The 67,630-nt window shown below is 55.5% G+C and overlaps 4 protein-coding genes and 1 long non-coding RNA gene across 9 annotated transcripts in view; 4 read left to right on the top strand and 1 right to left on the bottom strand.

The window, feature by feature from the left end:
• Positions 1-2,093: 2,093 nt before the first annotated feature.
• On the bottom strand, positions 2,094-4,388 carry LOC141584995 (uncharacterized). The gene is made up of 2 exons (XM_074401960.1): positions 4,104-4,388; positions 2,094-3,888 (listed from the first exon to the last, which is right to left on the bottom strand). The coding sequence occupies exons 1-2, from the start codon at positions 4,347-4,349 to the stop codon at positions 3,505-3,507; spliced, it is 630 nt and encodes a 209-aa protein (XP_074258061.1). The 5' UTR covers positions 4,350-4,388; the 3' UTR covers positions 2,094-3,504.
• Positions 4,389-18,899: 14,511 nt separating this feature from the next.
• NR4A1 (nuclear receptor subfamily 4 group A member 1) lies at positions 18,900-41,499 on the top strand. Of its 5 annotated transcripts, none has more exons than XM_010349836.3 (9): positions 18,900-19,142; positions 23,598-25,041; positions 25,593-25,702; positions 36,051-36,928; positions 37,708-37,837; positions 38,161-38,312; positions 38,736-38,938; positions 39,028-39,206; positions 40,685-41,499. In XM_010349836.3, exons 4-9 carry the CDS (start codon positions 36,053-36,055, stop codon positions 40,939-40,941), a joined length of 1,797 nt encoding a protein of 598 aa, XP_010348138.2. In that variant the 5' UTR covers positions 18,900-19,142; positions 23,598-25,041; positions 25,593-25,702; positions 36,051-36,052; the 3' UTR covers positions 40,942-41,499. The 5 variants fall into 5 exon arrangements, with proteins under 5 accessions (XP_010348138.2, XP_010348137.2, XP_074258761.1 ...); XM_010349835.3 differs by having other exon boundaries at positions 23,598-23,713; XM_074402660.1 differs by having other exon boundaries at positions 23,598-25,702.
• A 10,941-nt stretch (positions 41,500-52,440) lies between these two features.
• On the top strand, positions 52,441-59,852 carry ATG101 (autophagy related 101). Its single transcript, XM_010349838.3, has 4 exons — positions 52,441-52,724; positions 52,813-52,942; positions 56,976-57,301; positions 59,163-59,852. Exons 3-4 carry the CDS (start codon positions 57,050-57,052, stop codon positions 59,565-59,567), a joined length of 657 nt encoding a protein of 218 aa, XP_010348140.1. The 5' UTR covers positions 52,441-52,724; positions 52,813-52,942; positions 56,976-57,049; the 3' UTR covers positions 59,568-59,852.
• A 2,243-nt stretch (positions 59,853-62,095) lies between these two features.
• SMIM41 (small integral membrane protein 41) lies at positions 62,096-65,658 on the top strand. Its single transcript, XM_039472380.2, has 2 exons — positions 62,096-62,541; positions 65,175-65,658. Exon 1 carries the CDS (start codon positions 62,151-62,153, stop codon positions 62,436-62,438), a length of 288 nt encoding a protein of 95 aa, XP_039328314.1. The 5' UTR covers positions 62,096-62,150; the 3' UTR covers positions 62,439-62,541; positions 65,175-65,658.
• A 1,199-nt stretch (positions 65,659-66,857) lies between these two features.
• LOC141584996 (uncharacterized) overlaps positions 66,858-67,630 on the top strand; it is an 8,803-nt gene continuing 8,030 nt past the window's right edge. Inside the window, exon 1 of the long non-coding RNA XR_012518277.1 lies at positions 66,858-66,931. This is a non-coding gene — a long non-coding RNA (uncharacterized LOC141584996). The remainder of the gene's footprint in view (positions 66,932-67,630) is intronic.

The raw sequence follows: 67,630 nt of genomic DNA on the forward strand, positions 1-67,630 counted from the left end.
CGGTATTCCCCCTGCCCCGCCGCCCCTCCTTCACCTCCCACCAGCCTTCTGGTCCTCTCAAAGCCTCAGGGAACTCTGTGGGAGCCCCTCTCCCACGCTAGGCCAGAAGGGGCCCCCAACAATTCCAGGGGAGGACAGCGGCCTCCACGCCAGGTTTCATGCATGGTCAGGGGAGGGACATGGCCCTGCAGATAGGGTTCTGGTCTGAGGTCACCACAGAGCCCTGCATCTGTCCCCATGTCCCCAGCACAGTGGTTTGTGCCCCAGAATCCCCTGGTCTTGCCCCTCTGCCTGAGCCAAGGACAGTGGCAGCAGCTGAGGCAGCCAGTGCACCTAGCAAGGGCAGGTTCCTGTCAGCAGGCTGGGGGCGGGGGGCATGGGGGTGTCAGCTGCACCAAAGAAAAGGATAGGTGGCTGAGCACGGTGGTTCACGCCTCTAATCCCAGCACTTTGGGAGGCCAAGGCAGGTGGATCACCTGAGGTCAAGAGTTCAAGACCAGCCTTGCCAACATGGCAAAACCCTATCTCTTCTAAAAATACAAAAATTAGCCGGACGTGGTGGTGGGCACCTATAGTCCCAATTACTTGAAAGGCTGAGGCAGGAGAATCGCTGGAACCCGGAAGGCAGAGGTTATAGTGCACCGAGATAGCACCACCACCCCTCCACCCTTGGCAACAGAGTGAGACTCCATCTCAAAAAAAAAAAAAGAAAGAAAAGAAAGAAAAAAGAAAGAAAGAAAAGAATAGGTGACTTCCGTGTCCCCACGTGCTGGGCTAACATTTCCACATCCATTACCTCGCTGAGGCCTCACAGTACATCTGAAAGCTGTGTATCTCCCCATTTGGCAGATAAAGAGACTGAGAATTAGGTTAAGGCAGCAGAGCTGGTGCCTGGCAAGGCCAAGATGCTCTCATGCCTGTTTGTCTCTAGGGTGGTGAGAGGGAAGTCTTCCTGGAGGAAGGGGTGTGAGGACAGGGTGGAAGAGATGGTGAGGAATGAGCTGAGCCTCTCAGGCTATGGGCCTCACCTGTGGAAAAAGAGGTGTTGGCATGGTGGGTATATGAGAGGAAGGACCTGAAGGGGCAGCAGAGCTCGTGGTTCCATGCACACTGGTGCTGTGCTGGAGGGAGGAGGAAGAGCATTCCCATCTAAGGGGAGCATGGCGGGGGGGTGCTCTGGAGACTTAATAGGGTGCACAGAACAGGGGAGGTGGGCTTGGAGAAGAGCTTTGCTAACACACATGGGAAAACTTATTAGGAGTGAACCTCTGAACATTCCCATTTCCCCTGGAAACCAAACCCGAGACCTTGAGCTGGATGGCAGCAGGAGAAGAGGAGGGACAGCGGGAGGCCCCTTCTGCTGCCCAGCCTGGGCTCATGTGTCTAGGGAAGTGAGGGAGGCTGTGGGATTCCCCAGCTCAGGAGAGACGTCAGGCTGGCTGGCTGGGAGGCTGCCTGGTCTTGCAGTGATGGATGTGATGGATGAAATGACCATATTGGGGAGTGATGGGCTCAGAGAAGTGAGACAGAAAGAAAGCTGGGGGCTGTGGAGTGGCCAGGGGGACCCAGGAGAGTTCCTTAATAGAGTGAAACAGCCAGAGTGCAGCAGTGTGCTGACCTCTGGTGGGGACCCCAGAACACTGCGCCTCTCGGAGCCTGGACTATACCAGGTGGAGAGGGGCACAGAGCAGGGCTCTCCCATCAGTCAGCCAGTCACTGGGAGCAGCCTCCCTCCCTCCTTAGAGCCCACCTCTTCAGCCGGTCCTCAGCCTGCTGCATGCTAGTACAAAGTGGGGCCTCCCTTGAACCCCATAACCATTTATCTGAAGTGCTCAGACACACACCCACTGCTTCTGGTCTCCAGGGCTTCTCCTCACCCCACCACCCAGACTGCGGGCTCCCAAGGGACTGAATCCCACCCACCCAACCCCAGCACTGATTGAAACAGGTAGGTCTGAACAAATGAATGAACAGTTGAGGTCAGAACATCTAAGGACAAACGACTCCAACCAACATACCTTCTCTACACAGACCCTGTGTGGTCTGAAAGCTCATGCACTGGGGTTGACAGTGGGAAGGAAACATGCTTTTCAACTGCAAGATGCAAGAGTGCTTTTATTATTTATTTATAATTTATTTTTATTTTTAGAGATGGGTCTTGCATGCAATCAATATGGGGACCTCCCAGGAGCAGGGGCCAACAGCTTGCCTAAGACACACGAATGTTTGCTGTCAGGGACGCTGCCTAAGCGTCAGTGACCCTTCCATTCTGGAGTTTGGCCTTTGTGGGGAGAACACACAAATTTATGCAAAAAGTAAAAATGCAAATACCGTTTCTGGGTCTCTTTCCTCACTGCTCCCCTACAGAGTCACTTATACCTCTGGTGACTCACAGTTGGTGTGGTCCACTCAGCAACCCCCAGAGTGACAGCCCACCCAGGTCCCAGCACGCATAGCATCTTCTGGAGCCCCACATATCTCACTCTGAGGGCCTGGTTCCAGCCACTCTCTCTGGGCAAATAAGGCAAGACCAGTGGTTGGCAGCTGCAACAGCCAGTAGGCTGGGGGACATTAACAGCAGATAGGGCCCCACTCCTACCCTTGCCATTCTTTTTTTCCCTTCCCCTCCCATAAAGAAAAAACAGGCTTGGGTGGGTGCCGTGGCTCACGCCTGTAATCCTAGCACTTTGGGAGGCCGAGGTGGGTGGATCACCTGAGGTCAGGAGTTCAAGACCAGCCTGGCCATCATGGTGAAACCCCATCTAAAAAAAAAAAAAAAAAAAGCAAAAACAGGCTCTTGCTCTGTTGCCCAACCTGGAGTGCAGTGGTGTATTCAAAGCTCACCGCAGCCTCAACCTCCTGGGTTCAAGTGATCCTCCCACTGCAGCGTTCAGAGTAGCTGGCACTACAGGCATGCGCCACCATGCCGGGCTAATTTTTGTATTTGTTGTATCGGGGGTTTCACCATGTTGGCCAGGCTGGTCTCGAACTCCCGGGCTCAAGTAATCCCCACTCGGCCTCCCAAAGTGCTGGGATTACAGGCATGAGCCACCGCTCCTGGCCCTGTTGAGATTCTGATCTAGCTAGGAATTCTAAGGTGGGCTGGGACGTTGGCATTTTTAAAGCACCCTAGGTGCTCAGTGAGTCTTTATAGAAAGGATGTTGAATGATGATTCTGGAGACCTCTGAGCTCCCGCCCACACAGATCCTTGGGACTCTAAATACTGGCCGAACTCGGTCCCCTGAGGCTGTGTGTTCTCGGGTTGGGGGGGGGCAGCTAAGGACCTGCGCCTCCCGCTGCCCCAAAACCACTTTCTGCTTCCTGGTGTAAGCTTTGGTATGGATGGTGGCCGTCTGCCTACAGACTGGGAACTGTTAGAGGGCAGGGGTCCCAGCAGACACATCTGTGTCCTCGCTTTGGTTGGAGGGAGGTATGAGTGGGGCCGAGGGAGATGGGGGCAGGGCTCAACACGGTGTCCAGCCCCTATGGGGTGTCGCCAGTGTTCAGGGGCGAGGGGAGGGGAGAGGAAGCGGGGTTGGGGCGCACAGCTGGAGGCTGCTCTTCACAGGTTCCCGTCTAGACCAGAGTGGGGTCTCAGCTCGGAGAGACGGGACGGGGGGAGGTGCTGGAGGCTGGAGCCCCACGCGCTGCTCAAGAGGCTGCAGGCTGCCCTTCCAGGCCTGGGCTAGACTGCAGCGGCTGGGGGCCGGCGGGGCCGCTCCGGTGGAGTCCGCCGCGCGCGGTCCTCCCTCTCCACCCTCGCCAGCCCCGGGGCCGCGAGCGAGGCTGCGGGCTGAGCTGCAGGAGCTCCCTCCGTCCCCGGCGTGCCGCCGCCGCGAGTGGGGTGGGAGCGCAGAGGGGGCCCCGGGGTTGTGCTTTGCTGCGATCTGGGAGGGAAGCAGGAGGCAGCGCCGGAGTGAGTAACCGCCTCCCCAGGCAGCTAGTCCCGCCGCCCCAGGAAGTCCCGGCGCCGTCGGGCACTGCCGCCAGCCACGCCGGGACCTTCCCCTCGCGCTCGCCCGCCCCCGCCCCCGCCCCAGCCCCACCTCCAGCTCGCGCTCCCAGCGCAGACACGGGCGCCCCCGCACGCTCGACCCCTCACCCGCGCAGACCCCGGGCCGCCGGCGACCTCCTCAGCGGCTCCTCCTTCTGCCCCGGCCGAGACCCTCCCCTGCGGCTTCTCCTCCTTCCCCGGCCCAGCCGGACCGCCGCCCTCGCATCCCCATGGCCTCGAACCCCAGCTCGCCGCGCCGCTCCCCACTAGGTGCTGCGGGTCCCGGCAGGGCGCGTGGCCCGGCCGACTTGCGGGGAGGTGGCGCCCGCTGCCGGCAGACTCGGGAACGGCCATCCTTGTCACCCGCCCCCGGCCCTGCTCCCAGACCCTCCTGGACCTCTCTGCCAGCTCTCCCTTCTCCTGGACATGCGCCTGCAGGACTCGGAACAGGTAGAGGTCTGCCCCGGCCCCAGCCGTGCCACGGGCCATCTCAGGGGGAGTCGCGGGCTCCCTGAGGCTCGGCTTCCTTCCCTGTGAAATGGCCGTGGTGAGGAGCAAAAGCTCAGCAGTGAAGGACGCTTTGTAACCGCAAAGGAGCCTGTGAGTGTGCGGAGTGGTTGTTATCAGCGCTAAGGGCGGTCTCTCCTGCCTTCTGCGGGGGGTGGCGACCATCCTCCCTGCCCCGGCTCCACAATGGAAGAAGAGCATTAAGTCACCTCCAGACAGTGGAATGCCTTCAGCGTTTTTACTGGATATAAATATACATATATGTATTTTAATACAATTGTGGCCATTCTCTACCTGCGGTTGTGTCTTGCCGTTTTTCTCTCTCTCCAAGTGCTTAACTTACGGTTAAAAGCCCGGATTCGGCCAGGAGGGGTGGCTCACCTGTAATCCCAGCACTTTGGGAAGCCAAGGCCTGAAGATGTATTGAGCAGAAGTTCAAGACCAACCTGAGCAACATAGCAAGACCTCGTCTCTATAAAAATATTTATATAAAAGCCGGGCGCGGTGGCTCAAGCCTGTAATCCCAGCACTTTGGGAGGCTGAGGCGGGTGGATCATGAGGTCGAGAGATCGAGACCAACCTGGTCAACATGGTGAAACCCCGTCTCTACTAAAAATACAAAAAAATTAGCTGGGCATGGTGGCACGTCCCTGTAATCCCAGCTACTCAGGAGGCTGAGGCAGGAGAATTGCCTGAACCCAGGAGGCGGAGGTTGCGGTGAGCCGAGATCGCGCCATTGCACTCCAGCCTGGGTAACAAGAGCGAAACTCTGTCTCAAAAAAAAAAAAGAAAAAAAATATTTATATAAAAATAAATATAATTTAAGAGGCCGGGCGTGGTGGCTCATGCCTGTAATCCCAACACTTTGGAAGGCTGAGACAGGCAGATCACGAGGTCAGGAGTTCAAGGCCAGCCTGGCCAACATGGTGAAACCATGTCTCTACTAAAATTACAAAAATTAGCCGGGTGCGGTGGCTACTCGGGAGGCTGAGGCAGGAGAATTGCTTGAACCTGGGAGGCGAGGTTGCAATGAGCCAAGACTGTGCCATTACACTCCAGCCTTGGCAACAGTGACTTCCTCTCAAAAAAAAAAAAAAAAAAAATTAAATGATGTGAGTATCGTGGCACATGTCTGTAGTCCCAGCTACTCGAGAGGCTGAGATGGGAGGCTTGCTCCAATTCTGGAGCTCCAGGCTGCAGTGAGCCGTGATTGTGCCACTGGCCCCTGGCACTCCAGCCTGGGTGACAGAGCGAGACCCTTTCACAAGAAAGAAAGAAAAAAACAAAAAGGAAGAAAGAAAACAAACTAGAGTCAGATAAACCTGGATTTAGGTCCTTGCTCTGTGACTTTATATTTCCACCCTGGAGCAAACCACACAACCTCTACTTTCCTCAGCCTCAGTTTCCTCCTCTGCAAAATGGCGGTGATGCCAGGAATACCCACTTCACAGGCAGTGGTGAGGCTCCGCATACACCTCAGTTCGTGCTTATTAGAGCTCTGCTTTTGCTTCCTGAGCCTGTCAGAGCTCTGCCTTCTTCATGCAGTACGTGGTAAGGCCTCCGCCTCTCGGACTTTGCTCACTGCTTTTTTTTCCCCCCAGAGACAGAGTCTCACCCTGTCGCCCAGGCTGAAGTGCAATGGCGCCACCTCGGCTCACTGCAACCTCCGCCTCCCAGGTTCGAGTAATTCTTGTGCCTCAGTCTCCAGAGTAGCTGGGATTACAGGCGCCTGCCACCATGCCCGGCTAATGTTTGTGTTTTTAGTAGAGGTGAGATTTCGCCATATTGGCCAGGCTGGTCTCGAACTCCTGACCTCAGGTGATCCACCCACCTTGGCCTGCCAAAGCACTGGGATTACAGGTGTGAGCCACCGCGCCCGGCCTCTTTCGGCACTACCCTTAACCACATGGGCCTCATTGTTTTGCCTCCATACCCAGACTATCCCTGTCTCAGCACCTTCTCGTTCGTCCTGTGTCTCCATGGTCTTTCCCCGGGGAAGGGCCTCTCTGCCTCGCTTCGCTCCTGTCCCTGGCAACACTGTCGCCTCCTCGGAGAAGCCGTCTCTGGCCGATCCGTATCGCTAGCGCCCACTATGGTTCGCCAAGCCGCTCACCCGGCTCTGTTTTTCTTGCACTTCCCGTTATGTGCCATTCTCTTAAATATGTTTTTGTCTGTATCCCTCCCGTAGATGGCACCTCCATGAAAGGTCGGGGCTTTCCAAGGTTCCTTACCCCCTCTGTGGTTCCTAGAAGAGGGCCTGGCACGTAGGCGGCCCTAGTTAGCTTTTTGCGTGAATGTGAAGGGATCCACCTCCTCCCTTATAAGACGCGGCAGTACCGCCTGTTTCCAGCAGAGGGCACTACCGCACAGCACTTGGGGACCGCTGGGGCTCTTGCAGGGGTGGGAGGTATTTATAAAGCCCACAGGCCTCTCCTCCCATAATGTGGGCGCTCCCACAGCTGGGATCGGAAGCAAGAGGGCCCCCTGCGCTAATCTGCCCTGGCAGCACCGAGCTGGCACGCCCTGGGTGCATCATCTGGTGTGCTCTGGTGCCCGAGGTCGGAATACCCTCACTGGTGGCTTGGGCACACCCCTGAGCAGCTGATGCTTCTGGACAGATCACACCCTGTTCCAGGCTCTCAAAATGAGGGCAATGACATGAGCCGCACCGCTCACTCACGGGTTTGCTGTGAGGTCGGGACAGGAGTGCATGGGAAATAATGTTGTATGAATGTAAACATGGGACAAATATAATTTATGCACGCCTTATTGGTAGTTTAGCAGATTGACAACAAAAGAGGAGAGAAGCAAAGCTACTTAAAGGGAGTTGCAAGGCTAAGTGAAGGTGGATTTATAAAGGGAACTAAGACAGTGAAGGAGAAGGAAGAAGTTAAAAATAACAACTACCTTTCACCAAGAGCTTATTAGGAGCCAAGGCAGAGGAAAGTGATCTCCAAACATTGTCTAATTATAGCCAACACTTACATGGTGCTGACCTTATGCCAGGAACTCTTTAAGTGCTTTATGCATAAAAACTCTCTGGCTCCTCACAACAACTCAGAGGGAGGTCATATTGCTGTCCTGTTCTACACAGGGAAACTGAGGCTGGGACAGCTTAAGTAACTGGCCCAAGGCCACACAGATAGACAGGGCTGAACAATCCGCCTCCTGGAATGTGCTCTTAAAGCCCCACGGTCACAGCCACACCAAAAGGGAGATGGTATCGTTCCATTTCCCAATTACTGAGAAACTGAGTCTCAGCAGATGTACAAAGCCCACCTAACGCCACACTGGGAATACATGTATTTGAGCCCCGCTTAACCACCCACCAAACTAGGCCCACAGGAGCTGGGAGGGGGCTTCCGGAATGTGCACAGGTTCTCTCGGAGGGGCAGCAGCAGACACACCTGCTCTTCCTCTGAGGGTGGAGGGAGGGTGAGAGTGCAGAGGCTGGGCAGGGCTGATAGGGTTGAGGGAGAGGCTGCTTGGTGGCCTCAGTACCATGGAAGGAAGGTGGCCAGGCATCTTCCAGGCCAGGAAGTGAGGGGTGTGTTGATGGGCACAGTGGCTGGCCACAGGGATTGCAGCCAGAGCTGTGGGCTCCCCACAAATCTCCGCAGGGAGACTAGGGGCTGAGGGGCAAGACCTACAGTGGGAGGTGGGCACAGCCCCATCCCTGCCACAAGTGCCCCTCAGCCCAGCCCCAACTTCCAGCCTGTTATATAAGCTGCTGCATACCCAGGCCTGGAAATAGCCGTGGCTGTACCGGCTGGGCTGCGAGACGTGATGAATGGTCCCCAGGAGCATCAGCTGACCGCCCTGTGCTCCTGAAGTGACCTGAAGGCCTGCCAGCAGCTCGGGTTACCCAGCTCTCCCTGGGAGGCAGCCCTGCCTGGTCTGCTGAGGATGGCTCCAGTGTGATTCTGTGTCTGGACATTTATGGTTCGAGCGCCTGTGGGATGGTCCCTCTCCCAAGCCTGAGCAGCTAAGGCAGCTCCCAGACACGCTGTGCCCGCTGGCAGCCTCCAGATGCTGGGAGCCAGGGCCTTGCTCAGAGCAAGCACTTGGATCACTGCAGACAGTCAGCACTGGAAAGGCTGGGAGCTCTGCTGCTCTGGGTCCTGTGCTAAGGGCCCCCAAGAAAAGAGGAAGAGGATAGCTGGGCTCAGTGGCTCACACCAGTAATCCCAGCAGTTTGGGAGGCCAAGGCAGGTGGATCACCTGAGGTCAGGAGTTCAGGACCAGCCTAACCAACATGGAAAAACCCTGTCTCTACTAAAAATACAAAATTAACCGGGCATGGTGGCGCATGCCTATAATCCCAGCTACTCGAGAGGCTGAGGCGGGAGAATTGCTTGAACCCAGGAGATAGAGGTTGTGGTGAGTTGAGATGATACCATTGCACTCCAGCCTGGGCAACAAGGGTGAAAATCCATCTTGGAAAAAAAAAAAAAGAAAGAAAGAATGAATGAATGGAATGAAAAGAGGAAGAGGAGCCTGAGAAATTGGGGGTGCAGGTGTCATTCCAAGGCTGCACTCCACCACATCCCTATGCCTCCTGTTTCACAGCCCACTCCCTCACTGAACTGGTGGCCCCGGACACAGGGAGGCACCCACATATCCTGATGCCCACTGTGGAGGGCAGAGCCACACCCCCCTGCAGGGACTAGCACATACATCCCTACTCCTGAGAGCACCTGGCTAGGCTCGGAGTGTAGGGCAGTGTTATCCCAGCATAGGATGATCATGTGTTAAGAATTACGATTACGTTGATCAGGTGCAGTGGCTCATGCCTGTAATTCCAGCACTTTTAGAGGCTGAGGTGGGAGGATCGCGTGAGTCCAGGAGTTCGAGACCAGCCTAGACAACATGATGAAACCCTGTCTCTACAAAAAAATACAAAACTTAGCCAGGAGTGGTGGCACATACCTTTAGTCCCAGCTACTTGGGAGTCAGCTGAGGTGGGAGGATCACTTGAGCTCAGGAGGTTGAGGCTGCAGTGAGCCAAGATTGTGCCACTACACTCCAGCCTGGGAGTGTAGTGAGACCCTGTCTCCAAAAACAAACAAACAAACAAACAAACAAACAAACAAACAAAAAATAAATAAAAGAGAAGTATGAATGACTATGGCCATGCCAATTCTGTACCTTTAAGAAATCTACTTAAGAAAGAAAACAGCCAGGCGCGGTGGCTCAAGCCTGTAATCCCAGCACTTCGGGAGGCTGAGGCGGGTGGATCACGAGGTCAGGAGATCGAGACCATCCTGGTCAACACGGTGAAACCCCCTCTCTACTAAAAATACAAAATATTAGCTGGGCATGGTGGCACGTGTCTGTAATCCCAGCTACTCAGGAGGCTGAGGCAAGAGAATTGCCTGAACCCAGGAGGCAGAGGTTGCGGTGAGCAGAGATTGCGCCATTGCACTCCAGCCTGGGTAACAAGAGCGAAACTCCGTCTCAAAAAAAAAACAAAAAACAGAAAACAAAACAAACAAAAAAACCCCCGACGCCTGTAATCCCAGCACTTTGGGAGGCTGAAGACGGATCATGAGGTCAGGAGATCAAGACCATCCTAGCCAACATGGTGAAATTCGGTCTCTACTAAAAATACAAAAATTAGCCAGGCGTGGGGGTGTGCACCTGTAATCCCAGCTACTTGGAAGGCTGAGGCAGGAGAATCACTTGAACCCGGGAGGCAGAGGTTGCAGTGAGCTGAGATCGCACCACTGCACTCCAGCCTGGTGACAGAGTGAGACTCTGTCAAAAACAAACAACAAGAAGAACAAAAAAGCAACTTCTCCCTAAAAATATTAATGCTTTAAGTCAGGCGTCCCCAAACTTTTTACACAGGGAGCCAGTTCACTGTCCCTCAGACCGTTGGAGGGCCGCCACATACTGTGCTCCTCTCACTGACCTGCTCCCAAGGTCTTGGGTTGGCCTTCAAGGTCTCCCCACAGGCCTTTGCTGCAGGCATGGCTCAGACAGTCTCAGCCAGTCGCCTGTCTGCTTGTTGGCCCTGGTTTTAGGCTCTGGCCAAAGTCTGCCCTCTCTATGCTTGCCTCTCTCACCCAGAACCCTCAGTTTCCACTCTCTGCCCCTGCCCCCACCCCCAGCTTTTTTCTTCCTGGGCCCCTTCCTGAAGTGCGGTGGGGGCCAGATAAATGGCCTCAGGGGGCCGCATGTGGCCCGCGGGCCATAGTTTGGAGACGCCTGCTTTAAGTGAAAGTATTCCTTTATGATTCCCGGAATCCTTTAGTGGAATAGGCACAACAGGCACTCCCAAGGAGCTAGGACCTGTGTTCTCTGTGATTCCAGGACTCACTGATGGGGCGAAGCCCCCAGCTGAAGTGTGGGACATTTTCTAAAAGAGCAGCAGAAAGTGAGTGAGTTGCCGCACCTGCCCGACCACAGGTGGCCTGTCCAACGAAGGGAGGGGCGCACACATGCGCACACACTCCACCTCTCTCCTTAGTGCTCAGATGTGGGGGCGGAACTTCCTCCAAACTCCTGCATCAGCATTCCCTGAAGACCCTGCCTGTGCCCAGATACTACTGCCCATGCCTTTGCACCCTCCTTGTGTGTCTGTGGGTCCTGGAGTTCTGAGCCCATGGGCAAGGCACAGGGAAAACAGGCTCCTAATGTACAGCAGAGAGGGCTGGTGCAGTGGTTCATGCCTGTAATCCAACATTTGGGGAGGCCCAGGCAGGTGGATCACTTGAGTTCAGGAGTTTGAGATCAGCCTGGGCAACATAGTGAAACTCTGTCTCGACAAAACATACAAAAATTAGCCAGGCATGGTGGCACACGCCTGTAGTCCCAGCTACTTGGGAGGCAAAGGTGGGAGGATCACTTGAGTCAGGGAGGCTGAGGCTGCAATGAGCTAAGATTGCATCACTGCCTTCAAGCCTGGGCAACAGGATGAGACCCTGTCTCAAAACAAACAACCACCAAAAAACCCAAAACAACAGTACACCAGAGAGCTAAGGAACACCCACCCCTCTGCCAGGTAAATCTGTTGGGGAAGGGCTTGGCTTCCTCCAGTGCCCTCCTGCCTGCCTCGTGTCTTCTCCAGACACTCTCCCTTGAGGGTTGTCACAGGTAATCAGAGCTGGCTCCACTGGTGAGAGCAGGAGCAGCGTTTCTTAGCAACAGGCACAGCACACAAAACCCAGCTAATCTGGGCTGCCCCAGCCACCAGCCCTCCCACAGCTTCCAGGGCGGCGGCTGCTGGCCAGCAGCACACCCCCGGAGGTGGACACTTACAAACTTGTGTGTCTTTCTACCCCAGCAAACTCTAAGTTCCAGCTTGGGCAAGAAGGGCTCTTCTTTTCTCCACCCTCCCTGTTTCTCTTCCCTTTCCTGGGCCCTGTCTCCCTTCACAGTATCTGCAGACCTCTCTGAGGCAGGGGTCCCAGCCCTGCAGCAAGTCACGAAATGAAGGGCAAATCCCTTCACCTCTGGGAAGCTCAACTTCTTCTCTGGGAGGCCATAATAGAGCGGCTCAGTGTAAGGACTATGAGGCCACACTGGTCTGAATGCAAATCCATGCTCTCTACTACTTCTCAGCTGTGTGACACTGGACACTTAATCTTTTATTTTTTAAGTCAGAGTCTTGCTCTGCTGCCCAGGTTGGAGCGCAGTGGTGCAATATTGGCTCACTGCAACCTCCACTTCTCGGGTTCAAGTGATTTTCCTGCCTCAGCCTCCCAAGTAGCTGGGATTACAGGCATGGGCCACCAGGCCCAGCTAATTTTTGTATTTTTAGTAGAAACAGGGTTTCACCATGTTGGCCAGGCTGGTTTTGAACTCCTGACCTCATGTGATCCACCTGCCTTGGCCTCCCAAAGTGCCAGGATTACAGGCGTGAGCCCCCATGCCCAGCCTACTTAACCTTTTAGAGCCTCAGTTTCCTCAATGCTAAAATAGTGCCCACCTTAGATGGCTGCTGAAAGAAGAGACAAAGGAAAGAAGTCATCAGACAGAGCCCAGCACAGGGGTCTGTAGACAGGGCTGAGCGCTCCTCTCGCCGCATCCCCAGCTCTGTCCCCTTAGTCGCTGGGCTCCAGCCACTTGCCTTCCTCTGCTGCCCTCAGGAGCTGGTACTTCCCATCTACTATTTCCTCTCCCTGCAACTCGTCCCTTTCCCCCAACCCTCCACCAACAAATTCCCCTCAGTTTATTTATTTTGAGACGGGGTCTCAGTCTGTCGCCAAGGCTAAAATGCAGTGGTGCTATCTCAGCCTCAGCCTCCTGGGCTCAAGTGATTTTCTCGCCTTAGCCCTGGAGTAGCTGAGACCACAGGCCTGTTACACCAAGCAGGCTAGTAGTAGTTGTTGCTGTAGTAGTACTAGTAGTAGTAGAGACAAAGTCTATGTTGCCCAGGCTGGTCTCAAACTCCTGAGCTCAAACGATCCTCCCATCTCGGCCTCTCAAAGTGCTGAGATTACAGCCATGAGCCTCCAGTAGTGCTCAGCCTCCCCTCAGTTTAAAAACTACTTCCTATCAGGCGTGGTGGCTAACGCCTATAATTCTTTTCTTTTTCTTTTTGAGACAGAGTCTAGCTCTGTCATCCAGGTTGGAGTGCAGTGGCATGATCTCGGCTCTCTGCAACCTCTGCCTCCCAGGTTCAAGCAATTCTCCTGCCTCAACCTCCCCAGTAGCTGGGATTACAGGCATGCGCCACTATGCCCAGTTAATTTTTGTATTTTTAGTAGAGATGGGGTTTCACTGTGTTGGCCAGGCCAGTCTCAAACTCCTGACCTCAAGTGACCCATCTGCCTCGGCCTCCCAAAGTGCTGGGATTACAAGCATGAGCCACTGCACTGGGCCACGCCCGTAAGTTCTCCTCCATCCCTTGCCGAAATTAGAGCTACCTGTTAAATATCTCACTGACGTTCTGCATTTCTTTTTCTCTTTATGGTTGTGATGGTTAATTTTAAGGGTCAACTTGACTGGGGTAAGGGGAGCTCAAATAGCTGGTAAAATGTTATTTCTTTTTTCTTTTTCTTTTTTTTTTTTTTTTTTTTTTTTTTTTGAGACGGAGTTTCGCTCTTGTTACCCAGGCTGGAGTGCAATGGCGCGATCTCGGCTCACCGCAACCTCCGCCTCCTGGGTTTAGGCAATTCTCCTGCCTCAGCCTCCTGAGTAGCTGGGATTACAGGCACACGTCACCATGCCCAGCTGATTTTTTGTATTTTTAGTAGAGACGGGGTTTCACCATGTCGACCAGGACGGTCTCGAACTCTCGACCTTGTGATCCACCCGCCTCGGCCTCCCAAAGTGCTGGGATTACAGGCTTGAGCCACCGCGCCCGGCTAAATGTTATTTCTAGGTGTCTCTGTGAAGCTGTTTCTAGAAGAGATTAGCATTTGAATCAGTGGAAGAAGATCGCCCTCTCCGCTATGGGCAGGCATCATTTAATCTGCAAAGGACCTGAATAGAACAAAAAGGCAGAGGAAGGGCGAATGTGCTCTTCTTTGAGCTGAGACATCATATTTTCCCTCCCGCAGACATCCATGCTCTGATTCTTGCAACTTCAGTCGCGGACTGGAACCACTCCAGTTTGCGGAGGGCAGATCGTGTGACTTCTCAGCATCCATAATCATGGGAGCCAATGCCTCATAATGAATCTTTTCTACATCTCTGTATACCCATCCTATTGGTTCTGTTTCTCTGGAGAACACTAACACCATGGCACTTACTACTTATGTGCAAGATTGTTGAACATTGATCTCTCCTCCTTGGCTGTGAGCCGGGGGGCAGGAACTGTCTGTTTTGTTCTGTGCTGTGTTTCCAGTAAGAGGGTTGGCCTAGGTGTCTCTCCGAAGTATGTTCCAGCTTTCCGTACCTCTTTATTTCTTATTTCTTCCTTCCCCTGCTTTCCAAGTTGACCTAAATAGTTTGTGCACCGTTTCTTAAGTTCACTGACTCTACAAGCAGCGAGGTGTATCTGGAAAGACAGCTCAAGAATTAAGAGCGCTCACCCTTAATTACACTCCATTTTTCTCAGGACAAGTGGAACAGATTTGGGATAACAAGCCCCCCAATCAGCACCCTACAGATTTCAGGACCCCTCTTAACTCATTTCCCCCGCTCCTCCCAATGACGTCTGTATGCCTACCCAGGACCGAAGGAAGCTTCGGCTCCCTGGCTCATTTGCATGCGCCCGTGCTATTGGTCGGAGGGGCGGCACGATAGCCAATGGTGTGCAGGGGTGTTGACCGAGCCGCCGCTCCGCGCCGCCGGGTGAGGTAATGGAATCCTGGCTGGACCCGCGGCGGCTCCCTCCGGACTGGCTAGTGACGTAGCGGCTTCCCCGGCCGCACCCCGCCCAGCCGGCCCTGGCGCGGCGCAGCGAGGCCGCCCCTGAGAGCGCGGCGGGGGCTCGGCCCTGCTCCTTCCGGCCCGGCGTTCCGGCCGCGGGCCCCTCTGGGAGGACCCGCTGGGCCAGATCCCATCCCCGGCGACGCGGAGAGAAATCTGGAAGCCGGCGCCGGAGGATGAGCAAACCTGCTCTCCTTTGGGCGTGCGGTGACGGGCCTCTCCCTTCGTAAATCACGCAGGCCTGGAACGCTCGCGTGTGTTTACCACGAGCATGTTTGATTTTGTCATTTCACGAATACCATTGCAGAGGATTTTTAAGAGCCCTGGCCTGGATGTCGGGGAAATCTCGCATTCATTCCAGTTCCGCCACTTCCGGTCTGGTGACCTTGGCCACTTTCTCCTGGGGCCCTGACGCCTTCCGTGGCGACTCGGGAGGGCAAGTGGCGACTCAGGGGAGCAAACGTGGAGGCGCCTCGAAGGCACCGAGTGCGGCTCCTCGTCCTTCCGCAGTTTGGAGAGTGTAACCCCATCTGGGCGGTGTCTCTGGACAGCCCCAGGAAGACCCTATTTTTTTGGCCCTTGAATTGCTCTTAAGCCTGGGGAGAGAGGTGGGGGGGGACCCTGGCCAGGTAGTTGTTAATCCTCAAGATGAGGGGGGAAACATCAAGGGAATCCCTTCCACAGCCCCTCTCCTTATTCAGGGCCAGGGCCTGAGCAGGGGAGCCCCTTCTCGGCCCAAATGCCCTCGGGAACCCCCCTGACATCCTTTGACAGCCACCTTACCTCCAAAGGGCCAGGATGGAGGTGGAGTGGAAGGGTGTCTCCGAGGCAGGGTGGAGTTTCAGGTGCCGTGAGATGGAGGGCACCCGGAGAGGGCCACTGAGTCTAGCCCATGGTCCTGGGTCCTGTGGTTCACCTTGGCCCGCTGCTTTCCACCCTCAGGATCTCAGCCCTGCCCTGCCACATACCTAAGCTTTGGGGGCAGCTTCTCTCCTCCATGGAGTGCCTTTCCTCTGTCCCCTGCCTGTCCTGTCACTTTCACACTGGGCCCTACATTCTCTTCCTCCAGGGAGGCCTCTCAGGCTAGTCCTCTAGATTGCACCCCAATGCCAGCTCAAGGCTTCTTGGAGGCCACTTCTTAGTTCTCCTGGCAATGTTTTCACACCTAGTCTTGTGTCCTGCCTCCCACCAGACTAGGAGCCAGCTTTCTGTGGAGGAGTCTGTGCTCCAGGAACCTCCCGCAGTGTGGGGTGGCCCTGGCCACGGTGCCTGTCTGCCCTCTGCTCCTACTCCCTGGGCCATGCCTTGTTCACCTTCTCTCTCCTCAGCTTTCCTCTCTGCAGTAGGGGCTGTGAAGCCGTTCCTGTAGAAAGGAGGAGTCAGAGATGAAGGAATGCGAGGGTGAGTAGAAAGAGCACTGGCCTGGGAGTCGGAAGACCAGGACTGTGGTTCTGGCTGGGCCACTCACTAGCCGAGTGACCTGGATCAGAGAGACAGCAACGGGGCTGACATGTACCGGACCTTTGTAATGACTAAGAGGCAACATTGCTCCTATCTGTGCAGCCCCCAAGGCCCCCAGTATTCCCATTAAACTTATCAGCTGGGCAAAGCTATGGTAAGCACCTTGGATACACAGCTTCAAGACAAGGTCCCAGCCCTGGCTGTCCTCCGAGTCCTCCTATATGGAAATGGCAGATCTGCCACATTGTGCCAGACTCCCCTTCATGCTTTATGTCTGCTATCAAAGAGGGACTCTCATGGCAACTCTCTGAGATAGGTTTCTGATCATCTTTGTGTTTGAGGCGAGGAAACTGAAACCCCAACCCCACTGCTCCAACGTTGGCCTGCCTGGCCTTCCTGATCAGAAAGGGCAAGTTAACTTCCCTAAAGTCACACAGCTGGTAAGAGACAGAGTCACTTGTGGATTAGGGGAATCCGACTCCTGGGGCACAGCAGGGAGGAGAACTAACTCTGAGTGTCTGCTGTGTACAAGGCACCTCCATAGCTATTCAGCCCTCTGACCAGTGTCAATCCCAGGCCTCTAGAGACTGCTTCTTCCACCATCTCACACCGCCTCCACATGCCACCCAAAGCGTGCGTGATCTGGCATTCTACATTTTAGAATATGTTTTATTTGATTATAAATAGGAGAATATATAATCAAGACAAGTTATGCTAAAAGTATTTATGGAAAGGAGAGACCTCTGTGGGCTGGAAGCCTTCATGGAAAAACTGGTAACTGAGCCCTTTTTTTCCCTTCCTGTCTAAATAAATGTATTTCTCCCACACAGGCAAATATTTTAAAATGTATTTCAAAAGTTAGACTTCTGGAATAAGAAAGGAAAAGAGGGGGTGGGGTAGCTGCTTCTCTAAGAAGCCCACTGAAAGGAGCTGCTGGGTGGAAGAGGAGGGCACGGGTGAGTGAGGAAAAGCCCCACCCTTTCCCCTATGTGACACCTTGTCATTTTTGAAGCCTCAGTTTATCTGTAAATTGACCTAATACTTGAACCTGGGAGAGAAATGTACAGGTTATTGGGAGGTGATTTTGAGACAAACCAGAGGTTCTTGGGATCATTATGAAGAGAGAAACGGAATTCTGAGTTGCGCTGAGAGTTTATTAGGATCGGTCCAGCAAAGGATTTCTGGGGGTGGGCAGTGGGGTGGAGAGAGGAATGCAGCCCCTGGAATGAGGGCTGAGTGGAGGTGTGGGGCCTCTTTTGGAGAATTTTGAGCACAGAAGAGATTCTTTGCTGCGTGGGGCCTGGCCTGGTGCTGGGGATTGTATAGCATGCTCATAATTTAAGGTGGCTCCAAAAAGGAGCAGGGCTAGTGGCTGGCACGGCAGGGCACATGACTGGATCCTCCCTAACGAGTGTTCCTCAATGGCCATGTCTGTATGGGGGTACAGGAGCCGCGATGGTAACCCCCAACCCCACCCAGCCAGCCCCAACCCCATTGCTCCAACCTTGGCCTGCCTGGCCTTTCTGACCAGCCACTCCTGAGTGGGCAGCTGCTGGGGGAGAAGGATTTGCTCAGGACAGGATGGTTCTCCCATTTCCAAAGAGGGCTCCAGTCACATGGGAGAGTGGAACCTTCCAAGTGCCTGCACCCCCAGGAAGGTTCTTACCGTGGAAGCCTGGGCCTGGAGACACTGGTCAGGCGAGGGTGGGCCTCCCAGGGCTTCCTGGCCACGGCAGTGGGCCTCTGAGTGCATTAAGCACTCCTGTGGGCTGGGGAAAGCAGGGAGGACAACCAGCTCTGAGAGTCTACTGTGTACAAGGCACCTCTGCAGCTGTTATTGTCCTGACAACCAGAAAGGGTGGATAATCGGACCACATCATCTTCGTTTTATAGTTGAGGAAGCTGAGGCTCCGAGAGGTCAAGCGACTGCCCTAGGCCACACCGTGGTAATGGGAGCAGCCAGATCAGTGAATCCAGCACCTGGGCTTCGCCGCGGCCTGCACCCGCTCCTCGGGAAGTGCCCTCTTCAAAAGGAATCTCACCCTCCCAGGAAGTCCTTTTTCTCTATCAGCTGCCTTCTCGTGTGGAAGCTGGGTGCCCTGCTACCTAGGTTTCTTGTCCTTGGTGTGGCATGAAGGCCAAGCAATGCAGGCAAGGCGCCCGCAGACTCAAAGGCCAGGCCCCGTCTTCGCGAGCAGACGAATTGCTGTGTGACTGTGGGCCGCCACCGAGCCTCTCTGAGCCTCGCTCTTTCCACTTCTTCCTGGGGAAGCCCCGGGTAAGTTTATTTATAACCTAGCCCCGGGTGCGCTGCCTCGGGAGGTGTGAGCGAGGCCTCGGTTCCCTCACCTGAGAACCAGCTCCCCGGCTCTGGCCGCAGGAGGCGGGTTATGTAACCGGGTGTGCGGCGTGGGGGGAGCCGCGGGGCGGGGCGCTCGCGGCTATTCCGGGCGCCGCTATTTTTAGCCCCATTGATGAGGCTGCGTCGGCCGCCGCCGCCGGGATTCCGGAGACGTCAATGGGCGCGCGTCACGGTCCCCGCCCCGCCCGCCGGGGGAGGCGCGCCGGGGCTGGGGCAGCGCGCGGGCGGCCGCGGGCGCGGGGGCGGGGGGCGCGGCGCGGCCGGAACTGCGGGCGGGGGGCTACCCGGGGGCGGGGGGCGCCGAGCGGCGGCGGCGGCGCGGCTGCAGGAGCGCGAGGCGGCGGTGGCGGAGGAACCGGCGGGGTCCCAGCGCGGCACCCTCGACCCCCGGCCTCCCGGCATGGGCGCCCCTGCGGCGCGGAGCAGCTTCGGGCCGGCTGGTGCGCGATGCCGGAAAGCGGGGGTGGAGAGGCAAGCGGAGCCCGCAGGGTCAGGTGAGGGGCCGTCGGGGTGGCGGAAGGTGGGCCGGGGAGAGGCCGGGCGGTCGCGGGGCTTTGGTGTATGCCTTGGGGCGGGCTTGGGGCCACGCGGGGAGTCCCGCTTGGAAACTAGGGGAGTCGGGGAGAGGGACTGGATTCCCAGCGGAACCTGCTGGCTCCGAGTCAGCCCCCAAGAGCGACGGCCAAGGCTTTCTCTCCCCAGCCCGCCAAGGGTGGGGTTTGGCCCACGAGGGGCGCTGGAGGTGGCCAGGCCAGAGAAATTCCTTCCATTTCCCCGCCGGCTGCGGGAACCGGTTCCAGGAGCGCGCGAGCTCGTCTGCCAGGAGACCCAGCCGGGAGGGACCGAGGCTGCGCCATGCAGCCCCTTCGCGGGACTGAGTCGAGGAAGCAAGGCTGGGGGTCTCGTGGAGTCAGGCGGAGCTGGGGCTTAGGACTCGGGGTTTGTGTCTCCCAGGCGTGTCGTCGTTGTTGTTGTTGTTTGCCGCAACATCTTCCCTCCTTACATTGGGTGGGGTGGGGACGGGTATTTCCAGACCTTCTTACCCTGGTGGTCTGTGTCGAGGGCCGGGGGCGCAGTTCCTTGACTTTGCGCATTCCCTTTTTATGCCTTCATTTTTGATAGATGACCTGGTGGACTCGAGAAATGCTGCAGAGGTGGTTTTCAGTGAATTGTTAATTTGGGTGTGGGGCTATATTAGGGGCACATTGGGAAAACGCAGGCTGGGCAGAGGTTGTTAGGTTCCCTACAGTTAGGCCCAGTGGGTGCTGATGGATTTGGGGGCTGCTGTCGGCCTGGCCTGGGGCCCTAGTGGTGGGGCTACAAGGCTTGTCCCTAGACCTACTCCAAATGAACGTTCTTACCAGTGACTTGGGTGAAGACTTAAACAGAAAGTCAGCCAACTCCTTGTAGTCACCCAGAGCTGTGAGCAGTGACAAGTGCACAGTGTGATAAAATCAAGATTCTAATTGAAGTCGACTGGGCAGAGGATGGGCCGAGATTAACAATGTGAATGTAACTGACATCCCTGTTGAGGCCCGTGCTGGAGTCAAGAAAATCAGCTGAGGAGTTCAGGCCCTGTGCCTGGCTCAAAGGCCCCCTAGCTTCTGACCTGCTCTCTGGACAGAGGCTGTGGGACTGCTCTGTGCAGTGTGCACCCTCCATCCACTACACGGGTCCAAGCAGGTGGCAAGGGGGAGGAAGGATGCTTGATTCTGGACTCCTTGGTTGGGCTGCCTGGGTTCTAATCCCAGTTTTGCCAGTTCCTAGCTGTGTGACCTTGGACAAATTGCTTAACATTCGTTTCCTCACTTGTAAAATGTGCATAATAATAATCCCTTCCTCACTGGGAGGCTGAAATGAAACAATGTGTCTAAAGTGTTCAACAGTGTATCTGGCACATGTTGTCTAATAAATATTAGCTGCTGTTATTGCTAATAATAGTAATAAGCCCATTTCTGGGTGGGGACATTGGCCAATGCAGAGCTCGTACTCAGGAGGCCACCAGGGCCTGTCAGGCAGAGGGCCTGTCAGCGGTGTCCTGTTGCAACAGGCAGTTTAGTTACGAAATGGCTAAAATACTTGTTAGGAAGGACTAGAATAAGGCTTCCTATGGGCTAGTACAGGGGGCAGAGCTGGGATCCAGGGCTGGGGAATTTTAGAGTGTGGGTTGTGATTCAGCCTAAGGAAGAACACTCTGCCTCTTGGATCTGCCCCCAAAAGAAAAGGACAGCTGCTGAGCTGGAAGGCTCTTTCCTTCTGAGTACCTGCCAGTGCTGAGCAGGGTTTAGAGCAGGTGTCCCCAAACTACGGGCCCGCGGGCCGCATGCGGCCCCCTGGGGCCATTTATCCAGCCCCCCGCTGCACTTCAGGAAGGGGCACCTCTTTCATTGGTGGTCAGTGAGAGGAGCACAGTATGTGGCGGCCCTCCAACGGTCTGAGGGACAGTGAACTGGCCCCCTGTGTAAAAAGTTTGGGGACGCCTGGTTTAGAGACTGCAGACTCCGCAGTGATTGAGAGGGACAGCATTCTTAGATTCTGATTGGGTAGACAGGTGATAAACCAGTGAACAGATGTGAACACTAGACCTGTGGTGAATAAAATCAGGCTAGTGTGGTGGGGTAGGGATGCAGGCTCTTTAGGGAGATGACATGGGAAATGAAACCTGATTGATAAGGAAGAGCCAGTTCTGGGCAGAGGGAACAGCCAGTGCAGAGACCCTGAGTGGGGAGAGAAGGCCCACGTGACTGGAGCATAGTGAATGGCTGGGAAATGAGGTTGGTGGGGAGCAGGAGCTAAGGACTGAAGTCTGGCCTGATGCTCCACCCCATTTTGGGGGTCACTTGTCCTCCTTCACTCTGTTAACTAGGCTGGAGTGCAGTGGTGGGATCTTGGCTCACCACAATCTCCACATCCCTGGTTCAAGCGTTTCTTCTGCCTCAGCCTCCCAAGTAGCTGGGACTACAGGCGTGTGCCACCATGCCCGGCTGGTTTTTGTGTTTTTAGTTGAGAAGGGGTTTCACTATGTTGGCCAAGCTGGTCTCAAATTCCTGACCTTGTGATGCGCCGGCCTCTGCCTCCCAAAGCGTGAGCCACCGCTACCGGCCACTTTCACCTCCTCCAAGCCCACTCAGCCTTTGGTTTGCCCTCTGCCCAGTGCAGATTGTACTTGACCTTGGTTCATCCCCAGTCAGCTCCTGGGGCCCTGAGATCTTGGCGTGCTCATTCTTGGCTCTCCCATTGTTGAGGGGACACTGCCTGGCTCCCAGGGGGTCCTCAGTAAATGCTTGTGGTGTGAGTATTGAGGGAGGCATTTTTGATCTGGGACAAGCGGGGGAGCAGATACCTGTCTGAAGATGTTATGAATCATTTGTGGGCACCACATGGTGCCAGACTCTGGCCCCTGTTCTGAGAACTGGTTGGGGACGGCCTGGGCGCTCAGGTTGGGTCTGACTGTGGTAGGTGGTATTCGGACCTCCCTACCCTTCCTCCTCAGCAGTGGGCTGGCAGGGAGAAAAGACAAGGCTGGGGAAACTACAGACCCACTACCGGGGATGGAAGAATGACACTGTCACCCTGGAAAGCAGGTGTAGTCCATGGGCTGGGGTAGGTTGGAAGCCTCGTCTTGCTTTCTGTTTGGGGGTAGAGGTGCTCTAGATGTTTCAATCTGCCCTCCCTTTCCTCCTTCTCTCCTGTGGCCTTTTCCTGTTCCCCCAGAGAATTGGGAGGGAGGGGTGCTGGCAATGTTGTCAGGGGAGAGCCTGGGTACTGAGGGCCGGAGGACCTCCCCTTGGCCTGGGGACCTCAGGCAGAGGTCAGGAGGGTGAGGAATCCCATTGCCCATCTGGGTCCTCCTCCTCTTTGCCCCTCCTAGCTCCCATCAACTTTCTCTTTTCTCAGACCTCATCTCAGTCTGAGGGGCAGTCCAATAGCGAGTGAAGACATGGTCTTGCCCTCACTCTGGGGTGTGGTCGAAAGGAAAGAGTGCTGGAGGGGGTGGAAGAAGAGAAGGAGAGATGGGGGTCAGGGGCCCTGGCTGAGGGGGGCTTTGGCTCCGTGGGGTTGGGGGAGAGGCTGGGGTGTGGGGTGAGGCACACAGGTGGCTTCCACCCTGGAAGGAGAGGGCAGCTGCCCAGTGCTGCCTTGGACTAGGAACCAGGGTCTGGGGCTAGCTCTTATGTGTGTGTCCTCATGGAACTTCTCCTAATAATGGTATATAGCAGATGTGCATATCCAGCACTGTTATAAGTCTTTTACAGGTTAACTTGTTTGAAGCCTGCTGATAACCCTGTGATTGTTAATTTTAGAGATGTCATCATTTTTACAGATGAGGAGCATGAGGTACAAAGAGATTATATAATTCACCCAAGGTGACAAGCAGTGGAGCTAGGATTCGAACCCAGACAGTCTGGGATCCCACATCCGCTCTACTTTAAGTTAGGCCTTCCCATTTGGGGACCGGAGTCCCATCCCAGAAGATTTCTGAGAGTACCCATTGCTCTGACTACAAGGCTGGGCTGCCTGATTCAGGGACACGGAGCCCCTGCCTTTTAGGGGCCTCCAAGGCTTTAGGGCCCAAACTGGAGCCCCTAAAGGAGAGAGGGGTATTCCATTCTGTCCTCATGATAGCTCTCTTCCTGTGCCTGCAACATGCCCTTTTGGACCATCAAAGGCCGAGAGCCGGGATGGGTATGAGGCGGAGGGGCTAGGTGCTGATGTGTCTGTATGGCTCTGAAATACTGTCAGCAGCTCCTGGCCATGCCCTACACCCCTGGAAGCAGATTGCCTGGGGCCTGGGCCCCAGGCTCTGATGCCTAACCCAGGGAGGTCCTTGGGCTGGCTTGTTCTCCTCTTGTGGCCTGGGTCCTGTCACTGCTCCCATACCTGTGTGTCCTGGCCATTGCTGTCTCCAGGGAATGTGCTTGCTACTCACATCCACTCTCCCTCTGTAGGCCTCCACCATGGACAGAGGCCAGGCCCTGCCCCTCCCAGGCAGCCTGGCTCCTGCTGGGCCCTGCAGGCTGAAGGGATAGTGTGTTGGCCAAGGCCTGTTGGTCCATCCAGAGTGGTAAGTGCTCTGCTCTTGTCCTTTGTATGCCTCGGGGGCCCCCCTCCCCCTCCAGCAGGTGGGGTTGGAGGGCAGAGGTGGGGGTGGAGCTGCCCAAAGCGGATGTGGTTAGGGAGACGGAGGGGAAGCCCTGCAGAGGTGGCAGGCACGCTGCTGTTCAGTGTGGGGGATCTGATTTCTTCAGAGGTGGGGGGTAATGTGGGTGTGGGGACTAGGGAAGCCTTACTTTCTTGGCAGGATAGGCTGGAGGGCTCTGGGCCCAGGTGACATGGGCTGGTGGGAGTGGGGGATGACAGCTGCTCCCAAGGCAGCTTATGCCTGGTTCTAGGAAGCAGACAGGGTGGAGTAGGGTAGCTGGGGCTGGGCTGGGAGCATCATGGGGCAGACATGGCAGCAGGGAGCTGGCCTGTCTCTGGGGTGTAGAAACATCTCCAGGTGAGTGCATGAAGGGAAGGCTGGGGACCCCCGTCCCCTGCAGAAAGCATGGTGCCTGCCCCTCCTCACTGTGCTAGGCCTGGGGGCCTATGGAGTCTGTGGTATGGGGGGTGGCCTTTGTGAATGGGAAGGCAGGGACAGGCCTTCCATTACTGGTGATCTAGCACATCTCCTCCACTTAGAGAAGAGGAGACTGAGGCACAGAGGGGAGAAATGACTTTTCCAGGGTCCTGCAGTAAGGATGTATAGAGCCAGGCTCAGAATCTATGCCTCCTAGATGGCTGGCAAGCACAGGCGCATGGTCTGATGGTAGAGGACATACCTTCTTTGTCTGAGGGTGCTTCCAGAGAAGGCCCATGCTGATCTGTGGGTGAGAGGTGGAGGGTGGGAATGGGATTTCCCTCAGGCCTTTCCTGGTGACATGAGATGGAGCCAAGGGCACTGTAGTCCTGGTTCTGTGCCTGAGGAAGCTGGAGCTCTGCCTTGCACCCCAGACAGGGGCCATGAGATTCCCTTCCTCCTTCCCTGGAAGAGGGCCATCTCTGAGCAGCAGCCCTCCCAGATCTTGAGAGATCCCAAAAGAAGCAGGAGCTGGCTCATTATCTTCCTCAGCTTCCCAAACAGTTGCCTCATGGGGCATTCAGGGTGCAGAGAGCCCTGGAGAGGTGGCTGGGGTGGAGAGGACAGGGTGTCTGGTTGAAGCCTGGAGGGAAGGGGGACACGCTGAGCAGCAGGGCCTCCTGTTGTGGGGGCGGGATTGGGCGTGTGCCTGGTCTCCCGTTGGTGGCAGGTGCTGTACCACCAACCTCGGGCCGAAGGCAGGGAGAGGAATTACTGTAAGCGGGAGAGGCAGGTGTTCTCTGGTCAGCTGGAGATCTGGACTTGGGAAGCACGTGAGTGAAGATGACAGCAGTGGCCAGGTGTCCCTCCCTCAACTCGGCACCCACATCCACCCCCAGTCCAGACCCGGCTTCCTGAGCACCCAGCCCTCCCTCTGGGTACATAACAGCCCTGGTGGGCAGAATTCCCCGTGTTTACCTCGTTGTCTGGGTGATGGTGGTGATTGGGTGGAACGCCTATGCCAGATATACTGCCAAGGCCACCCTGAGGGGCTGCCAACCGGGGCCCCATGAGTGCTTGAGCTGCTGGTCTTGTGACGTGGGCACCTGTCTGCCAGGCCCGGGCATGGGCCCAGGGTCACGCTCACGCCGGGGCTCCCGTCAGCTGACTATTTTGGGCTCTTGCTGACCTGGGCCAAAGTCAGGCCCAGCCAAGAGGGCCCAAAGTGGCTCCCCACGTCCCCAGAGGCCGGCTCTGGTTTCTGCTATAAAAACAGAGGAGGACACGCCGGCTTGGAGGCAGCACCACATCCAGAGCCCGCTCAGCTGCTGCCCGGCCTCGGCCACGAGGATAGGCTGGCTGGGCAGCACCTCTCTCCCCGCAGGGCTCCCTGAGGCCTCCAAGAAGAGCCCCCAACCAATCTTGGGATTCTCCCTTCATTCGGTTGTCTGGGACCTTCGTCCAGGGTCAAAGCAGATCGTGAGGAGGAAGCTGGTGAGTCTTGGGATGGGGACATTGAGGAATGGGAGCTGGGCTGTTTGGATTTTTTTCCCATTGTGACTGTCGTTCCAAACCCTTTGGCCTTGGGTTTGGGGGAGGGGGCAAGGGTGGCTGGCCATCGGAGGCATGCGAGTGCAGCTTGACCCCCGTTGGATGGCGGTAGATGGACTTGGGAACACTGTGACTGACAACCGGGAGACGTGGACAGAGACAGGTGATGCGGTCCAGTTCCTTCTTTGGAGCTTCCCCACAGGGCCTCTGTCCTCTCCTGTTCACCCTGCCTAGGCGAGGCACTGGCCACTGCGGCAAGTTTTTGGTTTCCATCAGGGTACCTCAGGATTGGCTTCTGAGCTGAGCCCCTGAGCCCCCGCTGGTTGAGACTGAGTGGCTGGGACAGGGGCTTGGTGTCCTGCTGAGCCCTCAGCCCCTGGCCTGCCCCCTTTGCTGGGCCTCCCAGTTGCTTTGGGTGCCTGAGAAGCAGGGCTGGAGAGAGGTCTGGCAAGTCTGCCAACCAGCTTGCCACAAACACGCTCCGGGACCTGGGCCAGGGGCTCTGGCCCGGCATGGAACAGGCAGCAGCTCCTTACGTGGGAGGCTCCTGTGCTCGCCTTCCCAGTTCTCAAAAAAAAATTTTTTCCCCTTTCTGAACGTGAGTCTCTAAACGAATCCAGAGCCTGCGACTAAAAATACTTTAACAATAGGAAAGTGCATCAGTCTTTCCGGCTGGGACTCGTTATCAGAGGGTTTTTATTTTGGAATTTGAAATTTTGCCCGCCTAGGCTGGGTGGAGACCTTGGGCAGAGGCAGGGGAATTTGGTGGGTGTTGATGTTCTGCAAGGCGGTGGGAGACCCTCCAAGGCAAGAGGGGAAGGGAGCTGGCCAGGAGCTGAACAGACTGAGTGGGGAACTGAGGGAGGTTCAAGGCGGGGGCCGACCTTTCCCAAACTCCCTGATCTTGTCTGTGTTTTCCAGCCCCTCTGGCTGTTCTTCCTGAAGTCTGATCTTATTCTTTTGGGCTGGATGTTCATTTCTTCTGGTCTGAGAGGGAGGGAGGTAGGGGTAGCCAAATCACTGGACTGAAGATAGCCTCTGTGGCCATAGTCTGACCTCCTTAACTAACTAGCTCTCTCCAGAGTATTAATTGAGCACTTGCTGCATACACAATCTGGAATTCTCCCAGAATTCTTCCCCCTAGAAGGCGTGCTGGGTAGAGCCACATCTCTGGGTGCACTCTGGTTTCCTCTCAACTTAGCCCGGGAGCAGGAGAGAGAGAGAGATGGGGTTACTGTTTGTCTGTAGTTCCTGGAGCAGGAGGGCTGCTGGCTCCCTTGTCCAGCTGAGGACTCTGCTGCCTCCTGTCCCTGCCTCCCTGCCAGCCCCAGGATTCTGCTGTAGGCTGCTGTGGTTGTCCCATTGCAGACATGAGTTCCACAGGGCCGAGTGCGAGACTTGAGTATTCGTGGATTTTGGTATATGGGGTCCTGGAACTCATCCCCCTGTAGCACTTTCCCGTGCCCTGGAGGCACTGCCTGCTTCCTGACTTCCACCCTCCCTTGCCATCGCAGGTTTCCCCTGACAGTGGGGGAGCCCAGGCCCCAGGCAGTGCTACATTTGGATTCTGAGCTTCTCCCTTCCGTGGTGAACTGAATTCTCCCAGCACTGGGACTGGTGATGTCTGCATTAGGCAGATGAGGAAGCTTGGAGAGGACAAGGGACTGGCATCAGGTCACGCATCAGGCTTGCTAGCTCCTGGTCAAAGATGCCTCTGATAGCTCTTCCATCTTTCGTCCCTGCCGAGAGCTAAGGGGAGGAGTGGGGGCACTGGCTGACCTGACTGCGTCCCTGGGAGCCTGGTTTTGGGGAGGTAATGATACATGTGCTCATGGTAGGGCTTGGGCAAGGGCCAGGAGAGCAGAGCCAGGGACCTGGGCCTGACCCTTCACCCCTGGTTCCCAGAGCTAGCTGCCCATGGGAAGCCCCCGGGGCAGCAGGCAGTGCTTCCCTGCCCACAGTACAAATCCCCCTGCCCACTGCCAGAGCAGGAAGAGGAAGTGGCCAGGTCAGGGCTGGCAGTAGGCCCTGGGGTCAAGGAGGGGAAGCTCCCAGGGCAACTTCTGAGCGGGAGAGGGCAGGCGAAGCTTACTCCTTCTGCCTACTCCAGGGGAAGGGCGTGGAGGCCGGTGGGTGGGGACGGTCTCAGTGAAAGTAGGGCAAGTTCCTGACCTCTGCTTAGTAGGGGCGGGGCCCAGCCCAAGGTGGAGGGCCAGCGTGGGAAAGGGACTGTGTAATTCCACTTCCTTCTGTTTACCCATCTCCACCCCCACCCTCTGGGCTGGGGAATGGTGATAGACATTGGCTGCTCATTTGGGTCCTGCCTTGGGCTACTTACTGCTGAGAATGTACAAAGGGTCTTCCCACCACGGGGTAGGAGGCAGTGTCCTTGTCCTCATGGTGTTCACATATGGTGGGTGAGGAATGGGTCTGAGTACACGGTAAGTCCCTGGGCCCCATAAGGTTTGACTAGGAGGGGTAAGGGCCTGGTGAACTGCTCAGAAAATACACTGTGTTATCAGCAGGAGGGCCCCTTTCTAATGAGAGATGGTGCATCCCCTCCTAACCGTACTTGTTTTCTGTTGATAGAACAAATACATAATGAGAAACAGCCACCATGCTTTCAGAAGCGCACACTTGAATGAATTTGTTCTCAATAAATTCCAGCTGCATCTGCATTTATATGAAGAAATATGTCTCTCTCATTCAGGCGTGGCTATTTTAAAATAAACTTTGGGGAGAGTATCACATATACTGTCTCAATGGCTCATTGCAGCTTCTGCCTCCGGGGCTCAAGCAGTCCTCCCACCTCAGCCTCCTGAGTAGCTGGGATTACAGGCACGCACCACCACATCTGGCTAATTTTAAAAATTTTCTTGTAGAGAAGGGGTCTTACTATGTTGTTCATGCTAATTTCAAACTCCTGGGCTCAAGAAATCCTCCCTCCTCAGCCTCCCAAAGTGCTGGGATTTCAGGCGTGAGCCACTGTGGCTGGAGTACAATCTTAAGAGTCCAGTTTTATGACTTTTCCAGAGTGAACATGCTTGGGTGATTATCGTCCAGATGGGGAACTACAATGCTTCCATTTCCACAGAAGCCCCATTGTAGGTACCTCTATTTTCAGGTTACAGGTTGTGTGTGTGCCTGGTTTTGTGGTTCACTTATAAGACTCAAGGCCCATGGGGCCAGAAGCCACGGCCTCTGGAGGTTAGAGTTCAGGGTAGTGGGTCCTGCACAAAACTGGGATTTAGGGGAAGTAAGTTTCAGTCCTACCCTTGAGCCTCTGTTTCCGCCTTTATACAATGCAGATTGTAATTCCAAACCTGGAAGGGCTGGGCGAGTGTTAAATGGAAGAATCCCTGTGAAGTGCCCTGGCCAAGGTCTGACCCACTCCCAGTGAGAAGGCGCTTATTATCAATGAGTTGGTTGGATGTAATGACTTAGAAATTTTTTAAAAAGGAAAAGAAAAGAAAAGGAGAGGGAGAAAAAAATAAGAGATGGGCTGGTCCAGGCTCTATAAGCTGAAGTCTTGGAGGATCAGCAGGATTAGAATAGAAGGAGGAAGGGAAACAGTGTGCCCAGTGGGTGAAACTGTATGTGCAAAGTGGGTGGTGGGAAAGTTCAGCTCAAGGTCCTTATATGGGTTGGTGGGGAACTGGGGTGATGAGGGCAGGAGGGTAGGCTGGGCCACAGTGTGGGGGCCTGTCTGGGCGGGGCTGTCTCTTGTCTCCAGCCTGACATCTTCTCTCCCTGCCCTAACTTCAGATCTCTGTCTTTAGTTTTGGAGATCTCTCTCATTACCTGTTCCCTCCTACCCCGTCTTCCTGACAATAAGCTGTTTACTCTGACCTTGTTCTTGATGGCTAGACTTGGCGGGGGAGGTAGGTGTCCACTGGGAGTCTCTGGCCATTGTGGGACCAGCATTTCCTCTAGGCCTCCCAAAGTCCACATCAACTGTGCCTTTCTCCAGAGTTCCACTAGCCGGACTCTACTCTCTCAGAGCATCAGGCTGTCCTCCCTGGAGGGCCCACGAGGCCTGGGATCCCCAAAGCCCTTTCACCTCTCTCGCCTCTAAGTGCTCCTCGTGGAAACCTGCATGGTTGGCCCCAGCTGTGTTCCCACAGAGGGCCTTGGCCTTCTTGTCCTTATTTACTTATTTTCAGAATGTGGTGTGTTGAGCACCCTCACCATCCTGCAAGCATGACCAGGTGGCTGCTGTAGTTCCTTATCCTCTTCCAGGCTTTAGGGCAGCAGGACTGCAGCCTCTATAACCTGCAGTGGCTCGGGGAGGTGGGGCCTGGGCTGCAGGCCCAGATCTGGAGGCTAGATGCTGAGATTCAGACCAGGGACCTGGACAGCTACTCACCACACTCGCTTTCCCTTGGGCTTATGGGTGGGCCTACCCCACAGGATGGTCTGTGTCACTTTTTACAAATGCCAAGTTGTGAGGAGGTGAGGAGGGTGCCTGAGCTTGAGGCTGGTTCAACTCTCAAAGAGCTAGCAAGGCTGAGATTGAGCACAGGCTGGTTAAGCCACAGATAATGCACCTGTTCTTGCTGGTTGGTGAGAAGAACATTGGCTTGGCTGATCATCTTTTGCTACCTATTAAAATTGGTTTTACTTTCTAGGGAAGGCCCGGCTGGGGTGGAGGGAGACATCTTGGGGCAAAGCAGGTGCTAGGTGAGAAAGCCAGCCGGTGACACAGCCAGGACCAGTTCCACCCAGCAAGTCTTGCTGTATGCTCCTGAGCAAGGTGCAGCTCCTCTTGGAAACTTTGGCTCCTAATCTGCAGAATGGGAGGACTTGAATTCTATTTGTGTTTTTAAACCTTTTTTTTTTTTTTTTAAGCTGTGGAGTCATTTGCCACAAAAAGATTCCACAAAATCCAAGCAGACTCTTACGGAAAAACCTAAGAGAAAGAAAAACAAAACTTTGGCTGAATTGAGGTAGAGATCCTGGATAGGTCCAATTGGCAGCAACCTGCCCACACTTCACATTCAACCAGGTGGCCTTGAAAGTCTTTGGGAGACGGTTTGGGGCAACCCAGAGCTCTCTGCAGACACATTCACGTTGAGATTGTATGCTAGGTTGGAGGGTTCTGGCAGGTTCTGACCAGATCACTGAATGCCATCAGCATTACAGTCACCCCTCAGTATATGAAGGTTGGCTTTAGGACCCCAATTTTTACTGCGAATACTCAAGTCCCGCTGTTGGCCCTGTGGAATCTGCAGATACACAAAAATGGGCCCTCTGCATATGTGGGTTTTTCAATCCATGTTGGATTGAAAACAGTCCTCATATAAGTGGACCCACACGGTTCAAACCTGGGTTGTTCAAGGGTCAACTGTACATGAAGACTACTCTGTCTGCGGTGGACAGTGAGGCTTTAGAAGGAGGAGATGGGCAGGCTAAGGGTTGATCTTCATGGGTGTGGGCAAGGAGAAGGAGTGGTCGTTGGGCACAGGCAGCTGGTGTGTGGGACCAGTGAGGCATGGGCTATGGCTGGCAATAGGAAAGCAGGAGATGCTGGGTGCATGCTCTTGCCTGTAATCCCAGCACTTTGGGAGGTCAAGGCAAGAGGCTTGAGGCAGGGAGGTTGAGGCTGCAGTAAGCCATAATCGCACCACTGCAGGCTGGATGACAGAACAGGATCTTGTCTCAAAAACAAGAAAACAAATGGGGAGAAGAAAGGACCCAAGAGATGCTCCAAAAAAGAATTTCAGGAAACGATGAAAAGTTGCAAATGGGGCATCAGGAGCAGAGATTAGGTGGCAGGCAGGGGTTGCAGGAATGACAAGCTCTGCCTGGAACAGATGAAATTTGAGGTGCTTGTGGGTCCTTTGAGTGGGCAGAAGCGGGGGCTGGAGACAAGGGTGTGGGAAACCTGTGATGGGAGTTGAGGGCGGAAATCAGCAGCAGGCAGTGCCTCCAAGGTAGAGGAAGTCCTATGGGGTGACCAGATGAGGTGAGAGCTGGGTGGGTGGGTGCAGGCTCAGTGGAAGCAGAAACTCTTCTGGACATTGACTTACATGGGAGAAGGGGAATGATTGGGGGTTGCAGTGGGGTGGCAGGGGTCCCTTTTCTTTGTCACGACTTGCCCTTCTTTCTTCTCTTACCTTGCCGTGAGGGCTCCCAGGCTGAGGAAGAGATCAGGGTGGAGGAGTGATGGCCCAGCCAGGGAAGGCTCCAGGTGGCTGCTGCAGCCTGGTCTGTGCCTAGCAGGGTCCTGGTGGGCTGTTCCGCACTCCACTGGGCAGGTGATAACTGGCCAGCGTTGCCTCCCCACCGGTGCTAGAGGTGGGGTGGGAGGGTCGGTGCTCCTTGATGTGGGCAGGAGGGTGGTGGCTGATAAAAGGCTTGGAGAGAACCCTAGAGATGCAGTCTGTGGCCCTGGGTTCCACCCCAGGGTGCCACCGCCTGGCTGTGTGACCTTGAACAAGTGCCATTGTTTCTCTGGGTCTATTTGTTTATAAAATGGGGAAGAGTTGGCACAAGTTTGAAAAGATTTGTCAGGCTCCCCCCGGTTCTGAAATTCGGTAATTTCCCAACTAGGGTGCAGCCACCCTGTAAGGGGCTGGACAGGGGAAGGTGCGAAGCCAAGTTCAGCTTGTGGAGCGCGGAGCAGCTGCCTGAGCTTGGGCCTGGCCAACGCCTGCCCTCGGTAGGTCCTGTGCAGGGAGACTGCCAGGAGGGACTAAGTGGGGGCTCTAACTGATGCCTCGGGGGCACCCTCTCAGCCTGAGAGCCTGATGGGGAGGCCGCGTCCTGTGCACCAGCTGCACCTAAGGCTGGGTGAGGGCGCAGGCTCCCCAGGGTGTGTCCGAGTTGCCCGCCCCAGCCCACGACCTGCCTTGATCGCCCAGCAGCGGCGCGGCGTCACCCTAGGCTCTAGGAAGGGCTTGGGAAGGTGCAAAGGCGGGGCTGGGCTCAGAGGGAGCCGGAGGGACCGGGCGCGGTTGGCTCCCGGGAGCAGCTGGAGGGTGAGGAGATCCTCGTCCGGGGAAGCCCAGCGGTCGCGGCTCTACAGCGCTCCTTCACCGGCTCTGCCCCTCCCGCCGGTTATTTTGGACTTGGGGGCCCCCAGCTGGGACCCGGGTCCGGTGTGGGGAGCCTAGTGGGCCTGGGAGGTGCTATTTTTAGCGGACTCGGCGGGCGCTAGGAGCCTATTTATAGATCAAACAATCCGCGCTCCCTGCGTCAATGGAACCCCGCGTGCGTCACGCGCGCAGACATTCCAGGCCCCCCTCCTCGCCCCGCCCCCTCGGGCTCCCCAGGCCGCGCCTCCCCCTGGCCTCCTCCCGCCGGAACCGCACCGCCCCCCGCGCCCTTGTATGGCCAAAGCTCGCCGGGCGGCCTGCGTCAGTGGCGCCCCCGCCCCTCCCCGTGCGTCATGGAGCGCTTAAGAGGAGGGTCGGGCTCGCCCGGGGAGTCCCAGTGGCAGAGGCTGCGAAACTTGGGGGAGTGCACTCGGGACCAGGGACCAGGCTGTGACTTGGGGCGCCGGTCCGGGCAGGGGCAGCAGGAGCCGGCCGGGTAGGTTCCTTTCGTGGGGTGTGCATCTGTTTTTGGGAGTGGTGCATGAAGAAGAGGAGTGTACGCGCGGGCAGAAAGGATGTTGTAGGGTCAGCATGCAGGAGGGCGGGTGTAGTGTGCAGCTCTGGCGCAACGGGATGAGAACCCAGGTCCGACTGGAAACTACTGGCTGCGGGGTAGGTGAGAGAGGTTGCAAGGTGAAAGCTGCAGGGGGTTGGGGTTTGCGGCGGGAATAGGGGCTTGTCCAGGCGGCTGGCCTTAGTTCAGTCTCCCAGGGTGCCTAAGTGGGCGCACGGTGCTCTGAACTTGGGTGGGTGTGGATGGGGGGGGTCACAGTACTGTGGGGGAAAAGGTACACGGGGCTTTGGCTCTGCTGGGATCCATACGACTCCAACTGGGATTGGATTTCCACAAGGCTCTCCTTCCTCCCAGCCTGTTAGCCCTCTCCCGGCGCCCCGGTTGTTTTCTTAACACTTTAGAGGCTGTGGCTGATTTGGCAGGGGTTCCCCACCCTGAGCTTTCTGTTTGAGCTGCGTTAGGAAGCCTCTGGATCACTGAAGGAAGTGACTGGCTTGGTGGCTGAGCTGTGGAGGGCTGCTTGCTGTGTGTTCAATAAAGGAGGCTTCTTGGGGTCAGGGACAGGGTCTCTGGAAGCACTGGGAGGATTGATTTTGCTGGGGCTTGGATCGTGTGTGTGTGTGTGTGTGAGAGAGAGAGAGAGAGAGACAGACAGACAGACAGACAGACAGACAGAGACAGAGAGAGGTGGAAAGCCTTGTCCTTGGTGATCCTGGATAGAAGTTGTCAAAGTTGGAGTCTTGGGGCGGAGCTACCTAGAGGATACCTCCCAACCATTCCAGCTCCAGATGCTGATCACCCCTCTGCCCCCTCCCCCAGTAGTCCCTGTTGGATCTTACAGGTAGGGTGCAGCCTGAGGCTTGTTCAGCAGAACAGGTGCAAGCCACATTGTTGCCAGGACCTGCCTGAAGCCGGATTCTCCCCACTCCCTCCTTCAACCCCGCCTCTTCCTCCTCCTGTAGGACTGCTCCCCCTCCCGAAAGGCTAGATGTAGGTCCATATCTTGTGTTGTTAAGAACCTGCATGAAGGGGAGGGATTGATGGGGGTTGATCCGGATGTGGGACGTCCAGGTGGAGAAACAGGATTTGAATAAGGCAGGAACGAACGCCCAGTTCTGCCCAACTGCTGTCTTTCCTCCTTCACCCCCAGCCCATCCCTGCCCAGACTGTCCTAGTGCAGGCAGATGTGGCCACCCTCACCTCACAGGGTGCTGCATGCCTGTGGATGGGTGCCACTGGGTGGGTGGGGCCTGAGCTCTGAGGGTCTCTGTTGTCTTTGTTGGTTATGTGAATGTCAGGCTAGGGGTGGAGGTGCCCTGTTCAGGGCCCGTTGAGTTAGAAGAAAGGCTAGGACCAGAGAGGACTTCCTGGGCTCTTGGCCAGGAGGTGGTGACAGCCTTTGCCCCCATCACTGTACTCCTTGATTATGGTACTCGCTATTCCAGCTTGATTTCTTCTCCAGCTTCTCTCCTTGACTGGTGAGCCCAGAGTTTTGCAGACCCCAGGCATGGAGGTAGGGAGAGAGATTGTCCTGGAGCTTCGTCTGCATTCGTTTTTGACCATTCTGTGAATGCAAGGATCTGTCTGAATGGTACTCTCTCTGCTCAGGCTCCTCAGGACCCCCTTTGCCTTAGCCCCTGGATTATTTAGGGCACAGACCCTGCTTTAGTGGAGGGACCCAGGCAGGGGCAGAAAGTCTTCCACCCACCCACCAACAGGCTTCTCCTTCCCGCACAGCCTCCTTAAGTCTTTTGCTGCTGCTGGACCGTGAGAATTCTCTTATTAAAATAACTGGGGGTAGCAGAACATTCTTCTTAGGTACAGTCGTCTGTTCTCCTGGAAGTCCAGGGCGCTGCGGTCTTCTTCCTCTCCCTTACCCTGTTCCCAGCAAATGGCCCTTAAAGGTCTGAAGCCAGGTTACTGATGAGGGGGCCTAGGCTCCCTTTCTCTTTGCTTCTGGGAGCATCTTGGGCAGTGCAGAGTGGCTTCCCAGCCCCAGATGGCAGGACTGGGGTGCGTTTGGGATTTGCCGCCTTTGCTCATTATGGGGGTTTGGGGTGGAGGTGGGGGGCAGGCTAGGACCTCTGCATTAGGCTGCCTTCTCAGGCAGCTGGGCTTTCCACTCCCAGCTCCTCGTCCATTTCCACAGTGTTCTTTCTAGGCACCATGAGGGGAAGAGAAAAAGACCAGGGTGTGCCTGGGAGTATTCCCAGGAAGTGCCTGGTTGGCGAAACAAGCAGGGAGCTGCTCCTGAGAGCTGGGCTGAGGCTTTCCTGGGCTGTCTCTCCCACTCACCCTTATCCCAGCCCCCACCATGCCTCCCCCAGTGGGGGAGGGGGAGGGGGCTGGAGGAACACAGCTTCCCCCTGTTCCAGCAGAGAAATGCTGGCTGGATGCCTCCCCAAGGGTTCCCAGGCTGACTAGGGTGTGGCTGGCCTTCTGATGGAGCCCACTCATGCTGGCTGCTGCCCAGAGGCTTTGTGGCACATAGGTCAAGATGGTACTCAGGCCAGGGGTCAGGATTCCTGGGTGCTGTGGTGGGCTGTGGTCCTGCCGCCTGTCCCATCTTTAGGGAGGATTCCTGCCACCTTGCTGCTCTGGGGCCCAGATACTTTGAGACCAAGGCTGTAGGCTTCTCCCGCTGACTCTCCTTTCCCTCCCTGGGGTTCTCCCTCTCCAGAGATGCCCTGTATCCAAGCCCAATATGGGACACCAGCACCGAGTCCAGGACCCCGTGACCACCTGGCAAGTGACCCCGTGACCCCTGAGTTCATCAAGCCCACCATGGACCTGGCCAGCCCTGAGGCGGCTCCCGCTGCCCCCACTGCCCTGCCCAGCTTCAGCACCTTCATGGACGGCTATACAGGAGAGTTTGACACCTTCCTCTACCAGCTGCCGGGAACAGTCCAGCCATGCTCCTCAGCCTCTTCCTCGGCCTCCTCCACATCCTCGTCCTCAGCCACCTCCCCTGCCTCTGCCTCCTTCAAGTTCGAGGACTTCCAGGTGTACGGCTGCTACCCCGGCCCCCTGAGCGGCCCAGTGGATGAGGCCCTGTCCTCCAGCGGCTCTGACTACTATGGCAGCCCCTGCTCGGCCCCGTCGCCGTCCACGCCCAGCTTCCAGCCGCCCCAGCTCTCTCCCTGGGATGGCTCGTTCGGCCCCTTCTCGCCCAGCCAGACTTATGAAGGCTTGCGGGCATGGACAGAGCAGCTACCCAAAGCCTCTGGGCCTCCACAGCCTCCAGCCTTCTTTTCCTTCAGCCCTCCCACCGGTCCCAGCCCCAGCCTGGCCCAGAGCCCCCTGAAGTTGTTCCCTTCACAGGCTGCCCACCATCTGGGGGAGGGAGAGAGCTATTCTGTGCCGACGGCCTTCCCATGCTTGGCACCCACTTCCCCACACCTGGAAGGCTCGGGGATACTGGATGCACCCATGACTTCAGCCAAAGCCCGGAGCGGGGCCCCAGGTGGAAGCGAAGGCCGCTGTGCTGTGTGTGGGGACAACGCGTCGTGCCAGCATTACGGTGTCCGTACCTGCGAGGGCTGCAAGGGCTTCTTCAAGGTACTGCGCGGCCGTGGGCGGGGCTTTTTACAGGAAATGGAGAGAGGGGCCAGCCTCTCATCCCACTGGGGCCTGTGGTAGAGCCCTGGGTTCTCCTCCCAGCCAAGTCCTGTCCTGTAGGATGGGCTCAGGCCTGCCAGGTAGGCTGCCTTCCTGGAGACCCATGACGCCAGGGCTGGAAGCTTTCATTCACCAGGACACTCGGGCCCATGGGGTTGCAGAGAGCTGGAGGGGTGCCTGGCCAGCCTCTGGTTTCCCTCTGCCCGTCCTCCCTAACTCAAGGTTCCAGGGGGAAGGGGTGCCCCCAGGCTCTCGTGTTCCTGGCGTGAGATGAAAGGATCCCGGCAGAGGGTTTGGTTCTTGAGGCCTGGGGGTGGACTTGGGAACAGGCTGTGTGTTTGTCCCAGCGCTGGTGCCTGCTTAGCTTCCCGTCCCCACCCCCAGCCCCTTGGCCCTCTCCTGTCTGCCCCAGGGAGAGGGCAGGCAGACAAGCACCCATGAAAAAATACAGCTGTTTGGATTGCTGGGGAGACTCTGGCCCCCAATATTGTGTCTTGAGATCCTCCTCGGGGGTGAAACCTCCTCCAGTGTCTTCGAGACTTTTCTCTCCCCTCAACCCCCTATCTCCCTCCCTTGCCACCCAAATGTTAGAAAAATAGCTGTGAACAGAGAGGGCTTTTGTCTGCAATGGCAGCAGGATCTGGACAGTCCCCTCCCCTGGGCTCCCCGCTCCCCACCCCACACTCTGACAGCCTGTTCCGTGTTGCCCCCCCACCCAGCGCACAGTGCAGAAAAACGCCAAGTACATCTGCCTGGCCAACAAGGACTGCCCTGTGGACAAGCGGCGGCGAAACCGCTGCCAGTTCTGCCGCTTCCAGAAGTGCCTGGCCGTAGGCATGGTGAAGGAAGGTGTGTGGCTGGGGTGCGGCCCAGCAGGGCGAGGGTAGGCTTGAGTGGGGTGGGACCCCAGGGCCCTCAGGCGTCTGCCCTGGATGACCCATCTTATTTCCATCCCCCCTCTGAACCCCAGGCCTTAGAGGGAGGCAGCTTCCACCTGCCTGGATCGTGAGGGTGGTGGCTGGGAGGGGGGTCTCTGTAGGGTACCTTGGATCTCAGGGGCTCTGGGTCCTAGGGACTCAGTGGGCTGCATCTCAGCAGTGGTGTGCACTGCTTGGGCTGAGAGGCCCTTCCTTAGATCCCTTCCTTCCTCACCCCTACCCGTTCCTTTGCAGTTGTCCGAACAGACAGCCTGAAGGGGCGGAGGGGCCGACTACCTTCAAAACCCAAGCAGCCCCCGGATGCCTCCCCTGCCAATCTCCTCACCTCCCTGGTCCGTGCACACCTGGACTCGGGGCCCAGCACTGCCAAACTGGACTACTCCAAGGTGAGGCCCCGCCTGCCGCATCCCTCACCTGCCTTGGGGAGGGCCGGTGTGAGCACATGCGATGCCTTTGTGCATGTTAGGAGAGCTACCCCCTCTGGAAGGATTGAATGAGAAAGGAAGTTTTAAAGAGAAAGGAAGAAAAGCTACCCGCTCCAGTTCAACAGCTCAAAGAGAGGAGCCTCCTCTGGGGTGACCAGACGGGAAAATGCACCCCCTCAGGCAGGTGGCCAATTAGGAAAATGTGTCCTTCTGGCAGCTGCAGCTCTGGGTTAATATGTGAGACTTGGCAAGCAAGAGCCTGGGGTGGCTCTCAGGGCCACTACCACTCCCGGGATCTGGCATCCAAGTGTCTGACACAGCCGTACGTGGCGGTGGGTGCAGGGCCCTGCCTGGGGTGCTGACCCAACTGGACCATCCTCCCAGTTCCAGGAGCTGGTGCTGCCCCACTTTGGGAAGGAAGACGCTGGGGATGTGCAGCAGTTCTACGACCTGCTTTCCGGTTCCCTGGAGGTCATCCGCAAGTGGGCGGAGAAGATCCCTGGCTTTGCGGAGCTGTCACCAGCTGACCAGGACCTGTTGCTGGAGTCGGCCTTCCTGGAGCTCTTCATCCTCCGCCTGGCATACCGGTGAGCTGCCCACTGACTGCCCAGCCCCTTTCCCTCATACACCTGCCTGCGAGCCACCCTGATCTCCCTTCAACCCATCTGCCTCCCAGGTCTAAGCCAGGCGAGGGCAAGCTCATCTTCTGCTCAGGCCTGGTGCTGCACCGGCTGCAGTGTGCCCGTGGCTTCGGTGACTGGATTGACAGCATCCTGGCCTTCTCAAGGTCCCTGCACAGCTTGGTTGTCGATGTCCCTGCCTTTGCCTGCCTGTCTGCTCTTGTCCTCATCACCGGTGAGTGACCAGCACCACACCAGGTCCAAGGGAGTGGGTGTCAGGGAGTTGACTGGTCCTCAGGAGGGCACTGTCCCAGGGAGTTTGGTGGGCTGGGATCTAGCATTTTCTGGCCCCTGCACTGTCCTGTGCTCATATTGACAGTAAAGTAGGGATCACAGGAGCTGGAGACCGGCTCAGCTGCTTCCAGCTCTAAAGCTTAAGACAGCCTTTAGCCCCAGACTGCCCAGGATGCACATGGCAGGTGTCATGTATGCGGCCTAGGGTGTTGGTTTGTTTTTAAAACCTTCCTGTCGATTATGTTGCATATAGAAAAGTACACGGATGGTAAATTTTCATAAACTGCCCTTACCTAACCAGCACCTTGGTCAAGAAAGAGCACGTAACTGCCCTCCAGAACCCATTATTGTGCCCCCTTCTAGTCATTTGCCCTCCCCAAGGGTAACCACTATTCTGGTTTCTATCTTTTATTTTAAAAAATTAAAAAATATGTAAGATGAGATCTCACTATGTTGTCCAGGCTGGTCTCCAACTCCTGGGCTCAAGAGATCCTCCTGCCTCGGCCTCCTAAAGTGCTGCGATGACAGGCATGAGCCGCTGCTCCCGGCCCTTCGTTGTGACTTCTGATAGTGCAGATCAGATTGGCCGTGGCTGTTTTGAACTTTATGTAAATGTAGTTCTGCAGATGGAATCTGAATGCAGACGTTTTCAGGTTTTTTTTTTTTTTTTTTTTTTTTTTTCTGAGACAGAGTCTCGCTCTGTGGCCAGTCTGGAGTGCAGTGAGTGCAGTGGCATGATCTTGGATCACTACAACCTCCGCCTCCTGGGTTCAAGCAATTCTGCCTCAGCCTCCCAAGTAGCTGGGACTACAGCTGGGCACCACCATGCCCTGCTAATTTTTGTATTTTTAGTAGAGACGGGGTTTCACCATGTTGGCCAGGATGGTCTCAATCTCTTAACCTCATGATCCACCCACCTCAGCCTCCCAAAGTGCTGGGATTACAGGCATGAGCCACTGCACCCAGCCACCTCTCTTTTTTAAAGCAAAGAATCCACCCTCATTCCTTTTTTTCACTTAAATTGCACAGGGGACTCAACTATATAGAACACAATCAGAGGTACTCTGGGCTGAGGGAGTGTTGAATTCTGAGGTTGGGGCTTCTCAGAACAGTCTAGATTTTAAAAACCCTGTGGTCTAGCCAGAAAACCTAAGTTAGGATTTTATTTCCTGTTTGAGACCTTGGGCAAGTCATTAACCTCCTGGGCCTCAGGTTCTCACTTGGAGCATGAGAATCATGAGGATATTGGTTCTCAGACTTGTGATGATGCTTACTAATGTCAACATGTGAACGTGCTTTTGTGAAGTGCCAGCAGAGCATGAGGGTTGGCCAGGAGCAGCAGTTTTAGGGGCCTAGGGGAGGCTGGGGCTTTGGGGCCTGGTTCTCAGATGTGGGGCTGATTCTGTACCTGCCCCGCAGACCGGCATGGGCTGCAGGAGCCACGGCGGGTGGAGGAGCTGCAGAACCGCATCGCCAGCTGCTTGAAGGAGCACGTGGCGGCTGTGGCAGGTGAACCCCAGCCGGCCAGCTGCCTGTCACGTCTGCTGGGCAAACTGCCCGAGCTGCGGACCCTGTGCACCCAGGGCCTGCAGCGGATCTTCTACCTCAAGCTGGAGGACTTGGTGCCCCCTCCGCCTATCATCGACAAGATCTTCATGGACACGCTGCCCTTCTGACCCCCATCTGGGAACACAGGTGCACATGTGCACTCTCATACACCACCCCACGTGCCTTTAGTCCACGGACCCCCAGAACACCCCCAAGCCTGGGCTTGAGCTGCAGAATGACTCCCCCTTATCACCTGCTCCAGGAGGTTTGCAGGGAGCTCAAGCCCTCGGGGAGGGGGATGCATCCATGGGGGTGACCCCACGATTTGTCTTACCCCGCAGCCTGGCCCTGGCCTTTATGTTTTTTGTAAGATAAACTGTTTTTAACACATACCGCTGTGCTGTAAATAAGCCCAGTGCTGCTGTAAATACAGGAAGAAAGAGCTTGAGGTGGGAGTGGGGGTGAGGAGGAAGGGACGGGCTCCACCAGCCTGGGCAGCCTTTCCAGTCTCCTGCTGGCTCTCTCTTCCTACCCTCCTTCCACATGTACATAAACTGTCACTCTAGAAAGAAGACAAATGACAGATTCTGACATTTATATTTGTGTATTTTCCTGGATTTATAGTATGTGACTTTTCTGATTAATATATTTAATATATTGAATAAAAAATAGACATGTAGCTGGAACTGGGATTCAGTGTGTCTCTTGTGCTCCCTTTCCTCTCTCCCAGCAGGCACACCCCATCATTACATAAGAGGTGGGTTGCTCGGGATGAAACTTGGATGTTACCAGCCTGAGCTATCAGGCCTCGGTGTACTCATTTGTAAAAGTTGGATAATAATGACACCTGCTTCACGAGGTTGTTATGCAAAGCTCTTAGACTAATTTCTAGCACGTGGGACGCCTCCACTAGATGTGCCTGGCTCATTGCTGGGGCCTGCAGTGGCTGACTAGCCCGGGGATTACTGCAGGGCCCTACAGCCTTGGCTGTAGATCTCAGGGTTGTCACGGTTCCTAACCTGGACACATTATTCTGATTCTTGATTTCCACATCCATAAAACAGGAATAGACCCAGCCTCACACAGCTTTTAGGATTAGAGTATTGTGTGTGTAAAGCTTAGCCTGGGCTGGGTTGAAGTAAGCCCAAATTGATAATAAGTAGCAGTTGTATTCAGTTTTTTGGTGTTTTTTTTTTTTTTGAGACAGTTTCGCTCTTGTTTCCCAGGCTGGAGTGCAGTGGCACGATCTTGGCTCACTGCAACCTCTGCCTCCCGGGTTCAAGTGATTCTCCTGCCTCAGCCTCCTGAGTAGCTGGGATTACAGGCATGTAGCACCATGCCCAGCTAATTTTGTATTTTTAGTAGAGACGGGGTTTCTCCATGTTGGTCAGGCTGGTCTCAAACTCAGGTGATCCGCCCACCTCAGCCTCCCAAAGTGCTGGGATTACAGGCGTGAGCCACCGCGCCCAGCCTTGTATTCAGTTTTTTAACATCCTCATTCTCAACATTGATCCCCACTCTCCTGCCACCCCAGCAAGAGCATCCAGGGAGCTGGTGGTCCTCACCTCGGCAAGAAGATTGTACTGAGGTCCCTACCTGTACCCGTGTCCTCATGTAGGCCCTCCAACCCCAGGCTCATCAGTTTAGTCAGCTGGCTTGAAATGCAGATTCCTGGGATCTACCGCTAGAGACTCAGATTTGGGGAGGCAAGGGGGCCCACAAACTTACTCTTAGCAAGTACCCCAGTGCTTGTGATGCAGGTGGTCTGGGGCTACCGTTTTGAGAAACACAAACCCAGATGGACCTAACCTGAGGCTCACCGGAGTTTGTCACCATGCAGGGCCCAGCACCCTTCCTGTGCTCAGTGCTTGCCGGGCCTCACTGTTTCCGTCTCTAGGACCTGGTGAGAGCCCTGAAGGCAGTGCCTTCACAGCTGTTCTTCATGGCCCTTGGCCCAGGACTCCTGATCTCCACCTCCGTGGCCCCTGGGAACTGGCTGGCTGAGGGGTGGGCCCCTACTGGATGGGGCCCAATAGAATAGGGCTCGGCGATGGATGAGGCGAAGCAAGGGCCTTCCCCGGTGCTCCAGCCACAGCTTGCAGGGAGCCCCCATCCACTAGCCCTCACTTGGGTTCTGGGAGCACAGTCCAGCCTCAGGCCTGCTGAAGGGTCCATGTGAGGCTGGAGTAGGGAGACAGACGAAAGCCCCAACCCTGGGACTGATGCTCCCAGCAGCGCTGTGGACTTCCAAGCCTGTATCCCTGGCGTCACACCCCTCCCCCGTGCCTGACTCCTGAGCGAGCCTTTGTCAGTTGTACCTGCACCTGACGACACAGGGCAGTCAGTAGGTGGGCTTTTGTTTGCAGCCCTGCCTCCAACTCCATGCTGCTCTCTGAGAAGCCCCTCCTCCTCACCGAGCCTCAGCTTCCCATCTGTTGAATGGGGAGGTGAGACTGGTGAGGAGCAAAGCTTGCTGGGAAATCTGCTGGCCAGCTGGACCGAGTCCTTCTCCTTTGGGTGACTCGCCTCCAGCTCCCTGCCTGTAGCACAGACAGACGTAGGGAAAGGACAGGCTGCTGGGGAAGGCAAGAGGGCTGCTCAGAGGCTCAGGGAGGGGCCAGGGCTGGGAGTGGGGTGGGGCCGAGGGATCATCTCTGTATTTACAGACGAGACTAGCAGGTAGATAGCAGAGTCCACCCCGGCAGACTATTTTCATCTGACATTGGTGATTTCCAGCCCTCGCTGCCGTCCCATGAGGACAGCCTGGCTAGCCGCACCTCACAGGGGCACCATGGGAGGATGGTGACAGCGAGGACCCTGGAGCCCTCGGGCGGGGTTTACGTCTTGGCTCCAGCTCTTACTAGCTGAGTGATTTGGGGCAGGTTAGTTCACCTTGCTGTGTCTCCGTGTTTTCACCTAGAAATGAGAAAACGAATCTATTTTATGAAGTCGCTATAAAGATGATAGAAGTGAATACATACAAAGTGTTTCTCACAGTGCCTGGCACACAGCAAGCATCCAATAAATATTAGCTATTGTTTTTACAAAGGAGGAGAATTCATTTCAGAGAGAGGCTATGACTTTCCCAAGGTCACCTGGCTTGTGAGTAGCTGAGCCGGGTGCTTCTGGCTACTTCACCACTAGGTCTTCCTGCCCAGGGCCTCAAAAATAAGAAGCTCCATTGATGGTGGTTCCTTTTCAGGACCCTGGCAATTAGGGTACGGGCTGAGGGGGCTGGTTCCTCCAGCCCCACCCTGCCCCACCCTGCCCCGCCCAAGGGTTGGAGCCCAGAAGCAGGCCCTTTCTTTCCACACAGCAACTGGAAGAACTGGCCTCCGAGTCTTGCTAGAGGATGGGAGGGCAAACAAGGGGGCATTGAGCCTGATGGGGCTTCACAATGGCTGCTCTGTCCAGGCTGGCCGGGGGCTGGGCCCATTTCCGACGGGGACAATAGTCAAAAGGCAGTGACGCCGGCAGGGCCTGGAATCCCAGGCGGGATTTTCCAAGGCCTCAAAGTCTGCTGTTTGTCCTTACGCGGAGACCCAGGAAGCCTGCCTCTGTCTCCCCCACCCCACCCACGCTGGGCCCAGTGCCCACAGGCCCTGGCCCCCTCCCCAGCCCTGAGGTGCCACTGTGACTCGGGAGGGGTGGCTTTGAGGTCTGGGGACTGAGGGGGAGCTCTGCGCCCCGGGGGTCTGTGCCTGTAGCCCTTCCCGGGGGCCAGTGTGGAGGAAGCTGCCCCACGCCTGGGCTCCAGCCACCTGGTCTCAATTATGGAGGGGAGAGGTATGGGTCAACCTCCAGGAGGTGAGAAGCTCTTGAAGGTCATGGGTGACCGTGATATGATGGGGTGTCCTGTCCACATGGCCTGCTCTGAGCACCCAGCATGCTCAGCTGTGTGGCAGCGGCTCTGCTGCTGCAGAAAGCAGCGTGGGAGAGACTTGTTAGAGGCCGCTGTGTGGTCCCTGGACAGTCAGCAGTGACATCTTCTTGCAGCTATGAGGCAGTTGTGCCGGACACGTCCGAGTCGGGCCCTGGTGAGGCAATGCTGGGGGGCCTTGTGTGAACCGGGCCTGGAATCCTAAGAGAGTTGTAGCTTGGACATCTGGACGAGTCCCAGCCCCTCCCTCTCCTGCAGGAGAGCCCCGGGGCCACTGGGCCTCCTTAGAGGATGAGGTTGAAGGGGTGAGCCTCTGTCCATCTGGCATCCAGCCCTGCCAGGGCCTGGCCTTGCAGCCTCATAGCTCCGGGGGCAGCTGCTCTGTCTTCCCTGGGGCAGCCAGTGCTCAGATCTAGGCTGCAGTCTCTGCCCCAAACCTCTGCCTCCATCCTCGCTCCAGCCTCAGGCTCTCAGGCCTCTTCCTGGGCCCCAGGCTGGGAGACTGTCGGGTTTGGCCTGGGCTGGCCAGTGGGAGTTTGAAACCTCCAGCCTCCAGTGGTGAGTACAGGAAGGAGTCAGTGCAAAGTAGAGGAAAAGCCCTTTTCAGTTCCCAGTATCTCCTTCCCCACCCAAGTCAGAGACCTTCTCAGGGCAGGAGGCACATTTCCGGGTCCCCAGCTGGACTTGGAGGCTGCGGGAAGCCTATGGGCCTCTGGAGGCCTTGGCCTTGGCATCCACATCCTGCCTGCCACTCCTGGGCCCCTGCTCTGTTCATCCTCCCCAGCACCCTGGCTCCCCGTCACCTCCTCCTGGGCCCTGACCCTGCCAGGCCAGACTTGAGGTCTCCTCAAGGTCTGACCCAGGCGCTGGCACTGTCCAGCCCCAACTCAGGACCATAAATCAGGCCTGGCATGGCTGCAGGGGCTGGGGGTGGCAGCTGGGACAGGAGGGGAGTGCGGGGGGGTGGCCTGTCCGGGTACATGCTGCGTTAGCAGGGAGCAGTGCCCAGCTGCAAGCCAGGCAGGCAGGGCGCTGACTGTCGCTATGCTCCTAGCCCGGAGAACATCAGAGGGAAGAGGCCTCCAACCAGGGAACCCAGCCTTGGCATAGCCACGCAGGAAACCTGGACTCCACCCCAGGGCCCCAGGTAGCTGGGATACCATGAGGACAGATAGAGAGATGCCCCCTGCCCCGCAAGAAACCAGAGACAGAAAAACAGCTCCTAGAGAGGCAGAGACAGAGACTCCCTTATCAGGGGTGGGTAAACAGCCCCCCAACCTTTGCAAGCACAGTAGTCCAGAATCCCCTTCCTTAAAGAATGACAGATACTCGGAACAGCCCTCAAAGGAACAGAGCTTGCAGCAAGGAGAGACAGTCCCGTACCTCCGAGGAACCGATGCACGGAAATAAAGCCTGGCCCCTACCCCACCTTGGCCAGACAAACACAGACCTTTCTGGAAATAAAAAGCCACACAACCCTGCCCCAACATGGACAGATCCCTGGGTCCTCAGGAGAACGAACAGTACACAGGCCGCTCCCGGCCTGGTCCTGGTCTCCAGGCTGCTTGGTGAGGTTGGCAGGTTGGGGCCGAAGACGCCCCTTTCTCACGCTCTCTGCTGCTCTTTCATCCGCCCAGCCATTTTCCTTGTCGGGGACGGTGGGGGCTGGAAGTGACATCCCAGAAAGGGTGGGAGGTCAAAGAGCCCCTGCCTGCGATCCCAGGGGGCAGATGTCAGAGGGGGACAGCTCATCCTCCTCACCCCTGCAGCCTGCCCAGGCAGGAGGGTCAGCAGGCAGGGTGCTGGCTTTCCAGCCAGCCTGGCCACCGTCAGGAGCCCCGGCCTGACGTCAGTCGCACTCATTGTTGTTGCTGGGGCTTGAGTCACTCCCTGTGACGCCACTGGGGTCAGCTCTGGAGCGGCTGGGGTGGCTTGCAGGGGCAGCTTTGGGGCTCCGCTCTCCCCTGGGCACACACCAGGATGAGTTGGGGCCATCCGAGGCCGCGCTCACCATGCAAAGCCAGCTGCCTGCTCCCAAGGTCTTGGGTTGGCCTTCAAGGTCTCCCCACAGGCCTTTGCTGCAGGCATGGCTCAGACAGTCTCAGCCAGTCGCCTGTCTGCTTGTTGGCCCTGGCTCTAGGCTCTGGCCAAAGTCTGCCCTCTCTATGCTTGTCTCTCTCACCCAGAACCCTCAGTTTCCACTCTCTGCCCCTGCCCCCACCCCTGGCTTTTTTCTTCCCCCTTCTCCAGGAAGGCTTCCTAGAATAATTCCCACTTCTTCCTGGAATCCTCCCCCTTCTCTGCCATCTCCTTAGGTTGCTGCCCAGTGCTCTCTCAAGCTGTCCTGGTTTTCTCCTGGTGCCTGGGACTTGCTGAGAGCAAGGCTTGGGACTCCTTTTCACTCTGAATGTGCCACTTTCTATTTTGTTTTTTTTGAGACACAGTCTCGCTCTGTCCCCAGGTGGGAGTGCAGTGGTGCTATCTCGGCTCACTGCAACCTCCACCTCCCGGTTTCAAGGAATTCTCCTGCCTCAGCCTCCCGAGTAGCTGGGATTACAGGCGTCTGCCACCACGCCCAGCTGATTTTTGTATTTTTAGCAGAGATGGGGCTTCACCATGTTGGCCAGGCTGGTCTCAAAACTCCTGACCTCAAGTGATCCATCTGCCTTGGCCTCCCAAAGTGCTGGGAATAGAGGCGTGAACCACTGTGCCTGGCCTAAATGTGTCACTTTCTATTTCAGGCAACCAGCATCTCTCCATCCTGGCCTTCCTGGGCCCCCACAAAACCTGCTGCCATTTCTTTCATACCACTTGTTGGGTTTTCTTACCCACAGGTATCTCCTGGTCCACCTCCTCTGAAGACTCTGAGCTCCCAGAGGGCTAGAACTGTGACTTGTCCCCCTTGGCATCACAAGGTCTTACAAGGGCCTGGCATGTGGACAGTTCCATATGTGTGGCATGAATGAATGAATGGTCGATGATACCTTGATCATCAGAGGTAGGGGCATAGAAGGAGAGAATTCATCCCATACAGTCCCAGTGTTTTCACCACTCCCGCCCCTCTGTGACAGGACTACTCAGAGGGGCTGGGACCCAGAGTCTGAGTTGCAATGAGAATTTCCCTGTAAGAATGCAGGGAGGGGCCGGGCGTGGTGGCTCACACCTGTAATCCAAGCACTTTGGAGGCCAAGGTGGGCAGATCACCTGAGGTCGGGAGTTCAAGACTAGCCTGACCAACATGGTGAAACCCCGTCTTAAAAAAAGAAAGAAAGAAAGAAAAAAAAAAAAAAGAATTCAGGGAGGTAGGAAGAGGCAAGTGTTGGTCAGCATGTGAGATAAAGAGGTGGGGGGACTCACCCTTCCTTGTGTCTCTACCCCAGCAGGCAAGGCTCCATGGAAAGGGTGGGTTCTGGAGTGGGAACATAAGTGGGTAAAAAGACTGCTGGAATGAGGAAAGAGTAGGGGCATGGCCTTGTGCGTGTACCAGTCAGGGTTTGCCAGTGAAACAAGCGGTGGGACAGAGACACAAATATCTACTATATACAGAGATCTTCTCCCCACCATATATATCTGCGGGGAGAAAGAGAGGGGTTTTATTATTATTATTATTATTATTATTGAGGCAGTCTCTCTCTGTCTCCCAGGCTGGAGTGCAGTGGCTCGATCTCCACTCACCACAACCTCCGCCTCCCGGACTCAAGCAGTTTTCCTGCCTCAGCCTCCTGAGTAGCTGGGATTACAGGTGTGCACCACTATGCCAGGCTAATTTTTGTATTTTTAGTAGAAATGGAGTTTTGCCATGTTGGGCAGGCTGGTTTTGAATTCCTGACCTCAGGTGATCTGCCTGCCTCAGCCTCCCAAGATGCTGGGATTAGAGGCGTGAGCCACCGTGCGTGGCTGAGAGGGGTTTATTACCAAGAACTGGGTGACAAGTTCTAAGATCTGAAGTCAGGAGAGCTGCTGGTGTCATTTCAGTCTCGAGACCCAGGAGAAACCAATACCTGAAGGCAGTTGGAGTCTGAAGGCAGGAAAAGACTGATGTCCCAGCTCTAAGGCAGTGAGGCGGGAGTTCCCCTTACTCACTGGAGCAGGCACCCCCAAACAACGGCCCGAGGGCCGCATGCGGCCCCCTGAGGCCATTTATCTGGCCCCCCCACCGCACTTCAGGAAGGGGCACCTCTTTCATTGGTGGTCAGTGAGAGGAGCACAGTATGTGGCGGCCCTCCAACGGTCTGAGGGACAGTGAACTGGCCCCCTGTGTAAAAAGTTTGGGGACGCCTGCACTGGAGGGTCAACCTTTTTATTCTACTAGGCCTTTAGCTATTCTAATAAAGCCCCTTCACTCTGGGGAGGAAAATCTGCTTCACTCAGTCTGCCAATTCCAATGTGAGTCTCATCGGAACACCACAGGATCATACTTAACCAAATGTCTGGGCACCCTGTGTCCCAGTCAAGTTGACACGTAAAATTAGGCATCACAGCAAACCACTATGCATCACTATGTATCACTGGGCTTCAGTTACCGTCTCAGTAAATCAGAGAGTGGGGTGATGGGGAGGTAGATTGTATCTACTTTGAAAGGTAGTTGGAAAAATCAGCAAAATAGGGCCTGTAGGTGTGGGCATGGTACCTAGTGAGGCTCAATGACTGGTAGTGATGACGGTGATGATGTCAGGCTAGTGGCAGCAAAGGGCTCTGAGATGGAGTGTGTCAGTGGCTAGAGAGATCAGTCACCCCCTTACTCACTGGCAGTCCCTGGCGGTAGGCTCTGGCACCTCCTCCACCCCAGGACTGGTTCCAGCCTCCCTTGATGCCCTCTCCTTCAGCTCCTTAAAGAGCCTTCCCTCTATTTCCTCCTGATTGCCTTCTGGTTTTCGGCAGCCTCCTAAAGAGGTTGCTGGTCTGCAGGGCAGGCAGCTTTCTCTTTCTCGAGAGAGAGGTGCCCACACCTGGGATAAGAGGCAAGGGCTGATAAAGGGCAGAACTGTGAGGATGAAGGAAAGAGGGCAGGGAACCGATGATGGGGGAAGGTCCGCCAGAGCAGGCGCTCGTGCAGCCGGCTTTGGAAGAACTGAGCAGGAGCAGGAAGCCTGAGGGTGATGTGGTGACAGTGGTGTGCTGGATGGAGCCAGGTGGTACTGGCCCTCAGGAGCTGGTTCTAACCCTGACAATCAAGACGCAATCATCCATCCATTCTGGACTCTGCATTCAGTGATGTCTTGTTGCTTGAAATCGGGTATGGTAGAAAATGGGCAAAGGCTACAAATCAAGGCATTGCCCCTACCCGAGAGCAGGTGTGAAGTATTTACCAGGACACCCCTGGTGGGTGGAGGTGTATTGGAGAGCGCTGGAGCATAGGAAAGAGGTGGCTGAAGAAGCCAGCCAGAAAGAGAGCTCCCGCGCCCCTGCAGTGGTAAACAGACTTGGACTTGAACTCCAGGCTCTGTTATTTACTGAGTGACCTGGGGCAACTTACTTATCCTCTCCTCTCCCAGCATCACTTTCTTTTATTGTCTTTCTTTTTCTTTTTGTTTTGAGACAGAGTCTTGCTCTGTCGCCCAGGCTGGAGTGCAGTGGCGCAATCTCCGCCCACTGCAACCTCCACCTCCCAGATTCAATCAATTCTCCTGCCCCAGCCTCCCAAGTAGCTGTGATTACAGGCGAGGGCCACCACTCCTAGCTATTTTTTTTTGTATTTTTAGTAGAGACAGGTTTCACCATGTTGTTTAGGCTGGTGACCTCAAATGATCCACCCACCTTGGCCTCCCGGTTGCAGGCATGAGCCACCGCACGCAGCCCAATTTCTTATCTATGTTGCAGGATTGATTAGCATCAGGTTAAAATTTATATGTACACATATATGGTATTTAAAATCATGACCATTCCCACCTAATAAACGTTATCTATTATATCTATTATTGTTTTGGGAGATAAAAGCATGTGTTAGAAAAACAAGCTTTTGTTGTTTTTTTTTTTTTCAGACAGGTCTCCAGCTGAGATTGCACCAGACTGGAGCACCGTGGTGTGATCTCAGCTCATTGCAACCTCCACCTCCCAGGTTCAAGCAATTCTTTTGCCTCAGCCTCCCAAGTAGCTGGGATTACAGGTGCCCACCACCAAGCCTGGCTAAATTTTTTTTTTTTTGAGGTGGAGTCTCACTCTGTAGGCCAGGCTGGAGTGCAGCGGTGTGATATCGGCTCACTGCAACCTTCACCTCCTAGGTCCCGGTTCAAGCAATTCTCCTACCTCAGCTTCCCAAGTAGCTGGGATTACAGGCATGAGCCACCATGCCCAGCTAATTTTTGTATTTTTTAGTAGAGATGGGGTTTCACCATGTTGGCCAGTCTGGTCTTGAACTCCTGACCTTGTGATCCACCTGCCTCGGCCTCCCAAAGTGCTGGAGTGCTGGGGATTACAGGTGTTGACCTACCACGCCTGGTTTGTTTGTTTGTTTGTTTGTTTGTTTGTTTGTTTTTGAGAGAGAGAGTATCTTGCTCTGTCATCCAGCCTGGAGCGCAGTGGTGTGATTATGGCTCACTGCAGCCCCAACCTCCTGGGCTCAAGTAATCCTCCACCTCAGCCTCTGAAGTAGCTGGGACTACAAGGGCACACCAACACGTCCAGCTAATTTTTAAATCTTTATTTCAAAGATGGGAGAGTCTCACGTCGACCAGGCTGGTCTTGAACTCCTGGCCTCAGGCGATGCTCCATCCTCAGGTTCCTGAAGGGTCGGGATCACAGGTACCCCAGTGGCCAGAAAACAGGATCCTAATCCCTAAGTAACATCTTAAGAGTGCCTCCTATTGGAGGTGCCTGCATTAGCAGAGCTCTCTAACCCCTGTCTGCTCCTGGCTTACAACCTACATGGAGAACCAGACACGCTCCAGGAAGTTACACAACACTAAAAGTACACTTGTATTGATATTACACTTTACAGGTCACAAACATCTTTCATGTGAGTTATCTCCTGTGATCCTCACAACAGCCCCGTTTATAGAGAGCATCAGAAAGGATGAGTGATGTCAAGGGTCACGCAGAGAAGCAATGGCCGAATTACAAGTCTCCAAAGGACTGTCACCAGATTGGTCACCGTGGAGTACCAAGTAGTGCTGCTGTGTAAAAGGCAACACTTGGAGATGAAGCCCTTTCTCCAGCATCTGTGTGGGTGGGAGGCCGGGGTTCCAGTCTGTTATGCACATTGAACAAGCTCAAGTTTTGCCATCCACTGGACGCCCGTAGCATAGCGGTGTGGGCTCATCTTTAGGACCTCTCTCTACGGGGTACGCCCCTCATCTTGTGGAGATCGGTGCCCCTTCCAGGCCTCTCAGTCTGGACTGAGCTGGGCACACGTCTGCGTTCACGGGCCGGGCTCGCAGCCGATGACTCCGCTCGGCCTAGGGAGGCGGCCGAGAGCCCGTCGGGCTCCTTCCTTCCCTCCCGTCTCTATGGCGGAAGTGAGTTGTCCCGGCCGAAACACCACAGCGTTCTCAGTGGTGGGCTGAATAGACTCGTCCACATCAGGGGGATCTTCCTCACCATCAAATCTTAGAGTCCGAGAGAGAACCACGAAAGAAGTAGTCCCCAGATCAGAGAGCAACGCGGGACTATCTGTATATGCTCCTGTGACTATGCGGACGATGCGGCCGGCTGCATGCGTGCGGAGACCCGGCCAGCTGGGCACGTGCCCCCTCCGGGGCCGCTGGATCAGGTGAGCCTCCCGGCGCGCTGGGGGCGGCGCGGCTTCCGGTCCCGGCTCAGCCTCCGACCCGGGTAGTCTGGAGCCTGCTGGGAGAGCGGTGGCCTCTGAGAGGCGGGTCGTGGACGGGCTTAGGGGAGGTGGGAGCTATTTTAGCCGTCTGGCCCCTCTCCTGTGCAGGCGTGGGCATCCCCCGGAGTGGCGGAACGAGGGCGCTCCTCCAGCTTCCGGGTCCGGCCAGCCTGGGCGCGGGGCGCCGCCCCCGAGACGCCCGAGGAGTCCCGTCCTCCCTGGTTCCCTGGACGGTGGAGGTTCGCGCGTAGTGGCGGCGAGAGGTACGGGACCCGGGCGGGCATTCCTTCCTGCGTCCCTCCCTAGTCTCGTGATACGAAGCCAAATAGCTTTCTGTTTTTTTGCTTTCAGCCTGTCTCTTGTGGCTCAGCGCCGTGGGAAGGTTGACGCATACTTGCGGAGGTCGCACCTGGGCGTGAGGAGGAGGAGGAAGGGCATGAGCCAAGCCTGAGGAATCCGGGGTCCCGACTCTACGCTCCAGGTGGGAATGGGCGTACCCTGCCCTCCAGCCAGGCTTGAGAAGGCAGCTGTTAGCTTCTGCCCCTCGGGGGGGACCAGAGGGCTGAGACTTTTCAGATCCTAATCTGGTGGGCCCTGCTGCTTACCGCTCATTGTGGGGCAGGGGACAAGGTTTTCCCAGACCCAATGTGGCTGCTGTGGGAAGGAAATGGGGTTGGTCAGGACAGACTTCTTGGAAGAGTGGATCCTAAAATAGCACGTAGAACGAGGGAGGAGCCCGGGCTTAGGGCAAAAGTGAGCTGTATGGGTTGTATGAATGATTGCTGGGGACACAAGAGGGAGAAGCCGTGGAAGAAAGGGAGCCAGACCAGAGCCAGGAGTCTCTAGATGGGAAGGAACTGCTGGATGGAGTTAAAATAGAGGGCGAAACGAGCAAGAGAGCCTTTCTCTCTCTCTCTCTTTCTTTCTTTCTTTCTTTCTTTCTTTCTTTCTTTCTTTCTTTCTCTCTCTCTCTCCCTCTCTCCCTCTCTCCCTCTCCCTCTCCCTCGACAGATTCGCCCAGGCTGGAGAGCAGTAGTGCAGTCTAGGCTCACTGCAACCTCTGCCTCTCAGGTTCAAGCGTTTCTTCTGCCTCAGCCTCGCGAGTAGCTGGGACTACAGGCGCCACCACCATGCCTTGCTAATTTTTGTATTTTTAGTAGAGACGGGGTTTCACCATATTGGCCAACCTGGTCTCGAACTCCTGACCTTGTGATCTCCCTGCCTCGGTCTCCCAAAGTGCTGGGATTACAGGCGTAAGCCACCATGCCCAGCTGCCCTTCTCATTCTTGTTGCAAGCGTGTATGATAAACTAATCCAGCAACCCCTGGAAGAACCTGGAATTCCTAGGTTGGGATGAATTGAGCAGTAGTTTTGTACTAGGTACTAGGAATTACCATTATAGTGATGAATATAGTCTCTGCCCTATAAACACAATGTAGGAATTGTCTGCCTAGTGGTAGAGACAAAAACAAAACATGAGAGGCAGAACTGGCCTGATCTCTGCGCAGTCCAAAGACTGTTGTCCTGTATCCTGTGCTGAGCACCAGTTTAAAAGGGGCAGAGATGGCCGGGCACAGTAGCTCATGCCTGTAATCCCAGCACTTTGGGAGGCCGGGGCAGGCAAATCACCTGAGGTCAGGAGTTCGAGACCAGCCTCGCCAACATGGGGAAGCCCCATCTCTACTAATAATACAAAAATAAGCCAGGGATAGTGATGCATGCCTGTAATTCCAGCTACTTGGGAGGCTGAGGCAGGAGAATCACTTGAACCTGGGAGGTGGAGGTTGTAGTGAGCTGTGATCGTGTCACTGCACTCCAGCCTGGGTGACAGTGAGAATCCATCTCAGAAAAAAAAAAAAAGATTTTAAAAAGGGGCAGAGACAAACTGAAATATACTTCTTATTTTCACCATCTGTCAACCAGATGAATGAAATATACTTAGAGGGGAGCTGCCAGGATTCCATGCAGATAAGAAATGACGTGAACAGGCATGTTTTTGAGGACTGGGGACCTTCAGCCTGTAGAAAGGGTGAGGGGGTGGTGGAAGAGCTGCCTCTAAATAAAAGCTCACTTGTGGAAAAGAGGTGAGACTTAAATTTTGTGTGGCTTTGGGTGCCAAAACTAAAACCAGTGGTTTGAAGTGCTAAGAGACACATTTCTTCAGCAGAAAGAATTAACTGGACTGGGTGGGGTAATCCCAGCACTTTGGGAAAGCCCGAGGCGTGGTAATCCCAGCACTTTGGAAGCCCCAGCGGGTGGATCTTGAGCTCAGGAGTTTGAGACCAGCTTAGGCAACATGGCGAAACCCTGTCTCTACTAAAAATACAAAAAATTAGTCAGGTGTGGTGGTGTGCGCCTGTGGTCCCAGCTGCTCGGAGGCTGGGATGGGAACCTGGGAGGCAGAAGTTGCAGTGAGCAGAGGTCATGCCACTGTACTCCAATATGGCTGATGTAGTGAGACCCCATCTCAAAAAAAAAAAAAAAAAAGAAAAAAATTGAATAGAACTTCGACTGGTTGTTGTGAGAGGTAGTGAATTCTCTGTCAGGGAGGTTTGCAAGCTGAACACTCTCAGCTAAGGAACTTGAAGTTCCCTCTCCGTCTAGGCATGGATTTAGTTAGTTTCTACATTCTGGTTCTCCGGTTTGTTGTTCTCTCCTTCCCACTGCCTCCACTACTGTGGTATAGCCTGGCATCATCCCTTGGCAATAACAATATAATAAGGAATTACAGCAGCTAATACTTAGTGGATGTTTACTGCTTGTCGGGTACTGCTCTAAGTGTTTTACAAATGCTAACTCATTCAGCCCTCAAGATAACTCTTTCAAGGTAGCCATTATTACCTCCTTTGCATATATGGCATGTAGCTGTTAAGCACTTTGCCCAGATCATGAGCATGGAGCAAGTGGCAGAGTGGGGTTCCAGTCCAGCTTGTCTGGCTTTCAAGTCATGGTTTTTCACTACTATTCTACTGTATTTTATATGCGTTACCTTAACGCTCACTACTATCCCAGTTTACAAAGAAGTTCAGAGAGGTTGAGGGATTTACTTAAGGTCACAGAGCAAGATGTGGATGAGGTAGGATTCAGAGCCAGGATTGTTGGGCATGAAACCCCCATACCTGATTATGCTGCTTCTGTAACTGCGTTCACTGTAGTGGCTTCTTCTTTTTTTTGAGACGGAGTTTCGCTCTTGTTACCCAGGCTGGAGTGCAATGGCGCGATCTCGGCTCACTGCAACCTCCAACTCCTGGGTTCAAGCAATTCTCCTGCCTCAGCCTCCTGAGTAGCTGGGATTACAGGCACGCGCCACCATGCCCAGCTAATTTTTTGTATTTTTAGTAGAGACAGGGTTTCACCATGTTGACCAGGATGATCTCGATCTCTTGACCTCATGATCCACCCGCCTTGGCTTCCCAGAGTACTGGGATTACAGGCTTGAGCCACTGCCCCCAGCTCTGTAGTGGCTTCTAACTGACTTCCTGCACAGCCTTTGTGTCTTAAATCCACAAGTTTTTTACCCTGGAATCTGAATGTGGCTGTCCCAGGTGAGATTTGGAATGTGTGTGTCAGTCATGGTTTTAAAGCCTTCATGCCTTCATTGACTTCTCAGAGCAGTTTGTGATCTCAATACAGTAGAGAGCCATTCTTTGCCCTTTAGCCAGAGATACTTTTCTTTTTTTAAAGTTTATTGTGTTACTTTTTATTTTTTATTTTTATTTTTTGAGAAAGGGTCTCACTTTGTCACCTAGACTGGAGCACAGTGGCATGATCTCAGCGCACTACAGCCTCAACCTCCCAGGTTCAGGTGATCCTCTTGCCTCAGCCCCTCAAGTAGGTGGGACTCCAGGCGCTTGCCACCAGGCCTGGCTAATTTTTTGCACTTTCGGTGGAGATGGGGAGTCATCACGTTGCCCAGTCTGGTCTTGAACTTTTGAGCTCAAGTGATTTGCCTTGTCCTCCCAAATTGCTGGGATTACAGGTGTGAGCCACTGCACCTGGCCCAGGGGTACGTTTCTAATGCACAGATTTGATCTTGGCACGGTGATGCATTGACTCTTCACTGCTCTTAGGACAGAGTGCAGATGCCTTAACCTGGTCATTCAAGGTCCCAGGGAATCAGACTCCAATCTTCCTGTGCTTCTTACTCCCACCTGGACTCTCTCCATGGTGATAATGTTTACTTGCCTGCTTTTCCTTCATGCTGCCGGCCTGAGGGCAGGGGCCATGCTTGCCTTTGAATGGCTAGTGCCTGACAGATGTTGCACAGTGAGCATCTGCTGTAAACTACATTGAAGGCCGTAAAATGGAATCCAGGTCTGTCCTTTGGACGATAACTTTGAAGCTCTTGCCCTTTCTGATCCCGAGAGTTGATGATTCTCTGGTATTCTCTGCTGCCAAAATGCAGAGAAGGGCCAGTGGAGGCAGAAGCCGAGCTGAGCCTAGAAGGAAGTGAACAGATAAGCTGTGGACTGTTGAAGAAGATGTCAGCATTCTGACCTGCGCGTCTCTTGCAGGGTGGCCCTTGGGTAGGGTGAAACCCCTGTCTTTGTCCTCGTTCCCCACCTTGGTGTGGGTCACTGGCTGCAGAATGAACTGTCGCTCGGAGGTGCTGGAGGTGTCAGTGGAGGGTCGGCAGGTGGAGGAGGCCTTGCTGGCTGTGCTGCACACGGTGCTCCTGCACCGCAGCACGGGCAAGTTCCACTACAAGAAGGAGGGCACCTACTCCATTGGCACTGTGGGCACCCAGGATGTCGACTGTGACTTCATCGACTTCACCTACGTTCGTGTCTCTTCTGAGGAACTGGACCGCGCCCTGCGCAAGGTTGTTGGGGAGTTCAAGGTAAGGCTGTGGGCCAGGAGGTGGCAGGGGCACCTCGAGTGCCCCTCCGTCCCAGCTTGCTCTGGAACCAGCCTCCTGAGTGTGTGTATTGGGTTCTTTCAAGTTCTGAGGAGCAGGTGTGTTGAGTGCTCCTCTTCAGGGGAGGGCGTGTGTGTCTGTGTGTGTGTTGTGGGGGTGGGGTGGAGGAGGGAGACACTAAAAAATGTGCCTAGGGGTAAAAGGGAGAGCAGGAAGCCCCAACAGCATTGGCAGCCAGTGGTCTTGACCTTCTGTGGTCTTGACCTTCTCTCTGGTACAGCTCTCTCTACTTCTGCTTCCACTTTTCCTTTCCCACATGAGACACCCCAGAGGGTGGCTTGCTTGGCTCAGGTGGCTGCCATCCAAGATGGAGTGTCCCTTTTGGCAGTGTGGCATGTGTTTGGGAGTGCCTGGGTAGGAAAAAGATACGGAAGGTACACAGCAGGCTGCTGATGTTGGTCACCTCAGGAGGTGGGAGTGGTAGTGTGGTTTTCCTGTGGTCAGAGTCAGTGTTTCACCATTTTATTGAGTGGGTACTTTTAAGTTTTAAAGTAGCAAAGATAATTTTTCTTTCTCTTTTATTTTATTTTTTAAAATTATTTTTTTGTCGCATTTTAGGTTTTGGGATAATTTTTTTCTTCCTTTTTTTTTTTTTTTGAGACAGAATCTCACTATGTCACCCCAGTCGTGACCTCCTGGGCCTCGAGCAGTCCTCCCACCTCAGCTTTCCAAGCAGCTGGGACCACAGGTGTACACCACCACCACCATCCCCAGCTAATATTTGAAGAATTTTTTGTCAGGCCTGGTGGCTCACAACCAGTGGTCTCAGCACTTTGGGAGGCTGAGGTGGTCAGATTGCTTGAGCCCAGGAGTTGAAGACCAGCCCTGAAAACATGGCAAAACTCTGTCTCTACAAACAATAAGTTAGTGGGACATGGTAGCACGTGCCCGTAGTCCCAGGCACTTGAGCAGCTGAGGCGGGAGAATTGCTTGAGCCTAGGAGTTCGAGGCTGTAGTGAGCTGTGATCATGCCACTGTACTCCAGCATGGGCGACAGAGCAAGACCCTGTCAAAAAGAAAAAAAGAATTAGCCAAGCTTGCTTATAGTATCAGCTACTCAGGAGGCTGAGGTGGGAGCCCAGGAGTCCGAGGCTGCAGTGAGCCATGATTGCTCCGCTGCACTCCAGCGTGGGTGATAGAGTAAGGCCCAGTCTCTTTAAAAAAATACTGAAAGGATTATGTTTAACTGGCAGTGGAGAAGACAAATACAGGTTACGGCGAAGAGGGAGTGTTGACGAGGTGATTTGGGAGAACATTTTGAAGGATATGGGCTAAAGGGGTGGTGGTGTGGAAGGAGAAGGCCTTTCATGTAAAGGTGAAAAGCAAGGATTTTGAAATGAGACAATCCAGATTCAAACCCCGGCCCAGCCATTCATAGGCATGTGACTCTTGCAAGTTACCTCACTCCTCTAAGCCTCGTGGTGCCTGAGTGAGAGTTCACGGGGCTTGTGGAGAGGAGCCAGAGGGGTTGTGTGTGTAAAGTTCATGGCTCAGAATATGTGCCTGCAGACCAGTTATTCCTGTAATAATCAGTTCTTCACCAAGCTGGAGGAGTTGAGTTTGGAGACAGATTTTGTTGGTTTGCTTGCCCTACACAGTTTCAGGCTGGCAGTTCGTTGTGTCACTTCACCCAAATCCTTTACCCTCTCCCAGTCTTGTTTCCTTGCCATCCCTGCATGATTACTGTAGCTAAGAGAGCATCATTCCCTGGGGCGTGGGAAGCAGCCCTCACAGGTGGGAGCTCAGAGGCCTCAGCTTGCTCATTCGTTCCCTTCTTCCCCAGGATGCGCTGCGCAACTCTGGTGGCGATGGGCTGGGGCAGATGTCCTTGGAGTTCTACCAGAAGAAGAAGTCTCGCTGGCCTTTCTCAGATGAGTGCATCCCATGGGAAGTGTGGACGGTCAAGGTGCATGTGGTAGCCCTGGCCACAGAGCAGGAGCGGCAGATCTGCCGGGAGAAGGTGGGCGAGAAACTCTGTGAGAAGATCATCAACATTGTAGAGGTGATGAATCGGCACGAGTACCTGCCCAAGATGCCCACACAGTCAGAGGTGGATAACGTGTTTGACACAGGCTTGCGGGACGTGCAGCCCTACCTCTACAAGATCTCCTTCCAGATCACTGATGCCCTGGGCACCTCCGTCACCACCACCATGCGCAGGCTCATCAAAGACACCCTTGCCCTCTGAGCCCACCCGGTCCCCGGGAGCTCCTCGATGGCTCCCAGACCTTGGCTTTGGGGGATTGTACTGTTAGGCCTGTGGGCCTTGGAACCTGCTCTGGGTCATGGGTGAGACTTGGAAGGGGCAGCCGCTGGTTTTGTTTTGTGGTTGCCAGCCCCTGGTCATCCTTTTCACCTTTGTAGACGGTTCAGTCCTGCCTGTACTGTCTCTCCATACCCCTGGTGGGGCCCCTTCCTTCTCTACTGTATAGAAGAGCCACCGCTAGGATGGGGAATAAAGTTGAGAATGTGAGTTTGGGTGGAGCCATCTCTCCTTGGCTTGTGTCTGCCCTGACGTGCTAATACTTTCTGGCATTCCTATGAGGACACAGGTGTGTGTTGAGAGCATTGTTCCAAGATAAAGTGGGTGGATGGGATTAAAGGTATATTAAAAACTGTCTGGATATTCCCACAAAGCAGGTGTTACCCAGATGTGGCCGTAACTAATCCCATGAATGAAGGTACATTGGAGGGTGAGGGTCTGTTGCTTTTGGATGTGACTAACCTGCTGCTCCTCCCTCTTTCTCCACCAATCTACTCCCTAGTTCAACACTTCTAAACTCACTTTCCTTTTTTTTCTAAGCTTTTTTGCAGATTATTTCATCACCCAGGTATTGAGCCTAGTACCCATTAGTGGTTATTTTTCTGATCCTCTCCCTCTTCCCACCCTCCAAAAGGCCCCAGTGTGCATTGTTCCCCTCTGTGTGTCCATGTGTTCTTATCATGTAGCTCCCACTTAGATGTGAGAACATGTATTTGGTTTTCTGTTCCCATGTTATCTCCTCTCTTTCTAGGGAAGCTGTGACATCCGCAGCCTTAATGTTACCTGGTCTTGCTTCATCATGGCCCCAGATGAAGGCAGACCTTCTCTGCCTTCATAGAGTACACAGATCCCCACGTGCACCAGAAAGGTCATTTGATGTGGAGGGTGTCTGGAGACAGATGGGCCAGCTTGAGACTATCTGGCATCTGGTGACATAGCTTGGGCTGGATCTTGCCATTGCCTCAGGAGCCCATATTCGTTTCCACGCCCGCATACTCCAGCTCCCGTTGTGTGCTGTGCGCTCATCGATACAGTCCATCTTTCACAATGCTTTTGGGCTGCTTCTGGGCCAGTTCTAACCAGACTAAGGGAATTGTGTGTAGGGAGGGATGCTATGGGAGAAATGGGGTGGGAGTGGGGGGTCTTGTCCATGGTCCTGGAGCAGGGCAGGTAGCCAGGACGGCCAGGAAGTGTTTGCATTTGCAGTGTGCTTTTCCCATTTCAAGTCACCTTTGGCCACGTGATGTTTTCGTGACAAGTTTTGTGATGTTCTACTCGATCTCTGGGGCATCAGAGATTTGGAGGATTCAGGAGGGGGGTTTATAGTTGGAGAAGGCCTATTTGTAGCAAGTTCTTGATAGCATGTGACCCCCACTTGGCATGGTGCAGTTTGGGGACTCTTCCTGTTTTCCTCCCAGCCAGCCATCAGCTAATCGAATCCCTTCCGAGGGGTTGACTAGTACAGGTAGACGTTGGCTGGCAGTGACTTTATTTTTTAAAACAGGACTCAAGGCTTGCTATGGAATTTTTTGGTAGACCTGGCAGGAGGGTCTTTCTTCCCTATCTGCTTTTCCAGTCTGTGCTTTTCTGCAGCTGGACTCTGCTCCCCACTCCCCCACTGGCTTGGCCGTGGGACACCTAGCTGGCAGTGGGCTGCCTGGTGCACAGCACAGCAACATTTCCATCCCTTCTGGCATTGTGATTTCCCTGAAGTGAGGGACTAATTTATCCAGGGTCAGGACTGGAGTCCTGGTGGCTCAAATCTGTGCTCTCCTGTTGGTCTGTAAATGTGGCTCTCCTTGACCTGTGGGGCCTGAGGAAATATGTGGGGTGGACCTTGAAATCCCCATGCTCTGCTCTGCTCTGCCTGAATGTCTCACTACTGTGGAGTCTGCGGGAGGCACTGACCTGCTTGTCCAGCCCCAGGAGGCTTCCAGAAGGGATGACGGACAAGGAAGGGTTGGAGTCATCCTCAGGGCTGCCCGTGTGCCTCCTGGCTCAGCAGTCACCTGGGCCACCTGGCAGCATAGAACTTTGGTCTAGGGACAAAAAGCCCAAGAAAGGGGACAGTCACCTTTGCCTCCTTTGTCTTGTGTCCTGTCCAGAGGGGTAGCTCCCCAGCCTGCACGTGGGATGGGGTCTGAGGATCTGCTCAGGGCTCTGCCCAGGTGGACCTCTTGGCCCTCTTTGCGAAGGGGAGGGACTCTTAGGGAGAGGGCTCCAGGTTTTGGCTGGCTGGACTCGCATGGGGGTGCCTATGGGCCTTGGGGATGAGAAGAAATAAGGCGGCCCTGACCCGGATTCCTGGCCTGTGGAGAAGGGGTGATAGCCCACAGCGGCTGGAGCTCTTTGTCTAGGAAGGGCACAAGCACTGCGCAGCGGGTGGGGGCGTAGGGCGCCTGGGGTCCGCCCCTTAGTTCCCTCCCTGACGCAGCCGTCTGCCGCCCGCCAGCCTGGGCTCCCGCACATCTGGCGATCCCACCACATCTGGGCAGCCGGCGCTGGAGCATGAACGGCTCTCAGGCGGGCGCTGCGGCTGGGGCCGCCTGGCTGAGCTCCTGCTGCAACCAGTCGGGGTCGCCGCCGGAGCCTCCCGAGGGGCCGCGCGCCGTGCAGGCGGTGGTGCTGGGCGTGCTGTCCCTGCTGGTGCTCTGTGGGGTCCTGTTCCTGGGCGGCGGCCTCCTCCTCCGCGCCCAGGGCCTGACAGCGCTGCTGGCCCACGAGCAGCGTGCGTCCCGCGAGCCCGAGCCCGGCAGTGCCCGCGGAGAGGACAGCGATGACGACGACCACTCCTAGGCGCCCTGTTGCGCTCGGAGGCCCGTCCCCATGCTGCCCCGGACTCCGTGCAGACGGCTGCTGCGGTTCCGACCCCTTTTCCGAAGCGGCGCGCCCCACACAGGTGAGAGGGCAGGGATCGGGAGTACGGGCGCGGGGCTCCCGGGGGCCTACAGTAGCTTCTTTACTGAGGGGCTTATGGGGCGCAGCAAGGCACCTGTGTCAGCGACTCTGGTTCCCAGCTCTGTGAGTCCGCGGCGGGTGGGGCTGCAGCCACCCAGGTGTGCGGGATCAGGAGGTGGCTGCCCCGCCCCGATAGTGTCTCCTGCAGCCCTGGCCCCCTCTTCCAGTCTTAAGTTTTCCCACCTTATGCCCTTTTTCTAGGAACAGAGGCTGCTGTACCACTGTAGGGTGGTTGTGGAGGCAGGAGGATGACAGAGGAGGGAGTCCGGAGGCCGTAGTGTGCTTTGGGGGCTTCTTCCCTGGACCCTGCCATGACCCCCCACGGTCTGCAACTGCCCCAGCCCCTATAGGTCCTAGGCCCAATTCTGCACTCCATGGGGCTGAGGAGACAGGCAGACAGCTTCAGCTTTTGGCCTCAGCTTCCTGAAGACTTTTCCCTGGAAGGGGGCTTGGGGGAGATTCTTTGCCCGGACTTCCTCTCGAGACAGGGAGGAGAGTGTGGTCATGTTTGAGGGCAGAGCCAGGGGCCTGGGTGGCCCTGGGAATGGGGAGGTGTGTGGAAGGCTCTTCCCTGGCCTCCGCTCATGTTGTGGAGCAGCGGGGTGGGGGAGCAGATGCAGCCCAGAGCGAGGAGCTTTGTGTGGTGTGTGTTGGGAGGTGTGGATGGCAGGGTTCCCAGCAGCTGGGGGGCCTCGGAAGCACTGCTTCAGGAAGTGGGGCTGAGGACTCCCAGCTGCGGGGGCTCTCTCTGGGTGTCTCGCTCTGTCCAAGGACCGGAGCCATCTGGATGGAAGAGCCTGGTTGACCCGAGGACAAGGTAACTACAGGCCAAGGCCACCTGGGAAGAGCCACAGAGGCCTTCACTGTTCCTTCCGTCTGTTCAGCTTTGCATCTAGGAGCCCCTGGGGGTTTCTGTGGGTGAGAGTGTTTGTTTGTTGGGGTGACTTTGGCCTCTCTTGCCCCCTGATTCCGGAGCCCCTCCCCTGCTTGTCTAGGGTAGGGCAGGGTCCCGGTTTCCCTCTAAGAAAGGAGTCAGGCTGGGTGCCTGTGAGGGGTGGAGCAGGGGTGGGGGGGGAGGGGGATGTGGGCAGGTGCAGCTAAGCAGCTGTGAAGCTGCCGACGACGTGTGATCTCTGCCCAGCAGCCCAGGATTTGGCGTTAATACTGGGCAGTGGTGCCACACTGGCTTTGCTGAGCCAGGGACTTCTCACCTCAGGGCCGCTGCCCCCGCCCCCTAAGAGGGAGGGCTGTCCAGGGCCCTGAGGGGTGTGTGCCACGTGTGTGTTACTGCACCTGGCACAGGCAGGGGGCTGGGTCCAGGAGACATTCCTGCCTCCCTTCTCTGGAGGAGAGGATGGGAACTTCCTCTCTTGATTGTACCCAGTTCCGGTTCCTCCCAGACGCCTTGTCTGTAACCCTCTGGCTCCGTGCTCTCCTCTCCTTTCCCAGCTGGGAGAGAGGGTCCCCAGATCACTGGGAACAACTTCCTTTTACATATGGGGAAGCTCAGAGAACAGTAAGTGACATGCTCATGTGAATGACAGAACCGGAAGCAGACTCTGGGCCCTGATTCCAAGTTCACGGTCCATTCTGGCACTTGGGGGCCCCTCTCGTTCTGTTCTTCTCCCCTGCTTTCTTAGCACTCTTTGAGATGCAGGTACAGAATATGGCCTCTCTTCATACATTTGTGAATCAGGGGTGGACCCCCAAACCTCTGTGTCACTGCCCCCTTCCTGTCCTTGCTTCCCCAGGGCCCTCCCTACCCTCTTGTCTACAGGGAGCAGTCTTCCAGATGCCAGCAACAGCTTCCTAGCCAGCTGGGCTCAGCTTTCCTGGCCTGAACCTGAGGGGGGATGGGCTTAGAGGGTCAGCTGGAATAAACATCCATGGAAAAAAATCCAAGCGGTCAGAGCCGGGGAGCAGGGCTGAAGGCTGATGACCTTTGGTTTGGCCTTTGGGCTCAAGTTGCTGTGGTGTGAGGGTATAGAGCGATTTGGTGCTGGGAAGGGCTCTGCCCCAAGCATCTTCGTGTCTGCTCACACCCAGGACAGGGCCCTGGGCGGGGGATAGAGGCAGGGGCAACGGCTTTCTTCATCCAACTTCCTCCTGTTGCTGTTCCTGGGCCCAGTGCTTGGAAAGGAGGGCGTGGGGTGTGTCAGAGACCTCAGTGTTCCTTTGGGAAGAGACTGAGATGTTTGTCGTGGAACTCTGACCCCAGTCAAGGCTGTCAGGCTGAGTGGGCAGGAAAGAATGTAGAAAATTGGGAAGTGGGTGCTGCTGTCACCCCATGTCTCAGGCTCCAGCTGGTAGTGAGAGGTGGGGGGATGGGTGAAGGCCTGAGTGCCAGGGAGAGAAGCCAGGTACTTGGAATCCCAGCCAGCTCCCTTAGCCTGCACCATCCATGGGGGAAGGGCTGGGGCGGCTGATGGGTTCAGATTTTGCTCTCACCTTCCTTCAGCCCCTGAGATTTTCCCTAAGCTGGGAAAGGCTCTCAGGGGTTTCTGCAGTCCCTTCCTCACCATCCACATCGTGCGGCTCCCTCTCCAGCAAAGATGGGGGTGGCTCTCTCTACAGATTCCTGAGCCCTGCGTCATCTGCTGACCAGAGAGCCCACTCTCCTGCTGCCGCTCTGGGGAACCCATGCCACCCTCAGCCCATTCTTGGTGCAGATGACAGACTGGGAGATACCTGGCTCGTGGTGAGACCTCAACCTGGGATCCTTGCACCCAGCCACTGCCTCTGAACTGCTCTGCTGGACCGCAGGAAGTCCTCGGTGTGGGCCTGCACGCTCCCAGCCCGCTCGGGGCCTGCTGCATGTCCTGGGCACTGAAGTGGCCACACGTCCTGGATGCCTGGCGCAGCAGGTGCTGGCTGTGCCCTCTGCCTTCTGGCCTCTGAGGACATGAGTGCACGCCTATCCTGTGTGGTGTGAGGCAGCAGTGGTCTGACAGTGACCCGCCCCTGCTCTGAGTCAGTGCCTCCCGTTTGCAGGCCTGCGGCGCCCCCACCATCCAGGAATGCTGCATCACTTTCTGTGGCTGGTTATTAAATATGCTGGTGATGCAAGTTTCTGGTCTACTGTCTATGTCTCCAGCTCTTGACTCTAGGAATTAGTGGTTTGTTCCCCGGCTCCCCTCCAGGTTGACCTGCTTCTAGCATATATAGCAACCTCAGCCCCTGTCCCCTGGCCTCTCAGTGGTGGCCTTTCCCCTTGCACCCTCAGATCCACATCTTCCAAGGTGGGTGTGAGGTGGGGGCAGAAAGCCACTCTCTCGCCAGCACTCGGCTGCCCCCGTGTGGCCAGTGTGGGCAAGAGCACCACTTCATTCAACCACTCACTGTTGGGGTCTCATCAGAGTCCGGCCTGAGCCCTGGCTTTTGAGGGTGGATTTCGTGAACATGTGCATGGAATTCTAGATTGCAAAACCTTCCTAAACCTCAGTCTCTTCGTTTATAAAATGGCGATGACAATATCACTGGTTTGTCATTGACCAAATAGATAACATGCTTGTTCATTGAAAAAAGTCTTTCTGCACAGTAATCATCCTGTAGCAGCATTATTTTCCCTAAATCTGACCATCCCCAGAGAAGAAGAGAAGAGGAGAGGAGAGGAGAAGGGAGGGAAGGGGAGGGGAGAGGAGGGGAGGAGAGGAGAAGAGGCAGAAGAAGAGAGGAGAGGAGAAAAGTATAGAATTCACCAGAAGTACAGAACCAGGAGAGAGGCATAGAACCTGCCCTCTGTTCCTGGAAACACTTCATCATATTCTTTCTCATGAGTGTTTACTGAGTGATCGCTCTGTGCCAGGCATGCTCTGGGGCGTGGGGATGAGGAGATAAACAAGACAGAGCCCATGCCCCTGCAGAGCTCACAGTCTAGTAAAGAGCGGGCTCACAAAACTGAAGTTAAAACAGACAATGAAAAGAGCCCCGAGCAAAAGAGCAGAGAGCAGAGAGAGCTCTGCTGAGGTTAGCAAAGCGCAACTCACAGAGGAGGTGGCATCACCACTGGGCATTCGCCTGGCAAGAAGGGGGCAAGAGCATTTCAGGCAGAGATTTGGAGGGGTGAAGCAGCGAGTTTTGGAAGCAGGTGGTCTGGGGCAGGGCAGGCAAGGGAGGCATGACCAGGGCGGTGGGTAGGGCGGCCTGGGCAGGAGTTGGAGCTTACCCCAGGAGCAGCGAGGCGTCTGGAGGGTTTCAAGCCAGAAGTGACATGGTAAGATCTGAAAGAACTGGGGGGTAAGTTTGTGGTGGGGGTAGCAGCCTGGAAGCAGAGAAGCGGCAAGGAGGCTGTTGTCAAAACCCAGCAAAAATGATAGTCGCCTGGACTGGGGGTAAGAAGAGGGCCAGAGCTGGGACACTGGCTTTGGTCACTGATCAGATGTGAAGGATGGGAGAGGGAGGAGGGGAGGACGCTGCTCTGGTTTCCGGTCTGAATACTGCGTGTGGTGGTGCCACCCACTGAGAGGATGTGTTATCAGTTAGGACTTTTTTGGTCTGAATATATAGAAAACCCAAACTATATTTGGCTCAGGCAGAAGGGAACGTATTGGCCCATGTAACTAAAAAGTCTAGGGGTGGCTCTGGCCGCAGGCCCAGCATGATTCAGGGCTCCATGGTGGGAGCAGGCCTCAGTTTCCCCTCCTCCTGTAGCTCTGCTTGCCTGCGCTGACTTCTTGCCATAGAACCTGGTGGTTGAGAGCAAGGACTCTGGAATCACACGGCCTGGATTTGAATTCCAGCACCGTAGTGATTAGCCGAGTGGCCAGATAAGGCCCTTAACCTCTCTGTGACTCAATTCCCTCCTCTTTAGGGTTGGAAAAATAGGGCCTAGCTCGTGACACATTTTGTTAGGGCAAAGTGGGATCCACACATGTAGGGTGCTTGGCACACACCAGACGCCAAGAAAATGCATGTGAGTGTTGACAGTGTGTGTTCCCGGCCTCCATGTGAGGCAGACGTTGGCTTTACAGCCTCTCAGGTTCAAACCTATCAGGAAAGAGGGAGGTCTTCTCCCACGTCACTTGGACCAA

The sequence above is a fragment of the Saimiri boliviensis genome, chromosome 7, assembly GCF_048565385.1.
Source record: "Saimiri boliviensis isolate mSaiBol1 chromosome 7, mSaiBol1.pri, whole genome shotgun sequence".
NCBI classification, from domain to species: Eukaryota; Metazoa; Chordata; class Mammalia; order Primates; family Cebidae; genus Saimiri; species Saimiri boliviensis.

Bases quoted from the DNA above. Each gene is read 5' to 3' on its own strand.
- LOC141584995 (XM_074401960.1), bottom strand. From the start codon at position 4,349: ATGGCCGTTCCCGAGTCTGCCGGCAGCGGGCGCCACCTCCCCGCAAGT. The intron at 3,889-4,103 runs GTGAGGGGTCGA...CTTCCCTCCCAG, and splicing joins GCGGCCCGGGGTCTGCGCGG to ATCGCAGCAAAGCACAACCC.
- NR4A1 (XM_074402660.1), top strand. From the start codon at position 36,053: ATGCCCTGTATCCAAGCCCAATATGGGACACCAGCACCGAGTCCAGGA. The intron at 36,929-37,707 runs GTACTGCGCGGC...CCCCCCACCCAG, and splicing joins GCTGCAAGGGCTTCTTCAAG to CGCACAGTGCAGAAAAACGC. The intron at 39,207-40,684 runs GTGAGTGACCAG...CCTGCCCCGCAG, and splicing joins TGCTCTTGTCCTCATCACCG to ACCGGCATGGGCTGCAGGAG.
- ATG101 (XM_010349838.3), top strand. From the start codon at position 57,050: ATGAACTGTCGCTCGGAGGTGCTGGAGGTGTCAGTGGAGGGTCGGCAG. The intron at 57,302-59,162 runs GTAAGGCTGTGG...CTTCTTCCCCAG, and splicing joins AGGTTGTTGGGGAGTTCAAG to GATGCGCTGCGCAACTCTGG.
- SMIM41 (XM_039472380.2), top strand. From the start codon at position 62,151: ATGAACGGCTCTCAGGCGGGCGCTGCGGCTGGGGCCGCCTGGCTGAGC.